Genomic DNA, 60948 nt, shown 5'->3' with positions numbered 1-60948 from the left:
GTGTTTTGAGGAATGCACACGGCTGGTTAGTGCAGACAACGCCATAATAAGCATGAGCATCCCCCTAATGCGTCTGCTGATGCAAAGTTTGACGCACATAAAGGATCAGGCGTCTGCAGCTGAGGAAGAGGAAAGCCTTGATGACAGTCAGCCATTGTCTGGCCAGGGCAGTGTACAGGACGAGGTAGCGGGCAAAGAGGAGGATGATGGGGATGATTATATTTTTAATGAGGAAGCTTTTCCGGGGCCACTGGAAATTGGTGGCGCGGCAAGGCCGGGTTCTGGTTTTTTGAGGGACACAAGTGACGTGGATTTGCCTGAAACTGCCCCTCAACCAAGCACAACCGCAGATTTGAGAACTGGAACTTTGGCCCACATGGCGGATTATGCCTTACGTATCCTCAAAAGGGACACACGCATAACTAAAATGATGAATGATGACGATTACTGGTTGGCCTGCCTCCTTGATCCTCGCTATAAAGGCAAATTGCAAAATATAATGCCACATGAGAACTTGGAACTAATATTAGCAACCAAACAATCAACTCTTGTTGACCGTTTGCTTCTGGCATTCCCTGCACACAGCGCCCGTGATCGTTCTCACACGAGCTGCAGGGGCCAGCAGACCAGAGGAGTTAGAGGGGCAGAAATCAGAAGTGGCGTTGGCCAGAGGGGTTTTCTGACCAGGTTGTGGAGTGATTTTGCTATGACCGCAGACAGGACAGGTACTGCAGCATCAATTCAAAGTGACAGGAGACAACATTTGTCCAGTATGGTTACAAACTATTTTTCATCCCTTATCGATGTTCTCCCTCAACCGTCATTCCCATTTGATTACTGGGCATCAAAATTAGACACCTGGCCAGAATTGGCAGAATATGCATTGCAGGAGCTTGCTTGCCCGGCAGCTAGTGTCCTATCAGAAAGAGTATTCAGTGCTGCAGGTTCAATACTAACAGAAAAAAGGACTCGTCTGGCTACCCAAAATGTAGATGATCTAGCCTTCATTAAAATGAACCACAACTGGATTTCGAAATCTTTTGCCCCACCTTGCCCGGCTGACACCTAGCTTTCCTATGAAAAGGTCTTGCCTGTGGACTATTCTGAATGCCTTTTCCAATCTCGTAATTTTCAGCACCTGATTGTCCAGCATACGACATGTTTACACCTCACTAAATGGCCAAACTCCCCACACGGGGCCGTGGTATCGACACTTGGCGACAGCACCCGTGAGAGTGCAGTTTGTCTGAAGAGGTGGGCGAGCCCGCTTTTGGTCGACGGCACTGCCACTGGGTCCCTCCTAGTACAATAAAGTGTCTCTGGCGGTGGTGGTGCGCACCCAACGTCAGACACACCGTTGTAATATGAGGGGCCCTGGGCCTGTACCGCCGGCCACAAGACAGTTCCCCCCCCCCAGCTCAAACAGTGCTCTACCACTTGCAAAATTATCTCACAGCTCCACCAATGTTTAGTCTATGCGCTGACATCCTTCAATGCCTGCCACTGACAATACCATTGTATTGACATTTTTGTTATGTTAGGCCTTCGATGCCTGTCTGTGGTCACTCCTTCCACTAGGCCTCCACTGACCACACCACTGCTGCCCGTGTACCCCTGGAACCAATTTAAAATTGCCTACAGCCATGTGTTATTATTTTAGGCCTTCGATGCCTGTCTGCGGTGACTCCTTCCACTAGGCCTCCACTGACCACACCACTGCTGCCCGTGTACCCCTGGAACCAATTTAAAATTGCCTACAGCCATGTGTTATTATTTTAGGCCTTCGATACCTGTCTGCGGTGACTCCTTCCACTAGGCCTCCACTGACCACACCACTGCTGCCCGTGTACCCCTGGAACCAATTTAAAATTGCCTACAGCCATGTGTTATTATTTTAGGCCTTCGATGCCTGTCTGCGGTGACTCCTTCCACTAGGCCTCCACTGACCACACCACTGCTGCCCGTGTACCCCTGGAACCAATTTAAAATTGCCTACAGCCATGTGTTATTATTTTAGGCCTTCGATGCCTGTCTGCGGTGACTCCTTCCACTAGGCCTCCACTGACCACACCACTGCTGCCCGTGTACCCCGGAACCAATTTAAAATTGCCTACAGCCATGTGTTATTATTTTAGGCCTTCGATGCCTGTCTGCGGTGACTCCTTCCACTAGGCCTCCACTGACCACACCACTGCTGCCCGTGTACCCCTGGAACCAATTTAAAATTGCCTACAGCCAGCCCAATTTTTTTATTTTAGGCCTTCGATGCCTGTCTGCGGTTCATTCTTTCAACTACTACTACACTGACCAGGGCACTGCTGCCCGTGTACCCCTGGAACCAACATCAGAAAATATAAAAATAAGTATTTTGCTTACACAAAAGAAAATACTGGAGAGATATCAAATGCAGACATTTTAACATTAAAAACAAACACACAACTAAAATCTGGTACAGTACTAAAAATGGCCACCAGCTACAATTACTTTCTCCTGCAAGTAGTTAACTGAAAGGTTTTTTCAATTGAAAACACACATATGGCATCCACCAAGTGTTGTCCTGTCGCGTCTTCTTTATATTATTGCCGAGAAGATGCAAAACAATGAAAATAATAAAATCATTAATTACCAAAATAATAGAGAAAGTCAACACCACATTGCAAATAAACATTCATTCCAAATAAAGAAGCAGGGCGCGTCCGAGGGTGAGTATATACCTAATAAGAATATAATCACCCTCGGACGCGCAATGCTTATTTCCAACAGCCTTCCTTCCTAAGAATCAGCCCTTCCGTGGTGTAGAGAGACGTTGTGTTACACTCCAAGGTGTTCCCCAGGTTGCCTTTCCTGAGCTTCGATCTTCCGGCTCTCGTTTAGTAGTTGTTGGAAACTACGCTGCATTAGGCCTTCAAATTGGGTATGGGGTGTAGAGAGATGGTGTGTTCCACTCCAAGGTGTTCCCCAGGTTGCCTTTCCTGAGCTTCGATCTTCCGGCTCTCGTTTAGTAGTTGTTGGAAACTACGCTGCATTAGGCCTTCAAATTGGGTATGGGGTGTAGAGAGATGGTGTGTTCCACTCCAAGGTGTTCCCCAGGTTGCCTTTCCTGAGCTTCGATCTTCCGGCTCTCGTTTAGTAGTTCTTGGAAACTACACTGCATTAGGCCTTCAAATTGGGTATGGGGTGTAGAGAGAGGGTGTGTTACACTCCAAGGTGTTCCCCAGGTTGCCTTTCCTGAGCTTCGATCTTCCGGCTCTCGTTTAGTAGTTCTTGGAAACTACACTGCATTAGGCCTTCAAATTGGGTATGGGGTGTAGAGAGAGGGTGTGTTCCACTCCAAGGTGTTCCCCAGGTTGCCTTTCCTGAGCTTCGATCTTCCGGCTCTCGTTTAGTAGTTGTTGGAAACTACGCTGCATTAGGCCTTCAAATTGGGTATGGGGTGTAGAGAGATGGTGTGTTCCACTCCAAGGTGTTCCCCAGGTTGCCTTTCCTGAGCTTCGATCTTCCGGCTCTCGTTTAGTAGTTGTTGGAAACTACGCTGCATTAGGCCTTCAAATTGGGTATGGGGTGTAGAGAGATGGTGTGTTCCACTCCAAGGTGTTCCCCAGGTTGCCTTTCCTGAGCTTCGATCTTCCGGCTCTCGTTTAGTAGTTGTTGGAAACTACGCTGCATTAGGCCTTCAAATTGGGTATGGGGTGTAGAGAGATGGTGTGTTCCACTCCAAGGTGTTCCCCAGGTTGCCTTTCCTGAGCTTCGATCTTCCGGCTCTCGTTTAGTAGTTCTTGGAAACTACACTGCATTAGGCCTTCAAATTGGGTATGGGGTGTAGAGAGAGGGTGTGTTACACTCCAAGGTGTTCCCCAGGTTGCCTTTCCTGAGCTTCGATCTTCCGGCTCTCGTTTAGTAGTTCTTGGAAACTACACTGCATTAGGCCTTCAAATTGGGTATGGGGTGTAGAGAGAGGGTGTGTTCCACTCCAAGGTGTTCCCCAGGTTGCCTTTCCTGAGCTTCGATCTTCCGGCTCTCGTTTAGTAGTTGTTGGAAACTACGCTGCATTAGGCCTTCAAATTGGGTATGGGGTGTAGAGAGATGGTGTGTTCCACTCCAAGGTGTTCCCCAGGTTGCCTTTCCTGAGCTTCGATCTTCCGGCTCTCGTTTAGTAGTTGTTGGAAACTACGCTGCATTAGGCCTTCAAATTGGGTATGGGGTGTAGAGAGATGGTGTGTTCCACTCCAAGGTGTTCCCCAGGTTGCCTTTCCTGAGCTTCGATCTTCCGGCTCTCGTTTAGTAGTTCTTGGAAACTACACTGCATTAGGCCTTCAAATTGGGTATGGGGTGTAGAGAGAGGGTGTGTTACACTCCAAGGTGTTCCCCAGGTTGCCTTTCCTGAGCTTCGATCTTCCGGCTCTCGTTTAGTAGTTCTTGGAAACTACACTGCATTAGGCCTTCAAATTGGGTATGGGGTGTAGAGAGAGGGTGTGTTCCACTCCAAGGTGTTCCCCAGGTTGCCTTTCCTGAGCTTCGATCTTCCGGCTCTCGTTTAGTAGTTGTTGGAAACTACGCTGCATTAGGCCTTCAAATTGGGTATGGGGTGTAGAGAGATGGTGTGTTCCACTCCAAGGTGTTCCCCAGGTTGCCTTTCCTGAGCTTCGATCTTCCGGCTCTCGTTTAGTAGTTGTTGGAAACTACGCTGCATTAGGCCTTCAAATTGGGTATGGGGTGTAGAGAGATGGTGTGTTCCACTCCAAGGTGTTCCCCAGGTTGCCTTTCCTGAGCTTCGATCTTCCGGCTCTCGTTTAGTAGTTGTTGGAAACTACGCTGCATTAGGCCTTCAAATTGGGTATGGGGTGTAGAGAGATGGTGTGTTCCACTCCAAGGTGTTCCCCAGGTTGCCTTTCCTGAGCTTCGATCTTCCGGCTCTCGTTTAGTAGTTCTTGGAAACTACACTGCATTAGGCCTTCAAATTGGGTATGGGGTGTAGAGAGAGGGTGTGTTACACTCCAAGGTGTTCCCCAGGTTGCCTTTCCTGAGCTTCGATCTTCCGGCTCTCGTTTAGTAGTTCTTGGAAACTACACTGCATTAGGCCTTCAAATTGGGTATGGGGTGTAGAGAGAGGGTGTGTTCCACTCCAAGGTGTTCCCCAGGTTGCCTTTCCTGAGCTTCGATCTTCCGGCTCTCGTTTAGTAGTTGTTGGAAACTACGCTGCATTAGGCCTTCAAATTGGGTATGGGGTGTAGAGAGATGGTGTGTTCCACTCCAAGGTGTTCCCCAGGTTGCCTTTCCTGAGCTTCGATCTTCCGGCTCTCGTTTAGTAGTTGTTGGAAACTACGCTGCATTAGGCCTTCAAATTGGGTATGGGGTGTAGAGAGATGGTGTGTTCCACTCCAAGGTGTTCCCCAGGTTGCCTTTCCTGAGCTTCGATCTTCCGGCTCTCGTTTAGTAGTTGTTGGAAACTACACTGCATTAGGCCTTCAAATTGGGTATGGGGTGTAGAGAGAGGGTGTGTTACACTCCAAGGTGTTCCCCAGGTTGCCTTTCCTGAGCTTCGATCTTCCGGCTCTCGTTTAGTAGTTCTTGGAAACTACACTGCATTAGGCCTTCAAATTGGGTATGGGGTGTAGAGAGAGGGTGTGTTACACTCCAAGGTGTTCCCCAGGTTGCCTTTCCTGAGCTTCGATCTTCCGGCTCTCGTTTAGTAGTTCTTGGAAACTACACTGCATTAGGCCTTCAAATTGGGTATGGGGTGTAGAGAGAGGGTGTGTTACACTCCAAGGTGTTCCCCAGGTTGCCTTTCCTGAGCTTCGATATTCCGGCTCTCGTTTAGTAGTTGTTGGAAACTACACTGCATTAGGCCTACAAATTGGGTATGGGGGAAACATTGGCGCATCTGCGGTCCCTCCTTCCTCTAGGCCTTCACTGACCTGTCTACTGCTGCCCGTGTTCCCCTGGAACCAATTTTAAATTGCCTACAGGCAGCCCAATTTATTATGTTAGGGCTTCGAAGCCTGTCTGCGGTCCCTCCTTCCACTAGGCCTCCACTGACCTGTCTACTGCTGCCCGTGTACCCCTTGAACCAACATCATAAAAAAAAAAAGTATTTTGCTTATAAAAAAGAAAATACTGGTGAGATATCAAATGCAGACATTTTAACATTAAAAACAAACACACAACTAAAATCTGGTACAGTACTAAAAATGGCCACCAGCTACAATTACTTTCTCCTGCAAGTAGTTAACTGAAAGTTTTTTTCAATTGAAAACACACATATGGCATCCACCGAGTGTTGTCCTGTCGCGTCTTCTTTATATTATTGCCGAGAAGATGCAAAACAATGAAAATAATAAAATCATTAATTACCAAAATAATAGAGAAAGTCAACACCACATTGCAAATAAACATTAATTCCAAATAAAGAAGCAGGGCGCGTCCGAGGGTGAGTATATACCTAATAAGAATATAATCCTTCCTAAGAATCAGCCCTTCCGTGGTGTAGAGAGACGTTGTGTTACACTCCAAGGTGTTCCCCAGGTTGCCTTTCCTGAGCTTCGATCTTCCGGCTCTCGTTTAGTAGTTCTTGGAAACTACACTGCATTAGGCCTTCAAATTGGGTATGGGGTGTAGAGAGAGGGTGTGTTCCACTCCAAGGTGTTCCCCAGGTTGCCTTTCCTGAGCTTCGATCTTCCGGCTCTCGTTTAGTAGTTGTTGGAAACTACGCTGCATTAGGCCTTCAAATTGGGTATGGGGTGTAGAGAGAGGGTGTGTTACACTCCAAGGTGTTCCCCAGGTTGCCTTTCCTGAGCTTCGATCTTCCGGCTCTCGTTTAGTAGTTCTTGGAAACTACACTGCATTAGGCCTACAAATTGGGTATGGGGTGGAGAGAGATGGTGTGTTACACTCCAAGGTGTTCCCCAGGTTTCCTTGCCATTGCTTCGGTCTTCCGACTCTCGTTTAGTAGTTGTAGAAAAGTACACTGCATTAGGCCTACAAAATGGGTATGGGGTGGAGAGAGATGGTGTGTTACACTCCAAGGTGTTCCCCAGGTTGCCTTTCCTGAGCTTCTATCTTCAGGCTCTCATTAAATTGTGGTTAAATGGAACAACTGCATTTGGCGTACTAGTTGGTTTGGGGCCTACTATCGGTGTCTGCCACTCCTTGCTGTTCTCCTGGTTTCCTGTCCTGAAATTCCATTTTCAGGCTCTCGTTAAGTAGTTGTTAATGTTAGACTGCATTTGGCCTACTAGTTGGGTTGGGGCCTACTATCGGTGTCTGCCACTCCTTGCTGTTCTCCTCCACTGAACAAAGCTGTGCCGCCTGTTTACTACGGTTGCCTTGTGCAGGCATGTACTACGGAGGACAGAGAATGAACTTCAAACCAATATTGTAGCCAGCATGCAGCCAGCGGGTAAGGAAAGGGTGAATCAAACACCCAAAAACCCCGCCTCCATGGCTGAAGATTGTTCCCTCCAAATTCAGGTGACAGTGTCCCTTTAAGGAATCCCTGGCTAAGGCTAACCCTGCGGTGCAGTTTCAGTACTTTTGCCCAACTAGTTGTGTAGGTGACTGTCTCCCCCTTTTCTATTACATGCACCAGGCATCCTCTGGAGCCACTCCTCCGACTGATAATATTGCCATTGTTGGTTCTTCTTACATCAAGGTAAGCGGTTCCACATGTAAGGAAACCTTCCTAACCAAGATTGGCTACTTTCACACTAGCGTTTTTTGCAATACGTCGCAATGCGTCGTTTATGGGAAAAAACGCATCCTGCAAAGTTGTTTGCAGGATGCGTTTTTTCCCCATAGATTAACATTAGCGACGCATTGCAAAGCATTGCCACACGTTACAACCGTCGTGCGACGGTTGCGCCGTGTTGTGGCGGACCGCCGGGAGCAAAAAACGTTACATGTAACTTTTTTGCTGCCGACGGACGGCTTTTTCCGACCGCGCATGCACGGCCGGAACTCCGCTCCCACCTCCCCGCACCTTACAATGGGGCAGCGGATGCGCAGGAAAAATGCATCCGCTACCCCCGTTGTGCGGCGTATTCACTGCTAGTGTCGGAACCTCGGCCCAACGCACTGCGACGGGCCGAGTCCGACGCTAGTGTGAAAGTAGCCTCAGTCTGAGGTGGTCAAGAGCTACCCAAGAAGATGCCTCAGGTTATCAGCACGCATTTCTATAAGTTGGACAAGTCGTCCTCATAGCGATTAGAGCCTTCATTGGTGGCGTCCTCGTTTCACCATTTAGGTGTTTTCTGGCTCTCGGCTCTGCATTGATGTTTCTCAGCACTTGGGTTATGGGTTCAGATCTCACCATGAACCCTCCAAGGAGTTTGTAGCTATTTTTCCATGTTTGCACTTTGGACACCCTTCTCCTGTGTAGGCTTTATTACCAACATCCCGAAGTTGTCTATAATCCCGGTCCAAAGTATTGTTTTTCTGGGAATGCTGTTTGACACCTCATGATCAAGAGTTTTTCTGCCCAAAGAGAAACACTCGATTCTATCATGAGGAATTCTCTCCCTCAGAGGCACATCTCCTCATTCACTCCACTTCTGTGTCAGCGTCCTATGCAGGATGTTTGCCTCAATGGAAACAGTCCCATCCGTCCAGTTTCGTACAAGCCCATTCAACTTTTCTACTATCAAGATGGGACAGGACAACTCACTCCCTGGATCAATTACTAATGCTCCCTACCCAGATAAAAAAAAGTCTCTAGAATGGTTTACTCAATCTCCCCTAGTTCATTGCGGGAGATCTGTCCTGCATCACGTTGGAAGATTGCTACAAGAGATGAGACAAGAGTCTTCTCCGTTGGGGAGTAGTTTTTCAGAACTTAACAGTTCAGGGCCAATGGACTGCCTAGGAATCATCTCTTCCATCAACATTCTGGAACTCAGGGCAATCTTTCTTGCTCTACTTCACTGGCAGGATCTTCTCCTTAATCATCCGATTTAGGTCCAAACTGACAATGCACCAGCACTGAAATTCATGAACCAAGGAGAAGCCTAAAAGTCAAGCAGTATTGTAAGAAGTGTCACGGTTTCTGTTATGGGCAAAGCAGAACATATTGATGATCTCGGTAGTACACATCCCAGGAGTGAACTGGGCCACCAATTTTCTACGCCAACGAGTGGTCCATGAACTCATCAGTCTTCCAGGTCATTTGTCTCGGTTGGGGGGACTCCCAATGTTGACCTAATAGCATCCAGCCTGAATCACAAGGTTCCTCATTTTGTCTCTTGTTCACGTGACCTGCTAGTAATCCTTGGTATTATTTCTCCATCCCATCCTATTTCCCGTCCTTGCCACTGATCTCCAGGGTGATCAAGAAGATGAAAACGGAGGGAGTGCACATCATTATCATCGCTTCAGACAGGCCCAGAAGACCCTGGTACTCAGAAGTAATCAGCCTCCTCACGTGTTCTCCATTGAAACTCCCAGATCTTCTCTTGCAGGGTCCTCTCTTCCGCCAGAATTCTCAGTCGCTCAATTTAATGGCATGACTGTTGAGGGTACAGTTCTGAAATCCACCGGTTTGATTTTGTTGTTCAGACAATGATCAGAGCTAGGAAGCCTTCCTCCGCTCACATTTACCTCTTTCTTGATGGTACAAAACTAATCTGACCATCCAGATGGTCTTTCATCTGCTTTCCATTTTGTCCTTCCTGTATTCGGGCCTGGAATTTGGCCTGTCCCTCAGTTCGCTCAAAAGCAGGTGTATGCCCTTTCAATCCTTTTTCAAAAGAATTTAGCTTCTAGCCTGCAGATCAAGACCTTCCTGCAGGGAGTCGCGCACTCCTTCCCCTCTACCGGCCTTCAGTAGAACCTTGGGACCTCGATCTAGTGCTCCATGTTCTTCAAGAGTCACCATTCCAACCTCTATGAGAAATTATTCTTTCACTCCTTTCCTGCAAAGTTGCCTTCCCTGTCATCACTTCTATCAGACGAGTTTTCAAACTCGCAGCTCTATTGTCGTTCCCCTTATCTAATGTTCCACTGGGTCAATGTAGTGTTACGTTTGATACATCCTTTTTCCCCTAAGGCGATTTTTACATTTCACCTCAATGATGATATTGTTCTTCCTTCCCTTTGCCCTTCCCCTTCTCATCCTCGAGTGCGGTCTCTAAACAAACTGGACCTGGCAAGAGTCCTCAGTCTCTACCTTTCCAGGACAGCACCTATCAGACATGCAGATTCGCTGTTCATAATTCCTTTAGGTCCACAAAGGCTTGGCTGCTTGAAGTGTACCATTGCCAGTTGGGTTCGTTCTACCATTCATGAAGCCTACCAAGGGACAGAACGGATCCACTTAGTGTCATAGCACACTCCACTCGCGCACTGTGGGCCTCATGGGCATTCCACCACCAGGCGTCAGAATCACAGATTTGCAACACTGCTACGTGGTCTTCCATTCATACCTTTGCCAAGTTCTACAAAGTTCACACCTTTGACTTGTCCTATGCGAACCTCTAAATAAAGGTCCTGCTTTTGGATGTCCCATGGTTTCCAATGAAGCGATAGAGAAATTAAGATTTTGGGTATCTACTGTAAAATCTCTTTGTCGGAGCCTTCATTGTGGACACAGCACCTGCCTTTGTTTAATGTTGGTTGAGGTTATGCTATGATTGCTGTATATCTGTTGCTTTCTGACTGATTAGCTTTGTGCCAGTCGGTGTGTAAATACTTCTGAGGAGGAGCTAACTTTTTTTGCATAGTATCATTAGCATACACCCGTGGTTACCTGTGTGCCCCAAATAAGGCTCTGAGACAGATTTTACGGTAGGAACCCAAAATCTTCCTATTGATTAAATAAGGTTTTTATGTAACGATGTAAAAAGAATTTTATTTTTTTTTATTTATATCATGATCTATAATTAAAAAAAAACATGGTAGTCCTGCAATTGTCACACTGGTCCTCGTGGTCTAATTAGACTTATACTTCCTGTCCTTTCAGAAAGTTTTCAGCACTCTTTAGCAGCAGTTCCTGACGAAGCCTATTGGGCGAAACGCGCGTCGAGGTGCTTGGCAGCATGGCTAGCAGGGAACATCTGACTCCCATTTAGGAACCATGGCCACAGGTATTATACATAAGTTATGACAATAGAAAGCAACCACTGATACCATATATTCAGCTCAGTGGCTTTAATATGTCCATTTGCTTATATGCCATGACATTCTATTCTACTGTTACCACTCTATAAGATACTCTATACTGTTTGGCAGGTCATTTGTCTTTTAATATTGACTAAACCTTATTGGATCAATGGTCATATACAGGCCCTTACTATAGATATTTGGTTCGTTATACTGTGGTTCCTTATGGATACCATCACAAGGACCTATAGGGGCGATACTGTTCTTATGCAGCTTTGCTGTTTTTAGTCCTTTGTTTCCTGTGTGTTTCAAGTAATTTTGTTAAAAGATACTATTTATTGTAAGATACCCTTAATAAAGACCCATTTTTTGACATATATATATATATATATATATATATATATATATATATATATATATATATATATATATATATATATATATATATATATCTTATTATTTATTTTCTGTTGCTTCTGGTGAGCTATATGATCCTCTACATATAAGTACACGATTGTTATCAGGTATATCGTATTTGAGGACTATATCGCTATAGGTTGAAATGTGTGCACATCTATTGCTGTTTTAGAAGCCACATTTTTATTCGGAAGAAATGTTATAGGTTTTGTTGTCTTTAGCAGCAGAGGCAGGATTATGACAGATAACACCACTATATACAGTTAATAACAGGATCCACCAATCATAATAGATGATGCCACCCTCCTACCCATACCCTTACAACACACTTATTAGATGCTTTAATAAAAAGATAGGGTCTGGCTGTTAATGTACATGTAAATTCCTGAAACACCAGGACGTTAAGAGTCTAAATTAGCCCCAGTGGCCGGTGTGAAAATTGTGAGATTTCTAATTCTTATTACAAATCGGAATATGGGGGAAAAACCCCAAAATAAAATATACAATTTTCTGATGGCTTATCCCCTATATCTATATTGCGATTTTCTGTATTGGAGAGATTCCCAATTTCCATACGTGATCCCCAGGGGGTCCCTTCTTCATTATCTATAATGACGAGCCGTTCCTAGAATATGTTCAATGCAGAGAAACATCTGGTGCGGCCCAACCGCATGCAATAATGGGATAAAAGGAACGCTCAGTGTCTTAAGAAAGTAAGAAGGTGCCAAACTCAATAATTTGAAAAGATTGCAGTATAAAGAATACCAGTAATATCTTGTGCTTCTACGACAAAGCAGAACATAAAAGAAATATCTGCATTATGAGACCTCAGTTAAACTATTTGGAGTATGTCGGTCAATAATTAACCTGCTGACTGTTCCCAATACAACCAGCAGAGCTGCAACTACGTATACAGGCGGTGAGTCAGGATCAATGTATTTCCAAAGTTACTCAACTTTTTATATTATAACGAGTTGGGTTAAAAGTCAGAAAGTTTAGATATCTTGCAGCTATACAATAATACTAAGGAGGATTTCTGTTCTGGATTCATGTTCCAATTTAATCCTATATAAAGTGCTAACTTGCCAGAAACTCCATTAACTCTAGAATTGTCTGAATTTCCTGACTACTGTCAATTGGATGAGCTGAGAAAAACGTTACAACCTTTCTACAAATGTGAATATACCAGGATGACGCCAAGCTGCAATTATTGAACATTAATCGTCATGGACAAATTTTTTATTTCTTCTTCACAGAGCTATATAGCAAAGAGTGAGAAAGAAATTTCCATAAATGATCCCCCAAGATCCCGACCGATCCTCCTGCTCATTATGTACACTGACACTCTGTTTATATGATATGTTCGATGCAGAGGAACATCTGGTGCAGTCCAGCCTCATGCAACAACGAGAGAAAAGAAAAGCTCAGTGTCGAAATTAAGTAAGAAGGTGCCAAACTGGAAGAAGAAATTTATTCTAAAACCAATAAAATAGAAAATATCACAGCATAAAGGATATAAGGAATGTATCACTGACTGTATTGTGCATCTATGACAATGCCAAAACATAAAGGGAATAATGAAGGGAGTCACAATAATATTACCGTAGGTAAATATTCTAGACTTTGCAAAAGGTGTTCTTCTTTAGTTCTTTTAGGGCACAAAACACATTCCGGTTCCATGGATAGATTGGCGAAAAAATAAAGGGGTTTTCTTGGCAAAAAAAAAAAATGAATAAAACAAACAAGCTGGGTTTCCACGTAATGAATCCACAAACCTCCGATAACTTTTAGTTTTTTAGCCCCCCACCATGAGCGGTCCTTGTCTATGTATTTGTCCCACTGATTACACACTCCTACTCTAAGTAACTGCCAACTACCTTCAAGGCACCATCTTGAGACTTCTATATAGTCTCAAGGTGGATAAATTGCTGTATTTGGACAGTGGTCATTCACAGTGTTAATGGTTGTAATATACAAGGTCCATCTGTTTACTTTAACGACCAATGACCCTGTTTTTCCAGGTGACCACACATAGGGGTCAGTGATGGTATCCAACATTTTTGTGGTAAAGGAATTATTTTGCAATTTTCGGCAAGTTATTGCATTAATGTTAGATGTAGCTATGGTCGTCTCCTGGGTGACAAATCACAGTTGCCTTTTTCTATTCCCTAAACCTGGTGACTAAACATCAGCTCAAGTTCGTTTTGTGCAGATTTTGAGCCATGGAGTCAATAAGTCATCTGCAATTTTTGTCTACAAAAAACCCTGAAAATCCAATATGACAGAGCTCTGGTTGTTCTAGAGCTAATTTCTGAGTTACAACCGGTATTAAAATGTACACCTGCATTTACCATTCTGCACACCTCAGAGCTGAAATCTCCCAACATTCAATATAGCATTAACATTTTCACAGGTGTCATTATTAATCTGCAGAAGTAAAATCTAATTGCCCAATTGCAATAAGTCACATCAGTTATACTATTAGGGGTGTGTCTGCCTACAGACTTGCTGACTGTTTCCAATGACAAGCAGCAGAACTTTTTACATTAGTAACATAGTTAGTAAGGCCGAAAAAAGACATTTGTCCATCCAGTTCAGCCTATATTCCATCATAATAAATACCCAGATCTACGTCCTTCTACAGAACCTAATAATTGTATGATACAATATTGTTCTGCTCCAGGAAGACATCCAGGCCTCTCTTGAACCCCTCGACTGAGTTCGCCATCACCACCTCCTCAGGCAAGCAATTCCAGATTCTCACTGCCCTAACAGTAAAGAATCCTCTTCTATGTTGGTGGAAAAACCTTCTCTCCTCCAGACGCAAAGAATGCCCCCTTGTGCCCGTCACCTTCCTTGGTATAAACAGATCCTCAGCGAGATATTTGTATTGTCCCCTTATATACTTATACATGGTTATTAGATCGCCCCTCAGTCGTCTTTTTTCTAGACTAAATAATCCTAATTTCGCTAATCTATCTGGGTATTGTAGTTCTCCCATCCCCTTTATTAATTTTGTTGCCCTCCTTTGTACTCTCTCTAGTTCCATTATATCCTTCCTGAGCACCGGTGCCCAAAACTGGACACAGTACTCCATGTGCGGTCTAACTAGGGATTTGTACAGAGGCAGTATAATGCTCTCATCATGTGTATCCAGACCTCTTTTAATGCACCCCATGATCCTGTTTGCCTTGGCAGCTGCTGCCTGGCACTGGCTGCTCCAGGTAAGTTTATCATTAACTAGGATCCCCAAGTCCTTCTCCCTGTCAGATTTACCCAGTGGTTTCCCGTTCAGTGTGTAATGGTGATATTGATTCCCTCTTCCCATGTGTATAACCTTACATTTATCATTGTTAAACCTCATCTGCCACCTTTCAGCCCAAGTTTCCAACTTATCCAGATCCATCTGTAGCAGAATACTATCTTCTCTTGTATTAACTGCTTTACATAGTTTTGTATCATCTGCAAATATCGATATTTTACTGTGTAAACCTTCTACCAGATCATTAATGAATATGTTGAAGAGAACAGGTCCCAATACTGACCCCTGCGGTACCCCACTGGTCACAGCGACCCAGTTAGAGACTATACCATTTATAACCACCCTCTGCTTTCTATCACTAAGCCAGTTACTAACCCATTTACACACATTTTCCCCCAGACCAAGCATTCTCATTTTGTGTACCAACCTCTTGTGCGGCACGGTATCAAACGCTTTGGAAAAATCGAGATATACCACGTCCAATGACTCACCGTGGTCCAGTCTATAGCTTACCTCTTCATAAAAACTGATTAGATTGGTTTGACAGGAGCGATTTCTCATAAACCCATGCTGATATGGAGTTAAACAGTTATTCTCATTGAGATAATCCAGAATAACATCCCTCAGAAACCCTTCAAATATTTTACCAACAATAGAGGTTAGACTTACTGGCCTATAATTTCCAGGTTCACTTTTAGAGCCCTTTTTGAATATTGGCACCACATTTGCTATGCGCCAGTCCTGCGGAACAGACCCTGTCGCTATAGAGTCACTAAAAATAAGAAATAATGGTTTATCTATTACATTACTTAGTTCTCTTAGTACTCGTGGGTGTATGCCATCCGGACCCGGAGATTTATCTATTTTAATCTTATTTAGCCGGTTTCGCACCTCTTCTTGGGTTAGATTGGTGACCCTTAATATAGGGTTTTCATTGTTTCTTGGGATTTCACCTAGCATTTCATTTTCCACCGTGAATACCGTGGAGAAGAAGGTGTTTAATATGTTAGCTTTTTCCTCGTCATCTACAACCATTCTTTCCTCACTATTTTTTAAGGGGCCTACATTTTCAGTTTTTATTCTTTTACTATTGATATAGTTGAAGAACAGTTTGGGATTAGTTTTACTCTCCTTAGCAATGTGCTTCTCTGTTTCCTTTTTGGCAGCTTTAATTAGTTTTTTAGATAAAGTATTTTTCTCCCTATAGTTTTTTAGAGCTTCAATGGTGCCATCCTGCTTTAGTAGTGCAAATGCTTTCTTTTTACTGTTAATTGCCTGTCTTACTTCTTTGTTTAGCCACATTGGGTTTTTCCTATTTCTAGTCCTTTTATTCCCACAAGGTATAAACCGCTTACACTGCCTATTTAGGATGTTCTTAAACATTTCCCATTTATTATCTGTATTCTCATTTCTGAGGATATTGTCCCAGTCTACCAGATTAAGGGCATCTCTAAGCTGTTCAAACTTTGCCTTCCTAAAGTTCAATGTTTTTGTGACTCCCTGACAAGTCCCCCTAGTGAAAGACAGGTGAAACTGTACAATATTGTGGTCGCTATTTCCTAGATGCCCGACCACCTGCAGATTTGTTATTCTGTCAGGTCTATTAGATAGTATTAGGTCTAAAAGTGCTGCTCCTCTGGTTGGATTCTGCACCAATTGTGAAAGATAATTTTTCTTGGTTATTAGCAGAAACCTGTTGCCTTTATGGGTTTCACAGGTTTCTGTTTCCCAGTTAATATCCGGGTAGTTAAAGTCCCCCATAACCAGGACCTCATTATGGGTTGCAGCTTCATCTATCTGCTTTAGAAGTAGACTTTCCATGCTTTCTGTTATATTTGGGGGTTTGTAACAGACCCCAATGAGAATTTTGTTACCATTTTTCCCTCCATGAATTTCGACCCATATGGACTCGACATCCTCATTTCCTTCGCTAATATCCTCCCTTAAAGTGGACTTTAGACAAGACTTTACATAGAGACAAACCCCTCCTCCTCTCCGATTTTTACGATCCTTTCTAAACAGACTGTAACCCTGTAAGTTAACTGCCCAGTCATAGCTTTCATCTAACCATGTCTCGGTTATTCCCACTATGTCAAAGTTACCTGTAGATATTTCTGCTTCTAGTTCTTCCATCTTGTTTGTCAGGCTTCTGGTGTTTGCGAGCATGCAGTTTAGAGGATTTTGTTTTGTTCCAATCTCCTCACTGTGGATTGTTTTAGAAATGTTCTTACCTCCCTTCTGAGTATGTTTTCCTGGGTCGTCTTTGTTCGAGTCTAATGTTTTTCTTCCCGTCCCCTCTTCTTCTAGTTTAACGCCCTCCTGATGAGTGTAGCGAGTCTTCTGGCGAATGTGTGTTTCCCAGGTTTGTTGAGGTGTAGTCCGTCTCTGGCGAGGAGTCCATCGTACAAGTAATTCACACCGTGGTCCAGGAATCCAAATCCTTGTTGTCTGCACCATCGTCTTAGCCAGTTGTTTGCATCAAGGATCCTGTTCCATCTCCTGGTGCCATGCCCGTCTACTGGAAGGATAGAAGAAAAAACTACCTGTGCATCCAGTTCCTTTACTTTCTTCCCCAACTCTTCAAAGTCCTTGCAGATTGTCGGTAGGTCCTTCCTTGCCGTATCATTGGTGCCAACATGTATCAGAAGAAATGGGTGGACGTCCTTGGAGCTGAAGAGCTTTGGTATCCTATCGGTCACATCCTTGATCATCGCACCTGGAAGGCAGCATACTTCTCTTGCAGTTATGTCCGGTCTGCAGATGGCTGCTTCGGTGCCTCTCAGTAGTGAGTCTCCCACCACCACCACTCTTCGTTGCTTCTTGGCTGTACTTTTTGCTGTCACTTGTTGCTGTGTGCCCTTTTCTTTTTTGCTTGCTGGTATTGCTTCATTCTTAGGTGTGCCATCTTCATCCTCTACAAAGATTTGATATCGGTTCTTCAGTTGTGTGGTTGGTGATTTCTCCATGGTCTTCTTGCTTCTTTTGGTCACATGCTTCCACTCATCTGCTTTTGGAGGTTCTCTGACACTTTTTTCACCTTCTGTGACCAGTAGAGATGCTTCTGTTCTGTCTAGAAAGTCTTCATTCTCTTTGATGAGTTTCAAAGTTGCTATTCTTTCTTCCAGACCCCGCACCTTTTCTTCTAAAAGGGCCACTAGTCTACACTTCTGACAGGTGAAATTGGATTCTTCTTCTGGTCGATCTGTGAACATGTAGCACATGCTGCAGCTCACCATGTAGGTTGTCACATCTGCCATGTTGCTCCTAGATCCTGCTGACTTGCTGTGTGTTTTCCTTCTTGTGTAATCTACTCAGCCAAGCTCTCTTGCAATAATGTCCTACAGGCAAAAATTTTTGGTTTGGTGATGCTTTCGAAGCAGCTGGTCCCGGCTGTACCCAACGATCTTCTAGCTTAGGGAGACTTCGCTTCTCCCAGAAGGCACCTGGAATATGCAAATTAGCCTACTGAAGCTTGAATCCCTGGTTTGGTGATGCTTTCGAAGCAGCTGGTCCCGGCTGTACCCAACGATCTTCTAGCTTAGGGAGACTTCGCTTCTCCCAGAAGGCACCTGGAATATGCAAATTAGCCTCCTGAAGCTTGAATCCCTGGTTTGGTGATGCTTTCGAAGCAGCTGGTCCCGGCTGTACCCAACGATCTTCTAGCTTAGGGAGACTTCGCTTCTCCCAGAAGGCACCTGGAATATGCAAATTAGCCTCCTGAAGCTTGAATCCCTGGTTTGGTGATGCTTTCGAAGCAGCTGGTCCCGGCTGTACCCAACGATCTTCTAGCTTAGGGAGACTTCGCTTCTCCCAGAAGGCACCTGGAATATGCAAATTAGCCTCCTGAAGCTTGAATCCCTGGTTTCTGAAGAGTACATTGAAGAGTTTTATTTAAAAAGGTAATGAGTTTGAGATCTCTTACACCTATATAATAATTCATGCTCGTTTCTATTTTGGATTAATCAGGTTTACAATGTAATCCTATATAAAGTGCTAACATGTCAAAAAAACTTGGTTCTGAGCTTGGAAAACCATTTTCTCTCTAATTTTCTGTATGAAGAGGATGAGCTGACATAGACTTTATACAAATGAGAACCTGAGCTGCGATTTTTAAGAAATAATGATTGTCAGACACTGATAAAACTATGTAGATCAAGGATCCGAGGAGGAGTATAATTAATTAGTGATGGATCCTTGTAGGTCATGCATAGACATCTGCCACCCCGTGGACCCCAGGTAGTGCTGAACGTCATCTTTCCATTTTCCTCCCTGTTGCTGCCCCCCTGGTAATTGGTATTCAGGACCCCATTATGGTGCTGAGTTTTGCCACCCAGGACACAAGGGGTTGGGTGTTTGTTTCCCCTCCTTCTCAAACTACTGTTCTTTAGAGAGGGTAGTCCTATGAAGGTTGGGACCGACCAGGGCTGGGCCTCCCTCTAACGCTCCGGTAACATAGTAACATAGTAACATAGTTAGTAAGGCCGAAAAAAGACATTTGTCCATCCAGTTCAGCCTATATTCCATCATAATAAATACCCAGATCTACGTCCTTCTACAGAACCTAATAATTGTATGATACAATATTGTTCTGCTCCAGGAAGACATCCAGGTATACTATGCTTTTTGGGATAGTCATAAAACGCATGCTCTAACGCCTACCTGTACCTCCCCCCCCCCCAATTGCATAGGTGGTCAGTGCTTATATTTAAGGGTTTACTATAAGTTGGACTACTTAGTGGATAAAGATGATACACGGAAGGTGTTCAGGGTAGGGGGGAGTATTTAAGAAAACCCGTTTCCAGTCCTAAACATCATATTAATATTCCTGACAGAGTTGAGATGATTTCTATTTTTTTTTTTTTTAAAGGTGCAAGAGCCACTTTGATTAGTGGTAATAAGCTAGTGCCAGAGCGGGCGATCTTCGACTATCCACTATGATTAGTTCAGACATTAGTAGATAATCTTCTAGTGGCCATCGGCCGCCATAATGGATGTAAGACACAGAGGGCACATTTTACAGTTCACCCTTTTTAACGTTACAAGTCTGGCACACTCGGACAGGATGATACCACCCACGAGAAGGAACCGGCCGCTGGAAATCAGAGCAAACGTGGCAGAAACCCTGGCCACAAGCCCGACAGTGATGTCTTGACATGTTAGGCATGAAGACTTTTTTGCATCCGTGGCAGTGGGTGATCTCTTGGTCCGATACCCAGTAGCTGGGGCGAGCGGCTTCCTTCACAAAATCTGGAAATAAGAGAAAACCCAATGAGCTGAATTCAAGACAAATCTTCTCCTCAGTAAGAAAAGAGGCAGACATATTGTAGCAATCCTGGATAACCCCTTAAAAGAAAAAAAAAAAAAAACACTACAAAGAAAACGCATATTAAAGAAAAAAAAAAAAAAAAAAAAAAAAGGTGAACACAGCGTTTTCCTACCAACACCGGCTGCAAAAAACCCCTGTGTGAACATACCCCTTAGAGGAAAACTTCAGGCAGAACTCATACACTGTGTTAAATCCGTGTTATGCTTGGACATAACGAGTGTGTATGAGGAAGAATAGCTGTGGGCTGACAAAAGACATGGACATCTTTAGAAGACCATTTTATTTTATTTAAATGCGTGTATTTTTTAAAAATAAAAATAGCTTTTGCAATTGGGTTTCATTAAAAATAATCGCGCCATCCGTCTTCTGTAGCCTCTGGATTGCACCGTTTATTGCCGGCTGCAGAATGAGTTAACTGAGAATCTGTCTGTAAGCTCATTCTAACAAGAGAGATCATAACTCTTATTTTCCTTCTTATGACCACATGAAAGTTGAAAAGAACTTTCGACTAAAAAAACAAAAACAAAAAAAAACAGCAGAGAAGAGTTATAAACTCACAATGGTTATAAACTCACTGGTTAGATGAGATCACTGACAGATTCCCAATTAAAGGGGTTGCCCAGGACTATTATATGTTTGTTTATTTTTACTGTGAGCCTATAAAACTAACAGGCAGGTAGTTGTTAAAAGAGGCAACTACCTGCCTGTTCTACAAGGCGTTAACTCAGCACGGTCACTGACCGGCCCTGCCGGCGATTCAGCTGTTCCACGTCAACAGAGCAGTTCTTATTCCGGGCTGCCCTGTCAACAGGGTGCTGGCTTCCCGCAGTTAGGCAGCTGGGAGCTTGTTATCAAGCCCTGTTGCATTTCGGTAAACAAAAAAAAACGCTGCTGAAGATGTCAATATCTTTGTATCGTTTTAAAAATATAATGAAATCACACTAAAATATATATATAAAAAAAAAAAGCAAAAGAACATTACACAGAGGATATTCTATGACAGATGACACCATGTTCAGGGAGCTTTGAGCCATCTCGGTCACTTTACGAGGTAAGAGATTACTCCCATCATCCTCCAGCGACTGCTGAACTGTGGTGACAACAACAAAGAAAAACAAAGTTACAAAATGTCACATAGATTTCAGACTATGTTTGATCCCACAGAAAAACAAATACACAATTATGGGCCACACGGGGGGGGGGGAAGATTTAATACAAAATAACCCGAGGGAAAGAACAAATAAATGACATTCCGCTGTGGAACGTTGCTCCTTTTCATATCTCAAAGTCACTGTAACCCTTAGAAAGGATCGGGCGATTTTTCCTTTTCACGCTTCCGTTTTTTATCTCCCCTTTTTCCAACAGCCAGGACTTTTATATTTTTCCATTACAAGTTGTAGCTTTGATTTACACCATTCACTTTTCCATGTAACAAAACAAAGAAACGGGGAAAACACATAGTAATCCAAATGGGGGGGAAAACTGGTGAAGAAAGGACCCATCCGACAATTCCACCATTGTTTTTATGCTGTTCGGTACAAATGTCCTGGCGTTGTAATTCTCCAGGACAGCTGTTCTCCCAGGACGTGCACCTCTCGGCATCATCATTCTGCCTCTTACCTTTCCCAGGCCCTTTACTGTGACACTTCTTACAGACTCGCACAGGTGACGGACCCCAGCCTCGCTCAGGAACAGGCATCTTATGATTGGAGCAGGTATGGCAGAAGCCTTCTCCACACCTTCGGCAGTGGTGCTTCTGCTCAGATGTTTGGAAGACCTTCTTGCATCCGTGACACTCCTTTAGTCGCATAGAAAAATATGGAAGGGAGAAATATTTTCATTAGCAGATAAAGAGCTCAGGCAACATGTGAATATTAGGCAAAAGTCAGATTACAGACCAAGAACTAACAATATGGTCTGTGTGCGGCCAAAGGCGGCCCGTACTGGTGTCAAATATGCTCTTAATCTTACCGTAATCTCAGCATTGGGGCGCCAATAAGTAGGAGCCACGCGGTCAGTCACCCAGGAGGTGACGGCACGGGTGGGCCCAGAACTGTACTCGTTCACAGACTGTATGACCAGGGTAACCCCGTCCAGCACCCGCTGAGCCGCATTGTGTTGGTCCAGGGAGCAAGAGTCGCTCTGTAGGGAGATATTCACACGCTGCAGTGAAACACATTCTCATGGTGTATTTTAATTGACAAGTATACGACACTAATCGCCCTCCACTGCATTCAAGGTTGGTCCCTTTTTACAAAATCTTGAAGCATTTTGTTATAAAAAAAAAAAAACCAGTGCGCTTTACACACCTTCCCCAGGTCCGTCGATGATTCTCCACCGCTGCTGCTCCTTGTGTCTGGTATTGGCTGCAGCGTTGACTTCTCGTTGGCAGCCAATCACTGAGTGGGATATTACGTCTACATGGGCAGAGCAGTTGAGCTCTGTAATTGGCTGCCGAAGAAACATCAGTGCTGCAGGAAAAACCCAGGAGTAGCGGTGGATCTCAGTGCTGGACCTGGGGAGGGTGAGTAAATAAATGTTTGCTTCTTTAAAACAAACTGTATCAGAGAAACTTAAATTTTGTAAAAGGAGACAACCCCTTTAAGACACGTACATGATAAACAGTTGCACCTACACAATGCCTTTAAGGTCATATTGGAAAGCTCTCAGCTCAGTGAGATACCGTAGATTGAAGCAGAGACATTCGCCATTTTGGACTCCCCTGCTCTCCAATGCACCCTCGAGAACCCTTAAAGAAGCACTCCTCCTCCTCCCATAATCGTTTTTATCCTCTTATTATATTGCAATCATTATTACATAGAACTGTGTACTTACAATTGCTCATTTTGCCTTTCTACCCAGATAATTCTTCTCTTTTCTCTGCAGAAACAGGAAGTCTCTTGTCCTTGCATGTATAATTCCCTTCTTCAACTCCTGACTGAGCTGCTCCCTCCTCCCCCCTATCAGGGACTTTTGCAGTGACTGATGATTCATACAGAGAAAATTGACCTCCTGTTTCTGCATAGAGCTTAGAAGGATTCAGCTAGTCAGTTTTTAATCACGTGATGTAATAGACCTAATGGAAAAGACTAATTGTAAGTCCACAGTGCTATATAATAGAACGACTGCAATATATTAGGAGGAGGAGGAGGAGGAAGAGAGGGGCTTTTCTTTATGTAATTTTAATTCATACCATTTTGTAAAGCAATGTTTTGGTCGCCTTTTTATTGCAGAGACGAGACGACTGAAAAATGGCAATTCTGGTGTTGCGATTTATTTTTTGCTTTACTTGGTGTATCCTATAGGTTTGTTGAATTTTTGCAGATGCGACGATATCAAATATTGTTTTTAGTTCTATATTTTTGATTTTGGAAAAAAAAAGGAGGGCAGTTTAAACATTTATTTATAAAAATATTTTCTTCTTCAAATATTTGTTTTATTTCTTTTTTTGTTACATTTTACCCCTGCGGGATGCGAACCTGCGATCGTTTGCACTATATGCTGCAATATTTCAGTATGTAGTGAAAATGACCATTTCCGTTAAAGCGCAGATGGTTTTTTTGGGGAGTACAATGATGGCGGTGGCGACGTGAGCCCTTAGTTTGTTGCTACTTTAATCCATCAGTATTTCTCGCGCACATGGAAGAGAACTTGTACATTTTTTTATTTAAAATGGTTTAACCCCAGTGATCGGAGCTAGTAGATACACAACCTGTGTCAGGAGGAGGTTAAACTCGACTCTTCTGTTATATGCACATAAAATAAGCAATATATTGCGAGCACCTCGGACCAGACGTGGCGAACCTCCTGTCGAACGACTGATCCATCCGGCTCGCGATTTCCATACCAATACTGGCGACTGCGATAAATTATCCCACACACTCTGCATTCAAGGACGTACCTGGGAAAGAGAATTATCGTAAAAAACATCAGTATTTCTACATGGCGCGTTTCACATGCTCAAAAGGAATGATTTGCAGTGTTAGCACAGAATTTTAGGGTAGCAAATTAATTAAAAAAAAACAAAAAACTTAGCTTGGTGAGCTTCCTTTTCGGGGATGGTTTTAGGGTATAGCTAACTGAGCATTTCAAGCAAAAATCAACCTGTATCATTTAGTGGTGTATGGCGGTATTATTTGTATTGCATTATTATTTGGCCTCCACAGGGAGTGTTATTGTGATACTATATAGTGCTGGGATGAAATTACAAATCTTTAAAAATGGCAAGCATGGGAGAGGTCGCCTTATTTTCTATTATCCAGCTCCATTCCCTGGGATATTACAGGATTATTCCCATCTTCATATATAGGTATTGTTGGATAGAGCTTATAAATACAAGCACTTTTGCAATTTACTGCTTATTAAAATTTTCAGACGTTCTTGCGATATTACCAGTTTTGTTTACAGCTTGTACCCTAGGACAGGGGTCCCCAACTCCAGTCCTCAAGGCCCACCAACAGGTCATGTTTTCAGGATTTCCTTTGCATTGCACAGGTGATGCAATTATTACCTGGGCAAGACTAAGGAAATCCTGAAAACATGACATGTTGGTGGGCCTTGAGGACTGGAGTTGGGGACCCCTGCCCTAGGAGACCGACCACCACCGCTGGCTATCTTGTAAGCACAGCGTTGAAGCTGGCCAGGATTAGGAGGCAACATCATGAGCAGGATGAGGATGTAACATCACACTCCAGCAATCCTGGCCAGTCTCAAAACAGGGGTTACACGTTCAATAGAAAAGAGCTTGTAAGCACAGTGTTCTGCTGTCTACCAGCGGTGGACGGTCCCCAGGGGAACGAGCTGTATGTAAAAGAAAAAAAGTCTTAATATCTCAAGAACGGCAGAAGATTTTAATTAGCAGTAAATTGCAAAACTGCTTGTATTTATAAGCACTATCCAAAAATACTCCTATAAAAAGATGGGAATAACACTTTAAAAACAAGCAATGTAAGAATAATAATAATAATAAAAAATAAAATAAGCCGACGTACCCAGACCAGGCGTACTTTGCCAAACCCAACCAGGGGCTGTCTGTGGACGCCACAGTCCTCGGGATGACCAGCATCTCTCGTCCATTCTCATAACATCGCTATGGGAAGGAAAACAGAATTTACAAACACTTATTCCCATTCCATAGATCTGTCCTATAGCGACTTTTACTACGTTTCTGTACAGCTCGATCCCATAAACCCAAAGCTCCTACGTCCTACTGAGCAGACAGAGACCACTATCCTCCGCGCCTCCCACACTTTTCTGTATCTTGCCCACTCACCTTACATATTAGAACTTTGTTGTCATATTCATGGGCGTAATGACACAAACTATCTGCTTGGTGGAGAACGCCGTCCTTCAGATGGTTCATTCTGTTCTTGCATCGAGACCTGGGGGTTAGAAATAATATGTTTGCAATTAATGGAGGAGGCAGAGCTGATACTCCAGATATTTAATTGTTTTGTCTCACTAATCAGAACAGCAGCTTCCGTGTCCGCGGGCAGAATAGGACAGCGTGGTATCTATATACATAATTGTCTAAGGGTCACTTCCGTCTGTCTGTCCTTCTGTCACGGTTATTCGTTCGCTGATTGGTCTCGGCAGCTGCCTGTCATGGCTGCCGTGACCAATCAGCGACGGGCACAGTCCTATTAGTCCCTCCCCTACTCACCTGCACTCACTGCCCGGCTCCCACTCCATAATCCCCTCCACTCACCGCTCACACAGGGTTAATGGCAGCGGTAACAGCCCACGGTGTAACGCACTCCGTTACCGCTGCCACTAACCCTGTGTGTCCCCAACTATTTACTATTGATGCTGCCTAGGCAGCATCAATAGTAAAAATATGTCATGTTAAAAATAATTAAAAAAAAACAAAAACCTGCTATACTCACCCTCCGCCGCCTTTCTCGCTCCTCGCCACGCTCCCGGGACCGCTCCATTGCAAGCGGCAGTTTCCGGTCCCGTCCCAGGGCTGGTGTGCGACAAGGACTTGCCGTGACGTCACGGTCATGTGACCGCGACATCATAGGTCCTGCTCACACCAGCCCTGGGACCACAATCTGCCACTTGCAATGGAGCGATCCAGGGAGCGTGGCGAGGAGCGAGAAAGGCGGCGGATGGTGAGTATAGCACGACTTCAACAGGCTATCGGTGAGTATATGTTTATTTTTTTTTAAAGTCTCTATACTACGTGGCTCTGTGCTGGGCAATATACTACGTGGCTCTGCTATATACTATGTGGCTGGGCAATATACTACGTGGCTGGGCAATATACCGTACTACGTGACTGGGCAATATACTACGTGGCTGGGCAATATACTACGTGGCTGGGCAATATACTACGTGGCTGGGCAATATACTACGTGGCTGGGCAATATACTACGTGGACATGCATATTCTAGAATACCCGATGCGTTAGAATCGGGCCACCATCTAGTCTTGTATAAGCATTAAGAGTATGATAAACTAATTTAATTTACATCTTGCAAACTTATACCATGACCCCCGCCTTGCCCTGTAGAGCCCCTTATACAGATCAGATGGCCATCTCTCCCTTAGGCCATCTCAGGGTTCACATACGAGAAAAACTGACAGTTTCATCATGGTTTTCCCACACTTTGGTCCGATCTGCATCACTTTTTCTTCTACGTGAAAAAAAAAAAAAAAAAAAAAGGGATTTTTGTGTACTCACCGTAACATCGTTTTCTCCGAGCCACTCATTGGGGAACACAGATCCATGGGTGTTATGCTGCTGTCACTAGGAGGCTGACACTAAGTTGAGACAAAAAAAGTTAGCTCCTCCCCTGCAGTATACAGCCTCATGCTAGCTTCCAGAGACCCAGTGTAAAAGCAGTAGGAGATTATTAACAACATATAACATAATAATAGAGTACAACATGACAGAGTAAGCAAAGAGCCAAAAAGAAAACAAGCCATAAGGCTAACGGGGTGGGAGCTGTGTCCCCCAATGAGTGGCTCGGAGAAAAGGATTTTACGGTGAGTACACAAAAATCCCTATTTTTCCTTCGCCACATTGGGGGACACAGAACCATGACGTCCCAAAGCAGTCCCTGGGTGGGAAACAATATAACCCAATAACTCCGTGTACCAACTGACTATAAATGCGCAACGGCCGCTTGCAGAACACGTCTGCCAAGGGCTGCATCCGCAGAAGATTTAGTGTGGACATTGTAGTGCTTCGTGAAGGTAAGCAGGCTGGACCATGCTGCGGCCTTGCAAACCTGCTCTGCCGACGGCTGGTGCCGAATGGCCCAGGAAGCACCCACCGACCGAGTTGAGTGTGCCCTAATCCCCGCTGGGATAGGTCTGCCCCGATCCGATGAGATTCTTGAATAGCTGATCGGATCCATCTGGCTATCGTGGCTTTAGAAGCGGCTAAACCCTTTCTGTGACCCTCTGGGAGCACAAAGAGGGAGTCAGACTTGCGGAAGGGGGCAGTCCTAGAAACGTACCTCCTGAGGGCCCTTACCACGTCCAATGTGTGAAGGGCCTTTTCAACCCTATGTCTTGTCTGTGGGCAAAAGGAGGGAAGAACGATATCTTCATTAAGGTGGAAGGATGAAACCACCTTGAGAAGAAAAGACGGAGATGGACGTAGGCCTACTTTATCTTGGTGGAAGGAAAGGAAGGGCGCCCGGCAAGGTTACTGCCACAATGAAGGCGACCTTCCAGGAGAGGACAATCAGCAAGACGTCCTGCAGAGGTTCAAAAGGGGACTCCTGAAAAACACTCAGAACCAAATTGAGATACCAAGTCTTTAACGGCATTCTATAGGGGGTACCATGTGAGAGACCCCCTGAACGAACGTCCTGACCTGCAGGTTAGCAGCAATCCTATGTTGGAACAACACGGATAATGCCGAAATCTGACCCTTGAGAGAACTGAGCGCCAGACCGGAATCCAAGCTGGACTGGAGAAATTCCAGAATGGAGGAAATAGAAAAGGCGAGAGGACGACGTCCACGGAGCCTGCACCATGAGAAGAAGGCTTTCCAGGTGCGGTGATAAATGCGAGCGGAAGACATCTTGCGAGCGCTAATCATGGTGGCAATGACTTGCTGGGAGAAACCGGCTTGAGTTAGGATCCAGGTTTCAACAGCCACACCGTTAAACGTAGGGCCTCTTGTTGTGAATTCCGCTCTTGGGCTCCCTCCGGTGGTTGTAAGTGGCACTTTTGTGAGTTCTGCTCTTGGGCTCCCTCTTGTGGTTTCAAGTGGTATGGCTGCTCCTTGGAGTTAGCTGTCTTCAGCTGCTTCCACTGATCGTCTTTTCTGCTCGGCTAGTTATGCCTGGCTCTGTCCTTCAGCCAGTGCCACTTGTAAATGGTTCCTGGTTGGATTCACATCTCTTTGGAGTTCCCTGTTATCCTGACCAGTTCAGCAAAGCTAAGTTTTTGCTTGCTCTTTTCTGTTCACAGATTGTGGACTTATCCGTTCTGTGCTTCTATGTTTGTCCAGCGTTATCAGTATGAATTAATTCTGTCTTGCTGGAAGCTCTGGGAAGCAGATTTACCCTCCACACCTTTAGTCTGGTGTGGAGATTTTTAGTAAACTCTGCGTGGATTTTTGTAGTGTTTTATACTGACCGCACAGTATTCCATCCTGTCCTATCTATCAAGTTAGACTGGCCTCCTGTGCTCATCCTGGTTTCATTCTGTGTATGTCTTTTCCCTCTCCACTCACAGTCATTATTTGTGGGGGGCTAATCTATCCTTTGGCGATTTTCTCTGAGGCAAGATAGTTTTCCTGCTTCTATCTTTAGGGGTAGTTAGCTCTTAGGCGGTGACGAGGTGCCTAGGGAGAGTTAGGAGCATTCCACGGCTACTTCTAGTGTTGTGTTGAGCTTAGGGACTGCGGTCAGTACAGTTACCACTTCCTTTAGAGCTCGTTCCATGTTGCACCTAAACCACCGCATCATAACAGCCTCTGAGCTCTGGTGGTAGATCGGCCCTTGGCGAAGCAAATCTGGGCGATCTGGTAGCCGCCAGAGAACGTCGGATACGAGTTGAATGAGCTCTGCGTACCACGAGCGACGTGGCCAATCCGGGGCGACTAGGATCAAAGGAACCCCCTCCATCTTGATTTTCTGGATTACCTTAGGTAGTAAAGGAAGCGGAGGAAACACGTACGGGAGATGGAGCTGATGCCATGGGAATATCAGTGCATCAACCCCGATGGCTTGATGATCCTGAGACGGCGCTATGAAGTTGAGAACCTTTGCGTTCAGTCTGGACGCCATCAGATCCACGTCCGGAGTCCCCCAGAGAAGACAAATCTGCTGGAAGACCTCCGGATGGAGTTCCCACTCTCCCGAGGCGAGACTCTGACGGCTGAGAAAATCCGCCGCCCAGTTCTCGACGCCTGGAATGTGCACTGCAGAAATGGTGGAGTGGTTGTGCTCGGCCCAGCGGAGAATGTGAGAGACTTCCTGCATCGCCGCCCTGCTGCGGGTACCCCCCTGATGGTTTATGTATGCCACAGCTGTGACGTTGTCTGATTGAATCCGAATTGGGTGACACGCGAGGAGGAAGTGGAAATGTCTCAGGGCAAATCTGATCACTCGAATCTCCAAAATGTTTATCGGAAGTCTCGACTCTCGAATCGTCCAACGTCCCTGGGCAGTGTGGTGGCGAAATACTGCTCCCTAACCGAGGAGACTGGCGTCGGTAGTTACCACCAGGCAGTGAATTGGGAGAAAAGACATTCCCTGGGTGAGAGATGACTCCAAAGTCCACCATTTGAGCGCTTGCCTGATCCGCGGGGGCAGAGGACATGGCCGATTGAGGGATAAGGGACTCCTGTCTCAATTTTCCAGTAGAGCCTGTTGTAAGGGACGGAGATGCAGTTGGGCGAAGGGAACCGCTTCCATTGCGGCCACCGTTCTCCCCAGGATCCTCATGGCAAAACAAATGGAATGAGGGAAAAGACGACAAAGTGTCCGGGTTCCCTGTTGAAGCGCTTGGTCCTTGGACCGAGGAAGTAGGACCAGCCCCTTGGACGTGTCCAGGATCATGCTTAGGAATGAGATTCGTCGGGATGGAATGGGGGAGGACTTGTCCAAGTTGATTAGCCAGCCCAGGCGTGAAAGGGTATCCAAGGAAATGCGGACGCTTGCTTCGCAGGCCTGATAGACGACCTCCTGATCAAAGGTCCGTCCTAAGTATGGCAACACGACCACTCCTCGGGAATGAAGAATGGCCATGACTGCCGCCATGACCTTTGTGAATACCCTGGGCGCGGTGGCAAGGCCGAAGGGTAAGGGCGTGAATTGAAAATGGTCGTCCTGGATGGCAAAACGCAGGAACCTTTGATGTGGCGGGAAGACTGGGATATGGAGATAAGCATCTTTGATGTGTATTGATGCTAAAAATTCTCCTCTCTCCATTGAGGAGATGACTGACCGGAGGGATTCCGTCCTGAAATGCCGGACCTTTACATATTTGTTTAGGAGCTTTAGATCCAAAATAGGGCGCACCGTCCCGTCCTTTTTTGGAACGAAGAAGAGGTTTGAGTAAAAACCTCTGAATCTCTCGTGTTCTGGAACCGGAACAATGACCCCGCTTTGGCGGAGAGACTCAATGGCACGGTAAAGCGTGCGAGACTGAGCTCCTGATCTTGGAAGACGAGTGGGAAAAAACCGTGCTGGAGGGGAGGTGGAGAATTCTATTTTGTAACCTGAAGACACCAGGTCTCTGACCCACTCGTCGTGAATGACGGAAAGCCAGACCTGTTGAAAGAGAAGCAGGCGTCCGCCTACTTTGGTGGTGTCGACCGGAAGACTCCCCGAGTCATTGTGAAGGAAATCTGGAGGGCCTGGATCCCCTAGTTCTGGGTTGCCTAGGCTTACCTCGCCAGGACTGATTTGGCAGTATGAGGGCCGAGAGTCTCTGTCTGTACGTGGAGAACGTTCTGATCTGGACGAGGCTGTGGAGGAGGACCAGAAAGGGCCGAAAGCGAAAATGTTGCTGACGAGGAAAAGCAGTTTTAGGCCTGTGCAGCAGGAGGAATTTGCTTTTCCCTCCTGTAGCATCAGAAATAAGCTGGTCTAGTTTTTCTCCAAACAGACGTCCGCTCTGAAAAGGCAGAGAAATCAGGGACTTTTTAGAAGAAGAATCCGCACGCCACTCTCTAAGCCATAGTGCTCTTCTAATGGTGACGGCGTTTGAGGCAGCAAGTGATGGCGAACTCAGTCGAGGGGTTCAAGAGAGGCCTGGATGTCTTCCTGGAGCAGAACAATATTGTATCATACAATTATTAGGTTCTGTAGAAGGACGTAGATCTGGGTATTTATTATGATGGAATATAGGCTGAACTGGATGGACAAATGTCTTTTTTCGGCCTTACTAACTATGTTACTATGTTACTATGTAATTGCCGCACAGTCTGCTGCGTCTAAAGATGCGTACATCATAGTCTCCAGCCATAGCGATTTGTTTGGTGAGATCAGACAGAAGAGCCTGGTCCTGAATGGATTTTGCAAGGGCATCGGCCCAGAAAACCATTGCTTTTGCGACCCATGCCGCAGCGAAGGAAGGGAATAGCGAGGAACCTGAGGCCTTACACACTGAGCGAGCCATGGAATCTATTTGGCGTTCTGTGGGATTTTTAATTGAAGAACCATCAGGTACAGACAAAAGCGTTTTGGTAGCCAAACGCGATGCCGGAGGATCTACTAGTGGAGGTTCCGTTCAATCTTTGACAAGATCTGCGGAAAAGGGATACTTCATTCCCAGGGTCTTTTTGCCCGTAAAGAGCTTATCCGGTCACTCCCTGTGTCGCCTGACTATCTCCAAAAAGTCCGGATGAGAGGCGAACACCCTATGGGATCGCTTGGTTCTTGTAAAAGAAACTGCACGATCCGGAACCGAATTAGGGTCATCATTAACCTTTAGCGCATGATTGGCAGCTTCAATGAGGGAATCCACAATCGCTTAAAACTCCGGAGAATCCGGGTCCAAGGATGCCTCAGACTCATACTCAAAAGTCATGATCGCTGCCAACCCCTGGAGAGGGTGAGTGAGAAGTGGAGCTACCAGAGGCTGAATGGCGTGGTGAATGCTCAGGAGAGGTAGTGCGGATCCGTTTTTTGGATGTCCGTACCTCCTTCAGGTGAGAGCGGCCCCTGCTGGCCAATGATTCCCATATAATGGAGGGGTCTCTTAACCGAGGTAGACGAGTGCCCCGCTCCCCAGAGGGGTCATGAAGGGATTCAATCGCTTTAGCCAACGAAGCCATGGATTGTGACAGTGACGCGGACCACTCAGGGGGGCTAGATACACTGGAGTCGGTAGCGGCAGAGGGCTCTTGGGCACATTGGGTATCACAGGCTGAGCAGAGAGGGGAGCTTTGAGGCCAAGGAGCCTGGCAGGTGGTACACGCAGTGAAAAAGGTAGTACCTTTGTAGTCTTTTTAGCCTTTGACTGCGACATGATGTACCCCAATATAAGAGAAAAAACACTGCTAGCGATGTGGGGTAAAGCTGCAGGGAAGCACCTAGTGCAGTCTCCTTACCCAGGTCCTGTGTCCCGCAATCTAAAGATGATGGCGCTGAGTAAACCGGCATCCAGGGCGACACGTGCAGAGGGCGGCAGAGCTGCTTGCAGTGGGAAAAAAGATGGCTGCCGAGAGCTGGGAAGTAGTCTCGTAAGGAGCGAGAAGCGCCAGGACTGGGGGCGGAGCCATCGAAATGATGCGAGTGGTGGGCGGAGCTTACCGGGATGCGGCCTACACAAGGCTGAAGCCGGGGACTAAATATATGGCTTCGGCCTTCGCGCACCCGCGGACCGCCGGGAAATGTGCCGCGGAACTCTGTGGGGACCCTGCAGCTATGGAGCCCTCGTATGCCACCAAAAGAACGACCCCTCCCGGTGCACTTACCCCGATATGAAGGGGATGGTTCAGCAGGTCAGAGCTGTGCCCGGGGTAGTTAGGACGGTGCAGGGTTGGGTAGCCTCCATCCACCATCCCCTGAAAGGGGGTTGGAGAGGAACCGTCCGCCTCCTTCCATCATCCGCTTTACAGTGGTGATGCACTGGGGGCTGCACGGACGCCACGATGGAAAGTGCCTCTGAACAGCCGAGGGTAAAAACTGGTGGGCAGGGCAAAATGTCTGGCAATATGGCCTGGCTGCAGAAGAGGATACTGGAGGTACCACTCCAGTGCTCGTCTGATAGAGAGGGGGGAGATCGGTGCCCTTATAGGGGCCCGTCGCCCCTAAAATCAGCTCAGGCAGTGGCATCCCACGTCGCAGGAGAGGATACAGAGAGGTAACACTCTCTGTGCTCACCTGTTGTTGGTTCAGGGAGATTGGAGCCTTGAAAGGTTCCGTCGCCCCTTCGTCCAAAAGGAATAAAAAAGGTAGAAAATCCGAAAAGTTCTGGTCTGAATAGCAGACCCAGTGTGCCTCCTACGGACACTAAGCTTGAACTGGGTCTCTGGAAGCCAGCAGGAGGGTGTATACTGCAGGGGAGGAGCGAACTTTTTTTGTCTCAACTTAAGAGTCAGCCTCCTAGTGACAGCAGCATACACCCATGGTTCTGTGTCCCCCAATGTGGCGAAGGAGAAAAAAAGTTTCTCTATTCGTTTCTTATCTAAAAGTCCGTGAAAATTGGACTGCACTCTATTATTATTATTTATATAGCACCATTAATTCCATGGTGCTGTACATGAGAAGGGGTTACATCAAAATACAAATATCACGTACAGTAAACAAAACTAACAATGACAGACTGGTACAGAGGGGCGAGGACCCTGCCCTTGCGGGCTTACATTCTACAGGATTATGGGGAAGGAGACAGTAGGTCGAGGGTTGCAGTAGCCCTGATGGTGTTGAGGTGGCTGTGTGGTCATTACAGGCTGTAAGCTTCCTTGAAGAGGTGGGTTTTCAGGTTTCTTTTGAAGGATCCAAAAGTAGTGGATAACCGGACGTGTTGGGGCACTGAATTCCAGAGCATGGGGGATATTCGGGAGAAGTCTTGGAGGCGATTGGGTGAGGAGCGAATAAGTGTGGAGGAGAGAAGGAGGTCTTGGCAGGACCGGAGATTACGTGAGGGAAGATATTGAGAGATTAGTGTGGAAATATACGGAGGAGAAAGGTTATGGATGGCTTTGTAGGTCAGTGTTAGTATTTTAAACTGGATACGCTGGGAATGCCATGTGAGTGCAATCCAATTTTCCCACGGACTTGCAAGGCTGATTTTGATCAGACACTTGGATTAAAATCAGACATCTCGCCGCAATTTTGTGCAGATCGCTCAGTTTGCAGAAGATCACAGACATGTGAATGGCTCCATTCACTACTGCATATTCACACACAGCAGGAACATCACTGTCTAATCTGTCTTGTAATAAATATATATACAATTCCTAGCTGATGTATAGAATTACCGGCAGCTCAGACAACGCAATGAGCATGTGAAGTATTCGTCTGGGAAGAAAGAGGTGATATGAACCTGCTCATCTGGAATGTCCCCGGAGAAACGCTCGCTCAGACTCTGCAAGGGAAACACACAGCCATTACACTAGCATTACCATCCTGGACATAGCCACAAAACGTGTCATTAATGCCCAACATATGTGGATCCTCTAAGAGGGTTGGATCGATTTGCGGGACTCTGGTCATTTGGCCAGGTCAGTATTCTGCAGCCGCTAGAGAGGAATCTGGCGATTCTCTTACCCTCCAGGATGCCCTTGTATGATTTTTGATAAGTGAGAGCTGGTACGACGTCATCATTGTAGCGTGTCGCACAGAAGACAATGCACCGGCTAATATATATGCCGCGCTGGGGGAGCCATGAAGGTAAGAGATTGGCGAGCTTCCTGTCCATCGGCCACAGACTACTGACCTTACCTAATAACCGGAGTACCACCAATCAATATGCCCATAGCTCTGCAGGGGAGCTGTAAACACAAAAGGTTGATTTTCACTTAAGACTATGCTGCTTTCATTTTGGATGCTTTAAAAATAAATAGTTGCCCAGGAGGACCTACCCTAAAATTAATGGTGACTGCATCATGTTGGAACTTACAAGCATCATTCCCACATCGTACCTGCAAGGCTGTGAATACGTGGGCCAGTGGTCGGGATGAACGGGTCGATGTATCCAACACCTGCTTCTTGACGATTTCCTTTAATTGGGAGAAATCAGTGGGAGGAACCACAGTCTTTGCTCCCACATACTGGATGGAGCTGAAGGCTTCTGGAGGGGTCCCCAGTTCATGGAATCTCTTGAGAAGGTCGGTCTCCGCCTGTCCATGCACTTTGCTGCCTGTGGAAAACAATGTAGATATGTATAAAGTCATCGCTATTGCTAGAAGTAGTTTATCTCCAGTATAAAAAAACAAAACCCAAAACCTTCTCACCATGACCTAGCAGATTTGTCCGTAACGTCTCATGGAAAATAAGAAGAGCGGGTCCAAGACTGGACAAAGTGACTTCCAGACCGCAGCGACTCGACAAGGCCTTCAGCTCCGGGGTAAAGAACTTCAGGTAAGCCTTGGAAGCGTTTCCAAGAAACTGGAACATATCATTGTGTAACCTCTCCGCCCGTGTTCTGTATATCACCAGGTCGGACACCGCGAGGACCTTCAGAAGAAGACGAAGCCTCTGGTTCTGTTTATCAGTGGCCCCAAGAAGACCTTCCGTGTCCAGCAGGACCAGAGACAAGGCCGGGTAGTATGCAGCCCACACACCGATGGTGCACGAGTCCTGAGAAGGGGACGTTCTGAAGACCTCCAGACCCCCAAAAAACATATGGTTGAGAGTGTGGGATTTTCCATCTCCAGTGTTGCCAAAAATACTGAGAACTTTTACAGGCTCTGGTGGTCTACAGCCAAGTTTGGTAATGAGGTCTGACACATCTTTCACCTTAATGCAAAAAAATAAATACAAATCAGAACATTGCACTTATATTACAGGAGACAGCAGCAGACGTCCTGGGGATGGATCCGAGTACCGTTACAGGTAGTGCTTCAGATCTATCGATGACAGAGGCGCTCTTCAAGTTCGACAAAGCCCCCACCAGCCTTGTGCCCTTTATAACACTAAAGGTACCTTCACACTGAACGATATCGCTAGCGATCCGTGACGTTGCAGCGTCCTGGCTAGCGATATCGTTGTGTTTGACACGCAGCAGTGATCAGGATCCTGCTGTGCCATCGTTGGTCGGCGCAGAAAGTCCAGAACTTTATTTCGTTGCTGGACTCCCGCAGACATCTCTGAATCGGCGTGTGAGACGCCGATTCAGCGATGTCTTCACTGGTAACCAGGGTAAACATCGGGTTACTAAGCGCAGGGCCGCGCTTAGTAACCCAATGTTTACCCTGGTTACCAGCGTAAACGTAAAAAAAAACAAAAAAACACTACATACTTACATTCCGGTGCTTGTCCCCCCGGCGTTCTGCTTCTCTGCACTGTGAGCGCCGGCCGGCCGGAAAGCAGAGCACAGCGGTGACGTCACCGCTCTGCTTTCCGGCTGGCGCTCACAGTCAGTGGAGAGAAGCAGAACGCCGGGGGGACAGACACCGGAATGTAAGTATGTAGTGTTTTTTTTTTTTTACGTTTATGCTGGTAACCAGGGTAAACATCGGGTTACTAAGCGCGGCCCTGCGCTTAGTAACCCGATGTTTACCCTGGCTACCAGGGGACTTCGCATAGTTGGTCGCTGGAGAGCTCTGTGTGACAGCTCTCCAGCGACCACACAGCGACGCTGCAGAGATCGGGATCGTTGTCTATATCGCTGCAGCGCCGCTAAATGTGACGGTACCTTAATGTGGAATCTCCACTGCTGCTCCGGGTGCCTGGTATTGTCAGGTTGACAGAACTGCAGACAATCAGCAAGCTCAGCAGATCTCCCAGAGTTGACGGCACGAACCGCTGAGGTCACTGACTGGCTGCAGCGCTGTCCACGTGATGTCAACGCTGCAGACAATAACAGACACTCAGTGCTGGACCCAGGGAGGGTGAGTGAAGCTCAGTTTGGTTTCTTTTTAAAATTGTGGCATTTAGGGAAAAAATAAAACTCAACATGCCCAATCCTCGTCTCCAGGAACATAACTTGGGAGAATTGGGCGCCATCTCCCTTAGATAGCCCTACCGGATATCAGCGAGTTTGGGCGTCCTTTCTGTCCGGGCCCCTTACAATCTAGTTTCTGGGTCGGAGAAGCTACCATAATCTCTTGGTATCTTTATTAATTAATCAGTGTATGTCCTCTCTGGGATATTCGCTAACCCTAAATGGATTCCCCCAGGATCAGGCAACATGAGTCACAAGAATAAAAATACCCAAAACTCTAATTGTGAGCTATAATCAGACAAGAACAAAGAGAAGCCTGTCCTAAATTCTTAATGACACACTTACAGGTTTCTCACCGTTTTTCACTGACCCATTTTCTCCATCTAACATTACAGGGGTCTGATTTCTGCTTTTCGATAACAGACCTGCAAATCCCCCGCAGAGCTGTAAATGCTAAAATCCTGCCTGCAGCTACCACCAGGGGGAGCAGTTTACTGCCCACGAGGTCACGATTCAGGGCACAGCCCCCTTTGGCCGCACTGTTGGCTCCGTACACAGCGCACAGCGGATCGGTGGTGGGAGCGCTAGAGGTCGAACCGGCGAGCTCATACTGATGATAGGATAGGGCATCAATATCGAAGATCTGCACAGCCCCTTAATCTAAAAACAGTTATTAATTAAATTTGAGGTGTAATAAAAAAAACATCATTTTGGAAAATTTTAGGGTTTTGTTGTTTTGTGATCTATTTTGCAAGTTGCACTGTGATACAGGCGGCAAAGTGGCGGGTACAGAGGCCTCTTGGGCAGGTACAGGGGGCCTCTAGGATAGGTATAAAGACCTCTGGGGCAGGTACAGGAGTCTCTGGGAAGGATACAGAGATTTCTCGGACAGGTGCAGGGACCGCTGGGACAGGTACAGAGACCTCTGGGGCAGGTATAGAGACCTCTGGGACAGGTACAGAGACCTCTGGGACAGGTACAGAGACCTCTGGGACAGGTACAGAGACCTCTGGGACAGGTACAGAGACCTCTGGGACAGGTACAGAGACCTCTGGGACAGGTACAGAGACCTCTGGGACAGGTACAGAGACCTCTGGGACAGGTACAGAGACCTCTGGGGCAGGTATAGAGACCTCTGGGGCAGGTATAGAGACCTCTGGGGCAGGTACAGAGACCTCTGGGACAGGTACAGAGACCTCTGGGACAGGTACAGAGACCTCTGGGACAGGTAGAGACCTCTGGGGCAGGTACAGAGACCTCTGGGACAGGTACAGAGACCTCTGGGACAGGTACAGAGACCTCTGGGACAGGTACAGAGACCTCTGGGGCAGGTACAGAGACCTCTGGGACAGGTACAGAGACCTCTGGGGCAGGTACAGAGACCTCTGGGGCAGGTATAGAGACCTCTGGGGCAGGTATAGAGACCTCTGGGACAGGTATAGAGACCTCTGGGGCAGGTACAGAGACCTCTGGGGCAGGTATAGAGACCTCTGGGGCAGGTATAGAGACCTCTGGGACAGGTAGAGACCTCTGGGGCAGGTACAGAGACCTCTGGGGCAGGTACAGAGACCTCTGGGACAGGTACAGAGACCTCTGGGGCAGGTACAGAGACCTCTGGGGCAGGTATAGAGACCTCTGGGGCAGGTATAGAGACCTCTGGGACAGGTATAGAGACCTCTGGGGCAGGTACAGAGACCTCTGGGGCAGGTATAGAGACCTCTGGGGCAGGTATAGAGACCTCTGGGACAGGTATAGAGACCTCTGGGGCAGGTACAGAGACCTCTGGGGCAGGTATAGAGACCTCTGGGGCAGGTACAGAGACCTCTGGGGCAGGTATCAGGGGCCTCTGGGGCAGGTACCGAAGACTCTGGGGCAGGTACCGAAGACTCTGGGGCAGGTACAGAAGACTCTGGGGCAGGTATCAGGGGCCTCTGGGGCAGGTATCAGGGGCCTCTAGGGCAGGTATCAGGGGCCTCTGGGGCAGGTATCAGGGGCCTCTGGGGCAGGTACCGAAGACTCTGGGGCAGGTACAGAAGACTCTGGGGCAGGTACAGAAGACTCTGGGGCAGGTACAGAAGACTCTGGGGCAGGTATCAGGGGCCTCTGGGGCAGGTATCAGGGGCCTCTGGGGCAGGTATCAGGGGCCTCTGGGGCAGGTATCAGGGGCCTCTAGGGCAGGTATCAGGGGCCTCTGGGGCAGGTATCAGGGGCCTCTGGGGCAGGTATCAGGGGCCTCTGGGGCAGGTACAGAGGCCTATGGGGCAGGTATCAGGGGCCTCTGGGGCAGGTACAGAAGACTCTGGGGCAGGTACAGAAGACTCTGGGGCAGGTACAGAAGACTCTGGGGCAGGTACAGAAGACTCTGGGGCAGGTACAGAAGACTCTGGGGCAGGTATCAGGGGCCTCTGGGGCAGGTATCAGGGGCCTCTGGGGCAGGTATCAGGGGCCTCTGGGGCAGGTATCAGGGGCCTCTGGGACAGATATCATTGGCTCTGGGGCAGGTACAGAGGCCTCTGGGACAATAATAAGGCCCCTGGGGGAGGTATCAGGGGCTCTGGGGCAGGTACAGGTGCCTCTGGGACAGGAATAAGGCCCCTGGGGCAGGTACAAGGGGCTCTGGGGCAAGTATAGGGGCCTCTGGGGAAGGAATAAGGCCTATGGGGCAGGTATAGAGACCTCTGGGGCAGGTACAGGGGCTCTGGGACAAGAATAAGGCCCCTGGGGCAGGTATAAGGGGCGCTGGTCTTGTGACTGCCGTTGTTATCTGCCCTGTGGCCTCTATGTATCTCTACCCCACGTTCACACTGCAGTCTCCTCCTACCTGCAAGTTCTCGTTGTCGTCCACCAGTAGGATGCTGCCGTCCTCTTTCTCAGCCTGGTCACTCTTTATGGACAGGGGATGCTCCGGGAGAACGGCAGACATGGTCCAGGCCGGGACAGAGGCGACCATTACCTGGCGCGGCCCGCACACATCACATTGCACCGGGGACTTTCACTTTCAATGTTTACAAAACATAGCGGAGATTTGCAGTGCCACCCAGCGGCCGAGCTGCAGTACTGCACGGACCTGTGCTCACGTGGTGCTGGAAGCTCCAGCCGTCTGTCTTGTTCCTTGTGGATCTTCATCATAAATCCTCCAAAGACTGAATATTTCTGCAGAATAATAACTATATGACCATATATGAGCCATCAACTGCGCTCTGCTTTATTTATAAATAATTGGGTTTATATAAAGTGACTATTAATACTGGAGATTGCATCCAGGCACTAGGGGGCGCTAGGGAGACAGTTTTCTGGATGACAGGTATTTTTTGCAGGTTGCAGACAGATGGAGTATGACTGCATTTAACGCCTTCATGACCAGGCCTGAAAAGGTCTTGATGACAGGCCAATTTTATTTAATTTTTTATTTAAAAATTTTTTTTTTTTTACATTTTTACAGCTTTGCATTTTAGAAGCTATAACTTTTATTATTTTCCTGACATGGCTGTATAAGGGTTTGTTTAATGCAGGAAAAAAAATTTTTTTTACTTACTTTAGTTGAGGTTCAGATTAATTTAAGCCTCCAAATAAATTGATGTCTAGTTTATATTCAATTTTTTATATATTGATTTTTTTTCTTAAATACCGATCAGAAGATATCACATGCAGGTATGTACTCAATTTATAGTCATATCCTATGAAAAAGTAATAAATGAAATTGTAGGGACACAGACGTCTTTGGTTTATGTCCAGTAGAGAAGTAAATGGGAGAAGAATTACATAAAAAAACACCTTATCCTCAGCACGTTGCATTTTGAGGAGTGGGGGGTGCAAATGACAATAACAAAAAATACTGTGTAAGTAAGGCCGGCGTCACACTAGCGAGTTTTACGGACGTATGAGCGCATAAAATACGTCCGTAAAACACGCATTACACACGGCCCAATGATTCTCAATGGGTCAGGTCCTATCAGCCGTATTATACGCATCCGTATTCTACGGCTTTCTACGGCTGTACAAAATCGCAGCATGCTGCGTTTGTCACCGTATTGCGCAAATAATACGCCAATGAAAGTCTATGGGGGCGAAAAAAATACGGATTACACACGGACCAGCAGTGTGACTTGTGCGAGAAATACGCAGCGGTGTTAGAGAGAAAAGCCGGTAATTCATTGCAGTGTACAGTAAAATCACACTGACAGCTTACAGTAGAATAGGTAGAATAAATGTGTACACATAGAATAGGTATCAGTGAGACACATATATGTATATATATATATTAATATTTCATACAGCGCTAGATAGCTTTAAAGCTGGTAATTCAATTACCGGCTTTTCCTTTCTCCTTCCTAAACCCGACATGATATGAGACCTGGTTTACATACAGTAAACCATGTCTTCTCTCCATTTTTTTTGCATATTCCACACTACTAATGTTAGTAGTGTGTATGTGCAAAATTTGTGCGCTCTAGCTATTAAATTTAAGGGTTAAATGGCGGAAAAAATTGGTATGGGCTCTCGCGCAAATTTCTCCGCCAGAGTAGTAAAGCCAGTGACTGAGGGCAGATATTAATAGCCTGGAGAGGGTCCATGGTTATTCCAGATGTGCCTTTTCTGGGGTGGCTGGGGGCAGATGTTTTTAGCCAGGGGGGGGGCAATAACAATGGACCCTCTCCAGGCTATTAATATCTGCCCTCAGTCACTGGCTTTACTACTCTGGCGGAGAAATTTGCGCGAGAGCCCACACCAATTTTTTCCACCATTTAACCCTTAAATTTAATAGCTAGAGCGCCCAAATTTTGCACATACACACTACTAACATTAGAAGTGTGGAATATGCAAAAAAAAGGGGATATGAGATGGTTTACTGTATGTAAACCAGGTCTCATATCATGTCGGGTTTGTGAAGGAGAAAGAAAAAAACGGCAATTGAATTACCGGCTTTCTGCTATCTAGCGCTGTATGAAATATAAATACAGTATATATATATATATATATATATATATCTGTGTCTCAATGACATATCTATATATACTGTATATATGTTTTAATGAACATTTGAGCCCATAAATCCATTAGATGTCAGTTTTGCAAGCCTGCGAGTAAAAAATCGCAGTACGGATGCCATACGGATTACATACGGAGGATGCCATGCGCAAAATACGCTGAAACACCCTTCCTACGGAGGAGATACAGATCACTATTTCGGGAACATTTCTGCGTATTACGGCCGTCAAATACGGACCGTATTGTCTTATGCCGAGTTTGACGCCGGCCTAATACATTGAATAAAGTGGGTTACTGGTTTCAAAACACCAAAGAAACGCCCTTTACTCACCCTCCCCAGGTCTGACACCCACCCTCTCCTGGTGTCTTATCGTCAGACAATAACTGAGCTCAACGGCTCATGCTGTCAACTGCTCTGAGCTCACTGATTGGCTGCAGCGCTGTCAACATGGTGCCAGCGCTGCAGACAATCACTGTCGCTGCGAGAAGAGACTGAAACTGCAAAAACCCTTTAATGTAACAATTGAACAACTTGTCAGCCCCATAGGCAATGAATGGAGCGGGGGTCTGGCATGTCCCCTGCTGCTCAATTCTAATGGGGATAAAAGTGCCTCATTCTGGTGATCGGTGCAGGTCCCAGCGGTCGGACCCCCACAATCAATAAGCTATCACCTATCCCATGGATGATAGGAGATCATTTGTTTTCACAAAAAAACCCTTTAACCTTCCCGCACCCTTTATCACTTCTTATGGAGCAAGCTTAGGTGGATGGAGATATATAATGTGACAAAATTATTTATATATATATATAATACAAAGAAATGCCTCTAGCCGCCCTCCATCCTCAAAAAGAAAATACAGTGCGAGTATTTTCACCTACGGTACATTACATAAAAAACAACATTATGCAGAACAATACCATTATTATTATTATTATTATTATTATTATTATTATTAATTATTACTATTATTATTATTTATTATTATTATTATTTATTTATATAGCACCATTGATTCCATGGTGCTGTACATGAGAAGGGGTTACATACAAGTTACAGATATCACATACAGTAAACAAACTAACAATTACAGACTGATACAGAGGGGCGAGGACCCTGCCCTTGCGGGCTTACATTCTACAGGATTATGGGGAAGGAGACAGTAGGTTGAGGGTTGCAGGAGCTCCGGTGTTGGTGAGGCGGTAGCTCCGGTGTTGGTGAGGCGGTAGCTCCGGTGTTGGTGAGGCGGTAGCTCCGGTGTTGGTGATGAGGCAGCAGCGGTGTCAGTGCAGGCTGTAGGCTTTCCTGAAGAGATGAGTTTTCAGGTTCCGTCTGAAGGATTCGACTGTGGTTGATAGTCGGACGTGTTGGGGCAGAGTTCCAGAGGATGGGGGATATTCGGGAGAAGTCTTGGAGGCGATTGGATGAGGAGCGAATAAGTGTGGAGGAGAGAAGGAGGTCTTGGGAGGACCGGAGGTCACGTGAGGAAAGATATCGAGAGATTAGTTCAGAGATATATGGAGGAGACAGGTTGTGGATGGCTTTGTAGGTCAGTATTAGTAATTTGAACTGGATACGCTGAGGGAATGGGAGCCAGTGAAGAGATTTGCAGAGGGGGGAAGCGGAGGAGTAGCGAGGAGAGAGATGGATTAGTCGGGCAGCAGAGTTAAGGATGGACTGGAGAGGTGCAAGGGTGTTAGCAGGGAGGCCACAGAAAAGGATGTTGCAGTAGTCAAGGCGGGAAATTATAACATATTATTAAAAATAATACCATTATTAATAATTCTACTATTATATAATATTATCAATAGCAATAATATCATTAGGTATAAGCTAAAATAAAGATATAAACAAAGAAATAAGCGGCACAATTATTTTCTCTATTTGTGTTACAAAAAGAAAAAAAAGTATATAAATTACCCCCCTGAACAGTTAAAAAACATGATACTATTATTCCTGCATAAAACAAGGTGTCATAGAAGGGGGTTAGCTAAAAAAAATAAATTATGGTGGCTAAAATACATAAGTAAACCCTAAAAAAAAACAAGGACAGGTGGATACTTGATTACGGCACTTTCAGGCCTGGTCTGAGATATAATCTCTTGGAGTTCCTTGTTTCTGTCCTTCCTCCTGGGATCCTTCCTCCTGGGATCCTTCCTTCTGGGATCCTTCCTTCTGGGATCCTTCCTCCTGGGATCCTTCCTTCTGGGATCCTTCCTCCTGGGATCCTTCCTTCTGGGATCCTTCCTCCTGGGATCCTTCCTCCTGGGATCCTTCCTGGACATATTGTCCTTTGCATCAGGACTTATTCACATCTATCTATACATTAAGAAAATAAAATCCAGCATTTTGCGCAGTGCAGCAGCCGGATCGTGGATTGTTCCTGCAGATTTATGAAATAGACAGGTCTCAGCTTCCCAGGGATCAGAGGCGGCGGGAAGAGAAGGGGTATTTATTATTACTGACACAGGTATCTGAGAGCAAAAGCGTCTGTCCTCCCCGGCCACCAATCGCATTCATGATTTTTGAGCCCAAGCAATATGTCAGGGCTCTGATTGGTTGATCGGAAAGATTTATTGCTATATACCTCCGACAGCAAGTCCTGATGTACGCCACGGTACAGATGTGCTGCATCGTATATTGCCTATAAACTATAAAAAAATAATATTTTTTTTCAAAGTTGCGCCCGGTATAAGAAAGCAGCCCAGTCTGATGCTCTCTACCTGCTGACGGCAGACAGAGGCGTAACTATAGTCCCTATGGCTGCCATATTGTTCCTCATGTTAGACTCAGCCAAAGGACTAGAATAAAAAATAAAAAAAAAATTACATCCCCCAAATTATCACCAATAAACACGTCAACTCGTCCTGCAAAGAGCCCTCAGACAGAAACATAAAAAAGTTAAGGCATTCAGAATATGGCGACACAAGAACAAATTATTTATTTTTTTAATGGATTTCTCGCCAAAAAAAGTAGGAAAATTAATACAGTTGGTATCATCATAATTGTACCGACTCCTAGAATAAATGATGTGATGCTTATCTCACAATGTGAACACTATAAAAAAAAAAAAAGAAAAAAAAAAATGAACATTTCTGGGGTTTTTACCCCCTCTCCTCCCCAAAACAGTTTTGCAGGCGTTATATGTGTCCCAAATTGTCTCACAAACAACGAGCCATCGCTCCTTTCATTATGCACAGGACTGCCCAAACAACGAGCGCTCTACTTGGCTTTCTCCGACAGTCCCAATGAGAATGGCCACTGCTCTAATGCAAAGGGACATTTCACAGCGCCATTCTCGAGATAGACGGGGTTCCCTGCAGTCAGGTCCCCACTAACCTGCAACTTATCATCTATTATACGGGTAAGTGATAGCTCTAATGGCGCAGTCAGACGGCTCTATATATCGGTCTGTGACCGGATCGCAATGCACAGACTGGCCGGCAGCTCTCCCGACCCAAATGTGGCAGCTCCATATACAGCTGCTTCTCACTAAATTAGAATATCATCAAAAAGTGAATTTATTTCATTTCTTCAATGCAAAAAGTGAAGCTCATATATTATAGAGTCATTACAGACAGAGTGATCTATTTCAGGTGTTTATTTCTGTTAATGTTGATGATTATGGCTTACAGCCAATGAAAACCCAAAAGTCATTATCTCAGTAAATTAGAATACTTTGTAACACCAGCTTGAAATATGATTTTAAAATCTGAAATGTCTGTTCAGTAAATGCACTCAATACTTGGTCGGGCTCCTTTTGCATCAATTACTGCATCAATGCGGCGTGGCATGGAGACGATCAGTCTGTGGCGCTGCTGAGGGGTTATGGAAGCCCAGGTTGCTTTGATAGCAGCCTTCAGCTCATCTGCATTGTTGGGTCTGGTGTCTCATATTGCTCTTCACAATACCCCATAGATTCTCTATGGGGTTAAGGTCAGGCGAGTTTGCTGCCAATCAAGCGCAGTGATACTGTTGTTTGTAAACCAGCTATTGGTACTTTTGGCAGTGTGGACAGGTGCCAAGTCCTACAGGAGAATGTCATTTCCATCTCCAAAAAGCTTGTCGGCAGAGGGAAGCATGAAGTGCTCGAAAATTTCATGGTAGACGGCTGCGCTGACTTTGGTCTTGATAGAACACAGTGGACCTACACCAGTAGATGACATGGCTCCCCAAACCATCACTGATTGTGGAAACTTCACACTAGACCTCCAGCACCTTGGATTGTGGCCTCTCCACTCTTCCTCCAGACTCTGGGACCTTGATTTCCAAATGAAATGCAAAATTTACTTTCATCTGAAAAACACCTTAGACCACTGACAACAGTCCAGTTCTTTTTCTCCTTGGCCCAGGTAAGACGCTTCTGGTGTTGTCTATTGGTCATGAGTGGCCTGACACAAGGAATGTGACACTTGTAGCCCATGTCCTGGATATGTCTGTGTGTGGTGGCTCTTGAAGCAATGACCCCAGCAGCAGTCCTCTCCTTGTGAATCTCTCCCAAATTTTTGAATGGCCTTTTCTTAACAATCCTTTCAAGGCTGCGGTTATCCCCATTGCTTGTGCACCTTTTTCTACCACACTTTTTCCTTCCACTCAACTTTACATTACTATGCTTGGACACAGCACTCTGTGAACAGCTTCTGTAGCAATGACCTTTTGTGTCTTAGCCTCCTTGTGGAGTGTGTCAATGACTGCCTTCTGGACATCTGTCAAGTCAGCAGTCTTCCCCATGATTGTGGAGCTACTGAAACAGACTAAGGGGCATTTATAAACCCTTAGGAAGCCTTTGCAGGTGTGTTTTTGTTAATTATTCTAATTTACTGAGATAATGACTTTTGGGTTTTCATTGGCTGTAAGCCATAATCATCAACATTAACAGAAATAGACGTGAAATAGATCACTCTGTGTGTAAGGGTATGTTCACACGTTCCTGATTTCCCTCCTTTTTTTTCAGGACTAAAAACCGCAGCTCTTGCCAGAAAACGCAGGTCCTTTTTTTGGTGCTTTTTTGATGCGTTTTTTTATGCAGTTTTCTATGCAGAGTCTGTGTGTTTTCTAGGAAGTTTTTTAGGGTTAAAATGGCTGAAAATACCCTAACCCTACCCCTACCCCTAACCCTATTCTAACCTTAGTGGAAAAAAAAAAAAAATTCTTAATTTTTTTTATTGTCCCTACCTATGGGGGTGACAAGGGGGGGGTCATTTACTATTTTTTTTATTTTGATCACTGAGATAGGTTATATCTCAGTGATCAAAATGCACTTTGGAACGAATCTGCCGGCCGGCAGATTCGGCGGGCGCACTGCGTATGCGCCCGCCATTTTGCAAGATGGCGGCGCCCAGGGAGAAGACGGCCGGACGGACACCGGGAGGCCGGGTAAGTATAAGGGGGGGAGATTTTGATGATATTCTGATTTTGTGAGAAGCACCTGTAGAAGCATAGATACATTTGTGAATAAGGGTAATGTAATATTTGCATATTAATGAACAGTGGCCCTTGTCACCTGCGTCCGACACTGTACTGCATATATGCCATGTGAGAACCTATCCTAAGGCTGCCGTCACACTATCAGTATTTGGTCAGTATTTTACATCAGTATTTGTAAGCCAAAACCAGGAGTGGGTGATAAATACAGAAGTGGTGCATATGTTTCTATTATACTTTTCCTCTGATTGTTCCTCTCCTGGTTTTGGCTTAGAGATACTGAGGTAAAATACTGACCAAATACTGAACGTGTGAATGTGTTTTTATTACATACCGAATTTCGTAGCAATGAACTTTAGTCAGACGCATTTCCTTTTTGCAGCCACTAGATGTCACTGTGGCTCCAGTATTGTCCTGCATTGCCATGTGGGTCAGCACTAAGAGGATCACATCACTGGTCTAGCCGTTAACTCTTTAGTGCCTAGTTATAAAATATTACATAAGGGCGGACATACTAACATATTTTAAGCAGGGCAAACCATTGCCTTTAATACTGTTGCAATAGAAAGTTAAAAAATTTTTTGGGAAAAATATAAGTACACCTATATAATTAGATCAGTCATGAACTCCAATCCATATAGGGATTACTAGTTATTCCGCCTGACACATGCACACCTGGATAGCATACTCGCCGGCTAAAACATTTCCATGTGTAACACACTTATGCCTTCAGGCAACCAGGATTCTTCTGGCCTAATGCCAAAATCATTGCTGCCTTCATCAGTTCCCCAATGGAGCTGCACTGTATTCTCATGCCGGAGGGTATTTGCACACGGGAGGCTTTTTTTATTTTTCGTTTTGTTTTACGTGTTGCTCTGCTTAAAAAAAAAAAATCTGCAAAGTTATTTTGAAAACTTTCCATTAGTTTCTATTGTAAGGCACTCACAATGTTTCAAGCAGAAACTTTAAAAACCTCAAAACTCCTCAAAAACTTTTCGAAAAAAAAAAAGACGATGCAGATCGCAATGGAAAACACTTCAAACTAGTCACTGATCAATCAGGAGGCTGCAAAAAAAAAAAAAAAAAAAACAATTTAGGGGAAAAAAAAGTCTTTAGGAAATGAAAAACTCCTCCAAAAACTCTACCCCATAAAGCCATTTTCACTGCTTCAAAAAAACCCTGTGTGCACTGGGCCCCCTTTCAGTCTAGAAATAAGGCTGGGGTTACCTGTTGGCGTTTGGTGAGGACGCTTTACACGGATCTCTAACTTGAAATCTGCAGCATTTCTGCATCAAAATCCATGTGCATTTTCTGCACTTATTTATGCTTTTGTATGTGCATTTTTCTTGCTGAATTTTTTTTTAAAAAATGTAAGGCTGAGGGTTTAATCTTCAGATTTAAGGGTCCATGTTGAAATGAATGAATAAAATCCACACCAATAAGAAATTTACATGCGATGGATTTAAAAAAAAAAATAAAAAAAATGATGTACAGATTCTGCACCCAAATAAAACACATCACGTGGATGATATTAAGATAAAACTCCCCAGCAGCTAACAGGATTCATCTCGTGGAGCATCCTGATAATAATGTCCCCTATGCTGCCACATTTCCCAAATACAGTAGGAAGACGTTATCATCAATCCACAGGTTAGGTGATAAATAGTGATGAGCGAGTGTACGCGTTGCTCGGGTGACTTCCGAGCATTTATGACTGCTCGGAGATTAGTTTTCATCATGGCAGCTGAACGATTTACAGCTACTAGCCAGCCTGAGTACATGTGGGGGTAGCCTGATTGCTAGGGAATCCCCACATGTACTCAGCCTGGCTAGTAGCTGTAAATCATTCAGCTGCGGCAAGGAAAACTAAATCTCCAAGCAGTCAAATACTAGGAGGACCCCAAGCGCGCAGGGTAAAACCCGAGCAACGAGTATACTCGCTCATCACTATTAGAAAGCTTTGCCTGTGTGCACACCTGACTGCCGCTCCACTCATCCTCTATGGGACTGGCGGAGTACGCCGACACAGTGATGCCCAGTATGGCTGATAAGTGCAGGTCCCAGCGATCTAGAAGTTGTCACCTATTCTTCCAAGCAGAATACCTCTTCAGGGTTGGCACGCACGGCCATGTGGACCAAGAATCAATCCATGCAGATTGACGCTTCTATTGGTGCTTACTGGAAATTTGCAACATGGAGGACATATTTTTATTATGATCTAAATTCTCATCATGTGTAGAAAGGACAGGATCCCTGTGGCCGGTCACACGCCGAGGATTCCATAGATTCAGTCACAATGTCCTACTCCTTTATATGCTGAGCGGTCATCAGTCTTTCCTTTAGGTTCTGTATGAAAACCATGTACCGGTCATATTGGCAGTCATGTTGTTTTCCTACTCAGTATATGTGTGTGTATATATGAGTGTGTATATACCTCTGTATATACTATGTGTGTGCATGTATATGTATTTAATGTGTGTATGCATACATGTGTATCTATGTGCATAATTATACATGTGTATATATGTATACAGTATATTTTATTCATATATATATATATAGGGCAATGTCCGCTCTCCTGATAATCAGTCTGTCTCATTCCTTCCCACCTGTCTCGTTCCCTCACACCCCATGTCTGTCTCTTTCCTTCCCACCTGTCTCATTCCCTCACATCCCATGTCTGTCTCTTTCCTTCCCTCCTGTCTCATTCCCTCACATCCCATGTCTGTCTCTTTCCTTCCCTCCTGTCTCATTCCCTCACACCCCATGTCTGTCTCTTTCCTTCCCACCTGTCTCATTCCCTCACATCCCATGTCTGTCTCTTTCCTTCCCACCTGTCTCGTTCCCTCACACCCCATGTCTGTCTCTTTCCTTCCCACCTGTCTCATTCCCTCACACCCCATGTCTGTCTCATTCCTTCCCACCTGTCTCATTCCCTCACATCCCATGTCTGTCTCTTTCCTTCCCTCCTGTCTCATTCCCACAGCCCATGTCTGTCTCATTCCTTCCCACCTGTCTCATTCCCTCACACATCCCATGTCTGTCTCATTCCCTCACACATCCCATGTCTGTCTCTTTCCTTCCCACCTGTCTCATTCCCTCACATCCCATGTCTGTCTCATTCCTTCCCACCTGTCTCATTCCCTCACACCCCATGTCTGTCTCATTCCTTCCCACCTGTCTCATTCCCTCACATCCCATGTCTGTCTCATTCCCTCACATCCCATGTCTGTCTCATTCCTTCCCACCTGTCTCATTCCCTCACACCCCATGTCTGTCTCATTCCTTCCCACCTGTCTCATTCCCTCACATCCCATGTCTGTCTCATTCCTTCCCACCTGTCTCATTCCCTCACACCCCATGTCTGTCTCATTCCTTCCCACCTGTCTCATTCCCTCACATCCCATGTCTGTCTCATTCCCTCACACATCCCATGTCTGTCTCATTCCTTCCCACCTGTCTCATTCCCTCACACCCCATGTCTGTCTCTTTCCTTCCCACCTGTCTCATTCCCTCAGTCCATGTCTGTCTCTTTCCTTCCCACCTGTCTCATTCCCTCACACCCCATGTCTGTCTCATTCCCTCACATCCCATGTCTGTCTCATTCCTTCCCACCTGTCTCATTCCCTCACACCCCATGTCTGTCTCTTTCCTTCCCACCTGTCTCATTCCCTCACACATCCCATGTCTGTCTCTTTCCTTCCCACCTGTCTCATTCCCTCACACATCCCATGTCTGTCTCATTCCCTCACACCCCATGTCTGTCTCTTTCCTTCCCACCTGTCTCATTCCCTCACACCCCATGTCTGTCTCTTTCCTTCCCACCTGTCTCATTCCCTCACATCCCATGTCTGTCTCTTTCCTTCCCACCTGTCTCATTCCCTCAGTCCATGTCTGTCTCTTTCCTTCCCACCTGTCTCATTCCCTCACATCCCATGTCTGTCTCATTCCTTCCCACCTGTCTCATTCCCTCACACCCCATGTCTGTCTCATTCCCTCACACCCCATGTCTGTCTCTTTCCTTCCCACCTGTCTCATTCCCTCACATCCCATGTCTGTCTCATTCCTTCCCACCTGTCTCATTCCCTCACACCCCATGTCTGTCTCTTTCCTTCCCAGCTGTCTCATTCCCTCACACATCCCATGTTTGTCTCATTCCCTCACATCCCATGTCTGTCTCATTCCTTCCTACCTGTCTCATTCCCTCACACCCCATGTCTGTCTCATTTCTTCCCACCTGTCTCATTCCCTCACAGTCCATGTCTGTCTCTTTCCTTCCCACCTGTCTCATTCCCTCACACCCCATGTCTGTCTCTTTCCTTCCCACCTGTCTCATTCCCTCACATCCCATGTCTGTCTCATTCCTTCCTACCTGTCTCATTCCCTCACACCCCATGTCTGTCTCATTCCTTCCCACCTGTCTCATTCCCTCACACCCCATGTCTGTCTCTTTCCTTCCCACCTGTCTCATTCCCTCACATCCCATGTCTGTCTCATTCCTTCCTACCTGTCTCATTCCCTCACACATCCCATGTCTGTCTCTTTCCTTCCCACCTGTCTCATTCCCTCACACCCCATGTCTGTCTCTTTCCTTCCCACCTGTCTCATTCCCTCACATCCCATGTCTGTCTCTTTCCTTCCCACCTGTCTCATTCCCTCACACATCCCATGTCTGTCTCTTTCCTTCCCACCTGTCTCATTCCCTCACACCCCATGTCTGTCTCATTCCTTCCCACCTGTCTCATTCCCTCACATCCCATGTCTGTCTCATTCCTTCCCACCTGTCTCATTCCCTCACATCCCATGTCTGTCTCATTCCTTCCCACCTGTCTCATTCCCTCACATCCCATGTCTGTCTCATTCCTTCCCACCTGTCTGTCTCATTCCCTCACACATCCCATGTCTGTCTCATTCCCTCACATCCCATGTCTGTCTCATTCCTTCCCACCTGTCTCATTCCCTCACATCCCATGTCTGTCTCATTCCTTCCCACCTGTCTCATTCCCTCACATCCCATGTCTGTCTCATTCCTTCCCACCTGTCTCATTCCCTCACATCCCATGTCTGTCTCATTCCTTCCCACCTGTCTGTCTCATTCCCTCACACATCCCATGTCTGTCTCATTCCCTCACACCCCATGTCTGTCTCATTCCTTCCCACCTGTCTGTCTCATTCCCTCACACCCCATGTCTGTCTCATTCCTTCCCACCTGTCTCATTCCCTCACATCCCATGTCTGTCTCATTCCTTCCCACCTGTCTGTCTCATTCCCTCACACCCCATGTCTGTCTCCTTGCTACCTGTGCCCAGACACCCCCTCCCTCCCTCAGTCTGTCTCCCCTTCCTCCTGCCCCCTCCTCCCCGCCGCCTGTACCCCCTTCTCGTCCCCCCGCCCCTCCTTCCTGTCTTTCCCCTCTCTTTGTCACCCACCTCCCCCTCTTACAGTACCCTAACCCTGGCCACCAATCAGCGCCGTTCTCGGCCTCCCAGACCTGTCTCTCGCGCGGCACTCTGGGACACGTAGTTCCTTCCCTGTCCCCTGACAATCCGCGGCTCGCTGCCTTAGAACTACAACTCCCGACGCACCCCGCGGCCGGCTTCCCTGAGCTTGGCCTGTGATTGGCTGCTGTGTGCAGAATGAATGAAATTGTACAGTATTGTGATATTAGAGGGGCTGCAGTGTTCCTGCTTAATACCCAGCAGCACCATGAACACAGCCCTGCACAATCCCCTCAAATCGTGAGTACATTGTGTGTGGCCTGGCTGAAGCCCATGTCCTGCATGTGTGTGAGTGCAGGCATGCATGCAGGCATGACTAATGTGTGTGTGTGCAGAGCCAGCTCTCATCATGTAGAATGTGTAGGGAATGTGCTGGCTGTGTCTAGATCTATATGTGCATCCTGCCTGGAGCAGATCTGTGCTGGGGTCATACATGTGCAGGTCACCCATAAGCCCCCTATACACATGCATGGCACAGGCACCTGGCTGCCATTAGTCAGCAGTTCTCTGCCTGTCTGCACTGGGTATACATTGGGGGTCTCTCTGCAGGAAGGTCACATGGATGGCACAGCAGATCTGAGCCCCCTATGTACAGAGTGGGCACCAGACTGTGCAGCAACCTCTACCTGGTGGCCATAGTGCACATCTGGGGGACTGAGCCCCATGTGACCGTCCGCTGGGCACCCCTTCACTGCTGGACTCCGTCATCCCTGTGACATGTCCCCACATCCCGCCTCACCTCGCCCCCTCACTAATGCGCGGATGATATAACTTGGGCTTATGCCCCCCGCCCCCTGCGGAGCCGCCAAATCTTCACACCTAATACATGCCTACATTTCATATAGAGCGATTACTTTTGCATCTTTCTGTGCCAACAGTTTATTATTTGGATATACCGTATTTAAAAATAAATTTATTTCTTCTTCTTCTTCTTATTATTATATTTATATTATTATTATATTATTTTATATTTATTTATTTATTTTTTGGGGGGGGTAGTTGGTAAAAAGTCAGACGGCTAAAATTGTCCTGATTTTTGGCGATGTTGCTGTTGCGTTTATTATCTGATGTCTTTCGAGTTGTGCGCACTGATTTGCGGTGCTGCAATATTGGGATCCATGTATCTAACAGATAGCAGCGCCGTCTGTGACCTGTCTGCGACTGCAGGGGAGTGCAATCATTGGCTTTCTATATATGTGCTGGTATATACTATATATATATTCAGTCATAGGATTGATTTATTTATTTAGGGATATTGGTTTCTGCTATATACTAATATGTCATTTTCTGACAGTTCTCTGTTGGTTTTTCATGTATGCAGCTGTTTATTACTATTATAGATCGGGTTCTATTTACTTACCTTTAATTTACATAAATGCCTTCTCAAATATTGATTTACTTAAATATATTTATATTTTACTTTTTTTTAAATTTATTTATATTTTTTCCAGAAGAAAACATAAAGCGCTTGTTGTTGCCTCTAAATAATTGTCAAGATGCTTTTGACCGTTTTTTTTTTTTTTTTTAATTATTTATTTATTTTATGCCGGTAGCCCTTGTTTAGGGCAATTTTGTTTTTTTTTCTTTCTTACTTAAATGCATGTAAAAAAATTTTTTAATTAGGTTTCATTAAAATTTTGCAGCATTTGCCTTCAATAGTCTCTACCTTGCGCTGTTCTAGAGCTGGCTACAGAATGAGATAATGGAGATTCTGTCAGCGAGCTCGTCCTGACGGTCAAATGGGAGCGTTTCTAGCTCTCTTATCTGTGTGTTTCTGAGCTCTTCTTCAGATTTTTTTGACCTTAGACCACATCAAAGTGGAATATGTAGGGAGATAAAGCACGTGCAGAAATTAAATGGCGTAATATTTTTAATGAAACTCAATTAAAAAAATAATATTTAGCACCAGGTACATGCATTTAAGTAAAGAAAAAAGTTGTCCCAAGAGTGATCACCAAATGTTTAACCTCTCCATTTTAAGGCCACGTTCACACGTTCAGTATTTGGTCAGTATTTTACATCAGTATTTGTAGCCAAAACCAGGAGTGGAACAATCAGAGGAAAAGTATAATAGAAACATATGCTCCACTTCTGTATTTATCACCCACTCCTGGTTTTGGCTACAAATACTGATGTAAAATACTGACCAAATACTGAACGTGTGCATGCGGTCTTAGATATGGACATTTAATTTATTATTTTTAATCCTGTCTGCTCAGTTCCATGATGGAAATTACTGTCGCAGACTTTTGCAATTGTTCAGATGTGACTGATAATTGCTTTTACCACGTTAACACCTCCTGATGTCCTGGCGATTAACACATTAATGGCCAAATGTTAGATATTCATATGCTAATTGAACTACATGGCGTCTCCTATAATAATATACTGAGCAACTTGGTGCCTTAGGGGAAAAAAATAGGCACAATTAGAACCCTAAGTAAAGTTGACTGGACTGCTTGCTGATGGTTTCCAAGGATATTGTTTCTGAACTTCACACAGTGAAGGGTAAAGATAAGCATCTGTTAAAATTGTTCATCTTTGGTAGACCAAGTATTGTGCTAGTTCTACTCATAATTGTTGCCAGTATTTACTGACGATTAGTGTTGAGCATTCCGATACCGCAAGTATCGGGTATCGGCCGATATTTGCGGTATCGGAATTCCGATACCGAATTCCGATACTTCCCGCGTATCGGATACCGGAATCGGAAGTTCCCAGAATTCAAATTGAACGCAGCAGCCAATGAGGAATGAATGAAAGTGTGGGCACATCCTGTTTAGCATGGTGGGCATGTAAGTACTGGCAAGGCTTGGATTGGCTGCTGAAATGATGTCACTCTGCACTATAAAAAAGCGCTGCCGCCATTTTGCGCTCACTCTGCTGTGATTTCAGTTAGGGACAGGACGCTGTGTTCTAACTGAGGGCCAGTTGAGCTAGCTAATTGCTTTATTTTCCTTTCCAAAGGCTAATTTAGCAAAACGCTGTGTGTTCTTCACTGTTCACCTTGCTCTTGCCTTGCAGCGCTGTTTTAACAGCGTTCTGCAAGGTCTCTGTGTGTGTGTGTGTGCAGCTCACTCTGTAGTCTGTGTGCAGCCATATACCCGGTTGTATTCAGCTCAGGGGGGGTTCACACTGCCTCACACAGTTGTTCTTTTTTGCTCTTAGTGCAGCCTGCTGCACATTTTTTCTCAAATTTCCTATTAGTGTTTTTCCACCAGTCTCCAGCTCTATTGTGGAAAAACACTACATAGGATAACCTAGAGGGGGGTTTTTGGGCCTTGCAGCGCCGTTTACGGCTGTCTGCACGGTCTCCGTGTGAGCCCAGCTCGCCCTGTAGTCTGTGTGCAGCCATAGCCGGTTGGATTCAGCTCAGGGTTCGTTACTGGCTCATACCTTGAGAAAAATTTTCCTTTTTTTCAAATAGTGCAGCCTGTTTAAAATTTGAAAAAAAAAATTCCTATTAGTGTCTTTCCACTCGTATCCAGCTAAATAGTGGAAAAACACTATATAGGATAACCTAGAGGAGGGTTTTTTGGCCTTGCAGCGCCGTTTACGGCTGTCTGCACGGTCTCCGTGTGAGCCCAGCTCGCCCTGTAGTCTGTGTGCAGCCATAGCCGGTTGGATTCAGCTCAGGGTTCGTTACTGGCTCATACCTTGAGAAAAATTTTCCTTTTTTTCAAATAGTGCAGCCTGTTTAAAATTTGAAAAAAAAAATTCCTATTAGTGTCTTTCCACTCGTATCCAGCTAAATAGTGGAAAAACACTATATAGGATAACCTAGAGGAGGGTTTTTTGGCCTTGCAGCGCCGTTTACGGCTGTCTGCACGGTCTCCGTGTGAGCCCAGCTCGCCCTGTAGTCTGTGTGCAGCCATAGCCGGTTGGATTCAGCTCAGGGTGCGTTACTGCCTCATACCTTGAAAAACAATTTCCTTTTTTTCAAATAGTGCAGCCAGTTTAAAATTTGAAAAAAAAAATTCCTATTAGTGTCTTTCCACTTGTATCCAGCTAAATAGTGGAAAAACACTATATAGGATAACCTAGAGGAGGGTTTCTTGGCCTTGCAGCGCCGTTTACGGCTGTCTGCACGGTCTCCGTGTGATTTAAACTAGCTCTGTAGCCCGATCTGCACCAAAAAAAAGGTTAAGTTCACCAAACACAACTTACACTTGTGTAGGCCACATTTGAAAAATAATAAAGTTTAGTCCACAATTTACAACATTAGTGTTTCTTACACCTGTTAGGAGGAGCATTACAGGAATAAGCACACTAAGGCCTTAGTACTTTTCTGCTTATCTTTATCTGTCAACCAAGATGAAGAGGGCAGGGAGTAAGGCACGTGGGCGTGGGCGCGGAGCAGGGAGAGGAGCAGGGAGAGGACGTGGTGATTCTGTGCCTGCTGCGGGCGCCGGTGACTCGTCGTCACTCAGTTTCAGCAGGGAACAGTCCTTCATGCGCAGCTTTGTCGGAGAGCGCCGTGCACCGCTGCTGCGTGAAGACCAAATTGAAGCCGTTGTCGGGTGGATGGCAGCTAACGCCTCGGCATCGACTTCAGTTAGTGCCACATCCTCTCAGGCACAGAGCACTGGAGAGCAGCCATCTGTCTCTTCACCACCTGCCAAATTGGCCAGGCAGTCAGAGAGCCCAGGACAGGAGCCGTCTCTACTTCTGTTCTCTGAATCTCTTGGCTTGGAAACAGGGGGCCAGCCAAGCAGCATTGGAGAAATGGAAGAAGAGGCAGTGTGCAGTGATGCCCAAAAGCTTTATCTCTCTGACTCTGAAGAGGCAGGTGGGCCAGTGCCTCCGGTGACCACAGCGCAGTACGCATCTGATGATGAAACTCAGGTGCCGCTTTCTCGTGCGTACTGTGCTGCTGAGACTACCCAGGAGGAGCAGTTGGTGGCAGAGGGTAGTGGAGATGATGAGGTCCTTGATCCATCGTGGCGTGAGGAACAGGAAGGTGGTGGGAGCAGCTCAGAGGAAGAGCTTCCTCTTACGGGCCAAAGAGGGAGAGGGAGGGGGAAGACTGCGGAGCCTGTAGCCTCCACTTTGGCACCCGTTAGGAGCCTGTCTCTTTCCAAAGCCAAAAAGGGCGCTCCCAAGACTTGCAGTGCCTGGTCCTTTTTTGACACAGTTGCAGATGACATTTGTTTTGTCAAATGCAAGCTGTGTCATCATAAAGTAAAAAGAGGGAAAAATGTCAGCAACCTCAATACCACAAATATGTGGAAACATGTGCGGACCAGGCACGCGGTGGAGTTACAGAAACACACTGAAGATGTAGGCCAACCAACAGCGGCAGCTACCACCTCTTCAGCTCGTGTTGCCTCTTCCTCCAGCTCACGCACAGCTGGTTTGGCTTCCTCCCAGAGACCTTGTGTAATTCCACCCACAGCACCACCTTCCCAGTCATCCTCACACTCCCAGTCTACTCTACAGCCATCGGTAGTACAGGCATGGGAGAAAAGGCGGGCATTCTCGGCCAACCACCCCCGAGCACAGGCTCTGAATGCAGGCATTGCCAAACTGTTGTCCCTGGAAATGCTCTCGTTCAGGCTGGTGGAGACTGACAGCTTCCGTGACTTGATGGCATTGGCAGTCCCACAGTACAAGGTGCCCAGCCGCTTTTACTTCAGCAGGCAGGCTGTCCCTGCCCTGCACAGGCATGTTGAGGCAAACATAAAACATGCGCTACTGAACGCCGTCAGTAGCAAGGTCCACCTCACCACCGATGCGTGGACCAGTCAGCATGGACAGGGGCGATATGTTTCCCTCACTGCCCATTGGGTTAATGTTGTTGAGCCAGGTACAGATCGTGCGAGTGGCGCAGGACGTGTCCTGCCCACTCCAAGGATTGCAGGAATCCAGTCTGTACGCATCGACTCCTCCTCTTACACCAGTTCCTCTGATTCCTCTCTGCAGGATCCGTCACAGTCCACCCCCACATGGACCCGTGAACGTTTACCTATGACCGACATGAGCACAGCCGTGGCCAAACGTCAGCAGGCCGTCTTGAAACTAGTTTCATTGGGGCATCGAAGCCACACAGCGCAGGAGCTCTGGAATGCCATAAAGCAGGAGAGCGATGTGTGGTTACTGCCAGCGAATCTCCAGCCAGGCATGGTAGTGTGTGACAATGGCCGAAATCTGGTGGCAGCTTTGGCCCTTGGCAACCTCACTCACATCCCATGTCTGGCACATGTGCTCAATTTGGTTGTGCAGAGTTTTCTGAGGGACTATCCGGATCTTGATGCCCTGCTGCACAAGGTCCGCCTAGAGTGTGCTCACTTGCGGCGTTCCAGCTTGGCCAGATCCCGCATTGCTGCTCTGCAGCGCCGATTCCGCCTTCCGGAACACCGCATCATATGTGACCTACCTACCCGGTGGAATTCCACGTTACATATGTTGGAGCGGTTGTGTGAGCAGCAGCAAGCAGTTATGGAGTACCAGCTGCATCAGGCGCAAAGAAGTCGCAGTCAGCGCCGATCAGACTTCACAACCACAGAGTGGGCCACTATGAAGGACGTCTGCCAGGTTTTGCGTCCTTTTGATTATTCCACGCGGATGGCAAGTGCAGATGATGCACTAGTCAGCATGACTGTCCCCCTTATCTGCCTGCTTCAGCAAACTTTGCAAGGGTTAAGGGATGATGTGGTGGAAGAGGTGGAGGATGAGGAGTCACCTTTTCCATCAGCTTCTGGAGAGTCAGCGCCACGTGGTTCCTCACAAAGGGGTACGCAGGGGCCAATTTGTGAGGAGGATGAGGAGGAGTCAATGGAGGAGGAAGAGCTCCGTCCAGAGGAGGGAGCGACACAATTGTCCAGTGGTCAGTGTGTACAGCGAGGGTGGGGTGATGACGAGCGGGCAGAGATCATGTCTCAAGCAGGGGACAGCGTTTCTGGGCCGGTTGGCACTCTGCAGCACATGGTGGATTTCATGCTGCAGTGCCTGAGAAACGACCGCCGCATCGACCACATTCTCAACATGCCTGATTATTGGGTGTTCACCCTCCTCGATCCTCGCTACCGGGACAACGTCCAAAACCTCATCCCTGCGTTGACCCGGGAGCGTAAATTGCGGGAGTACCACGACACACTGGTGAATTCCATCATCTTCTCCTGTCCAACTGAGAGGAGTGCTGCTAGTGCTTTACAAAGCAGCTCAGTGCGTCGAGGCAGTGGGGGAGGCTCTGCCCAAAGAGGGAGCAGAAGCAGTGCCTCTGCCCAAGGCAAGCCCAGTATGGCACAACTCTGGCACACTTTTGTGTGCCCGCCCCAAATGTCTACACCATCACCGGCGGCTCCAGTCAGCAGGAGGCAACGGTTCCGTCAGATGGTGACAGACTACATGGCTTGCCCTCTTACTGTACTCCCAGACGGCTCTTCCCCGTTCAAGTTTTGGGTCTCTAAGCTGGATACATGGCCAGAGCTAAGCCAGTATGCATTGGAGGTGCTGGCTTGCCCTGCGGCTAGTGTCTTATCGGAACGTGTCTTTAGTGCCGCAGGTGGTGTACTAACAGACCGTCGCATGCGACTATCCTCCGATAACGTTGACCGGCTTACTTTCCTGAAAATGAACCAGGCCTGGATCTCGCAGGAATTTGCCACTCCTCTGCCTGATTAAGTAATTGGGTGTCATCCAGGTCTCCTGCTGTGTTCATCTTTCTACCACCTGAACTGCTATTCCTGGGCTCCAACACCGCCAGTTGCGGCTCAGAAGTGCAGGCTGCACAGTAAAAACATACGACCCAGTGTTATTGGGTTTCAGTAACGTCAGCTGATCCCCAGCTGTGTAGCCGGCAATGTGTCCTGCGACCGCCACGCTGGCACAACAACCTAAATGTAAGGGAACCTGTCCCCCCCCCCCCCGTCGTTTGTTACTGAAAGAGCCATCTTGTGCAGCAGTAATGCTGCACAAGGA

At 46.2% G+C, this 60948-nt stretch overlaps 2 protein-coding genes and 1 long non-coding RNA gene across 4 annotated transcripts in view; 2 read left to right on the top strand and 1 right to left on the bottom strand.

Moving 5' to 3' along the window:
* Nucleotides 1–10960: 10960 nt before the first annotated feature.
* On the top strand, nucleotides 10961–13234 carry LOC138661840 (uncharacterized). The gene is made up of 2 exons (XR_011317968.1): nucleotides 10961–11072; nucleotides 12762–13234. It is a non-coding gene; the product is annotated as an uncharacterized lncRNA (long non-coding RNA).
* Nucleotides 13235–19610: 6376 nt separating this feature from the next.
* Nucleotides 19611–40120, bottom strand: LOC138661839 (zinc finger FYVE domain-containing protein 1-like). Its single transcript, XM_069746781.1, has 11 exons — nucleotides 39940–40120; nucleotides 35467–35971; nucleotides 35155–35372; nucleotides 34492–34598; nucleotides 25366–25474; nucleotides 25085–25182; nucleotides 23877–23994; nucleotides 22065–22235; nucleotides 21714–21891; nucleotides 21076–21183; nucleotides 19611–20014 (listed from the first exon to the last, which is right to left on the bottom strand). The coding sequence occupies exons 1-11, from the start codon at nucleotides 40066–40068 to the stop codon at nucleotides 19782–19784; spliced, it is 1974 nt and encodes a 657-aa protein (XP_069602882.1). The 5' UTR covers nucleotides 40069–40120; the 3' UTR covers nucleotides 19611–19781.
* Nucleotides 40121–53150: 13030 nt separating this feature from the next.
* Nucleotides 53151–60948, top strand: part of DPF1 (double PHD fingers 1) — a 110620-nt gene continuing 102822 nt past the window's right edge. For both annotated transcript variants that reach the window (XM_069746780.1, XM_069746779.1), the window contains exon 1: nucleotides 53151–53268. In XM_069746780.1, the coding sequence (XP_069602881.1) occupies nucleotides 53171–53268 (98 nt within the window). In that variant the 5' untranslated portion in view covers nucleotides 53151–53170. The remainder of the gene's footprint in view (nucleotides 53269–60948) is intronic.

Source organism: Ranitomeya imitator, chromosome 2 (assembly GCF_032444005.1).
Source record: "Ranitomeya imitator isolate aRanImi1 chromosome 2, aRanImi1.pri, whole genome shotgun sequence".
In the NCBI taxonomy this organism is placed as follows: Eukaryota; Metazoa; Chordata; class Amphibia; order Anura; family Dendrobatidae; genus Ranitomeya; species Ranitomeya imitator.
Note: the sequence above shows the minus strand (reverse complement) of the source record. Positions and strands in the feature narration are given on the sequence as shown.

Bases quoted from the DNA above. Each gene is read 5' to 3' on its own strand.
- LOC138661839 (XM_069746781.1), bottom strand. From the start codon at position 40,068: ATGGTCGCCTCTGTCCCGGCCTGGACCATGTCTGCCGTTCTCCCGGAG. The intron at 25,183-25,365 runs GTGAGTGGGCAA...TCCTTCCCATAG, and splicing joins ACAAAGTTCTAATATGTAAG to CGATGTTATGAGAATGGACG. The intron at 22,236-23,876 runs GTGCTCGCAATA...ATCTCCCTACAG, and splicing joins TTCGCCACGTCTGGTCCGAG to AGCGACTCTTGCTCCCTGGA.